At 39.4% G+C, this 59,371-nt stretch overlaps 1 protein-coding gene and 1 long non-coding RNA gene across 2 annotated transcripts; one reads left to right on the top strand and one right to left on the bottom strand.

Moving 5' to 3' along the window:
* Window positions 1-329: 329 nt before the first annotated feature.
* On the bottom strand, window positions 330-49,852 carry LOC103285401 (alpha-2-macroglobulin). The gene is made up of 36 exons (XM_054719281.1): window positions 49,716-49,852; window positions 46,559-46,742; window positions 45,588-45,747; window positions 45,374-45,426; window positions 43,549-43,569; window positions 43,105-43,273; window positions 42,574-42,658; window positions 41,917-42,037; window positions 41,062-41,176; window positions 40,800-40,909; window positions 38,704-38,865; window positions 35,905-36,132; window positions 35,605-35,668; window positions 34,111-34,253; window positions 32,986-33,135; window positions 27,847-28,011; window positions 25,981-26,095; window positions 24,148-24,265; window positions 22,924-23,152; window positions 21,319-21,445; window positions 20,851-20,972; window positions 20,395-20,446; window positions 14,977-15,060; window positions 14,346-14,522; window positions 13,938-14,025; window positions 12,968-13,124; window positions 12,615-12,689; window positions 11,935-12,115; window positions 9,347-9,570; window positions 6,520-6,738; window positions 6,230-6,357; window positions 4,069-4,159; window positions 3,328-3,396; window positions 1,672-1,774; window positions 1,144-1,185; window positions 330-599 (listed from the first exon to the last, which is right to left on the bottom strand). The coding sequence occupies exons 1-36, from the start codon at window positions 49,796-49,798 to the stop codon at window positions 583-585; spliced, it is 4,431 nt and encodes a 1,476-aa protein (XP_054575256.1). The 5' UTR covers window positions 49,799-49,852; the 3' UTR covers window positions 330-582.
* Window positions 33,001-34,281, top strand: LOC129149825 (uncharacterized). The gene is made up of 3 exons (XR_008556641.1): window positions 33,001-33,084; window positions 33,470-33,536; window positions 34,149-34,281. It is a non-coding gene; the product is annotated as an uncharacterized LOC129149825 (long non-coding RNA).
* Window positions 49,853-59,371: the final 9,519 nt, after the last annotated feature.

The raw sequence follows: 59,371 nt of genomic DNA, 5'->3' as shown, positions 1-59,371 counted from the left end.
TCACCCCTTTGAAGTTTTCAATCTATCATCCTTTATTGATTCTGAAACCCAAGGTTAACTGACTATTTATATTAGTCAATGGAAGCTTTGGCTCTGAGAACACATAACCTCCAATTCAGGTCATGTCCTAGTTAATTATGCTGTCTCCTATTCAACTTTGTATTTCATTACTTCCCTTTAATGTGGGAAGTCTTCTCAAGTTATGTTAGTATTTTCTTTTCTTATAAAATTCACTCTTTGATGTTTTGTAGGGTATTCCCATGATCAAACACATTTTACACTATTTTAGTACATAATTTAATATTTTCTTCTTTTCCCTGCAACACCTACATGAAGCCTACTCAGACCATCATCACTGTAACGTTTTTCATTTTCTGAAGTCTCTCAGCCCTTGATTGCTATAAATTTTTATTTCATGAACTTTATTTTATATGAAAATGTAATAAATGTTTATTGAATGACTGCAGATACCAAGATAAGGATTGACTAGAAGCTTCAGAGTTACAAAAACTATTTTCTTCCATGGAGACCTGAGTTTGTGGAACAGAGACTCCAGCAAAGCCATTTTCATTGACGTAGTCTTCATTCATTTCCTTGATCTGTGTGTGATAGTGGAAAGAATAAAAAATTTAAGATAAACTTGGATTTTCTGATCTAATGATGATTCCTTTTCTTAGATCTGGGTAATATAGTGTCTAAGGCAGGGGTCCTCAAACTTTTTAAACAGGGGGCCAGTTCACTGTCCCTCAGACCGTTGGAGGGCCATACTATAGTTTTAAAAAAAACTATGAACAAATTCCTATGCACACTGCATATATCTTATTTTGAAGTGAAAAAACAAAACGGCAAAAACACCCGCATGTGGCCCGTGGGCCGTAGTTTGAGGAGGCCTGGCCTAAGGAAACCAATTAATATAGTGGGCAACAAGATCCATTACTTATAATGATCAAATCAGCAATCCTCTGAACTATCTGAGGTTTAACCAGCAGTGGACCTCTCCAAATAAATGCAGTTTTCTATAATAAGTTACACTATGAGCAATATGATGTCTATGAAGAATGCTGAGCCAAAATTTTATGAAGGAGATTTGCGAACAAGACAAAGGGGTTCTGACTGCATTTGGAAAGAGTGTGAATTACTTACCTTTGCTGCAAGGAGCATTGTACTCAGCAATTGCAAACTCATCTGCATAAAAACAAAATCATTAGGTGAAATGAGAGAGATAGCAAACATTTAAGGGATATAGGTTAGTGAAACAGTATTGTGGGAAAAACTGTATCTTGTCAGAAACATCAGCAGAATTCATTAGATGCATTGCTGGCTACCTTATGTTGTTAACTTTTCAACTACAGTACGTTATGTTTTCCTTTACCCCGTACTACTGAAGGACAGTTCAATGTTGAACTTATTTAAATCTAATATTGTTGTACAGTTGATTTAGCTGAAGAAAAGAAAATTAAATATCCTACAGGTGTTTCGTATTAATTGATATATTTACACTATAGGCAGTTTCTATAATGTATGTATAGAAGGCAGAGAGAGGAGAATCAGATTTGATAGACAAAACAAAGTGATAAGAACTGTTAATGTAATAAATTTCCCCTACATGTTTCTGAAATCTAAATTTCTGTGATCAGGAATTTAATTTGTGTGTGCAAGTTGCTCACTCACCTGTCTCATAGTAATCGTAGACTTTCACTATGGCTGGTTTGAGATCTCTTACTGGGATATCTTGTAGAACCGTGAAGGACAAGCTCAGTGTCTGATTTGTCACCTAGAAAGCAAAAGGGAATTAAATGAACTTTCTTCTCTTTTCTTTGAATGACTTTAAATATTCATTTGTTTGGGGGAAAAACTTTTTAAATTTTTATTATTATTTTTTATTTTTGCTTAATCATCACCTGAGGATATTTTCCCATTGATTCTTAGAGAGATTGGAAAGGAGGGGGAGAGACACACAGAGAGAAACATTGATGTGAGAGAGACACATCAATTGGTGCCTCCCACATACACACTGAACTGGGCTGGGCATTGAGCCTGCAACTGAGGTATGTGCCCTTGACCACAATCAAACCTGGGACCCTTCAGTCCATAGGCCAATGCTCTATTCACTGAGCAAAACTGGCTAGGAAAAACCCCCATTAAAATATAAATCAACTAACAGGGTTCTTAAATTGTGCAGAAAGCTCCCCAATTGTTTCTTAAACAAATAAAACAATTCATATATTCCCATCAATGTTTTCTTCATAGAGGTGAATGATATATGATTTTTATTGATAGGATAGCTAGGTTTATTTTTGAATATCCAGAAATTTGGCACCATTTAATTTCTCTATCTTGCAGAAATACGTGTGTTGACTAAAAAAGGAATATAAAAGGACAATAATTGTAACCTGTTTAAGTTTCATAAATTTGTAAATTATAAAATTCATCAATCTATAAATAAATAAACTATGTACAACACATAAATATAATATTAGAATAGTTTATTGATGGGCTGACCTATTTACTTTATGGCCCAAGTCCTTGCTGAGATTGACAGTATTTTCCCTTTCTATATTGTTGATGTATTATTGCTATAATAATTGACAAACCCAATTGTTACTTCCTCACATTACTCAGAATAACTTGAGGATATAATAAGCATATTTTATAGAGAATTTCTTGCTTATAAAGTCCTAGAAATATGAATATCCCAATATTATAATAAGCCATTTCTTTCCATAGTCCCAGATGAAATATAAATAAAGAAGGAGAAGAGAACATGTACTGGAATTAATGTTAGAATTCTCAAATATTTAGGATAGAAGTCATGTCTCAAAAATGCCTTCATTCATTTCCTAGATACCTCCCTTAGAAGGATTATTATCTCTACTAGAGGTCCAGTGCATGAATTCGTGCACCAGTGGGGTCTCTTGGCTTGGCCTGCAGGATCCGGCCAAAACCAGCTCTCCGACATCCCTGAGTGGTCCCAGATTGCAAGAGAGTGCAGGCCAGGCCGAGGGATCCCACCGGTGTATGATCAGGGGTGGGGAGGGATGCAGGAGGTTGGCCAGCTGGGAAGGGACTGTGGGAGGGCGCCAGGGCATGTCCAGCCTGTCTTGCTCAGTCACGATTGGCCAGATCCCAGCAGCAAGTTAACCTACCAGTTGGAGCATCTGCCCCCTGGTGGTCAGTGCATGTCATAGTGAGTGGTTGAGCGGCCTTAGCATATCATTAACATATTATGCTTTGATTGTTTGAATGGACGACTGGACGACTGGACACTTAACATATTAGGCTTTTATTATATAGGATTTTTTGCAACTAGAGTGGCAGGACTCTCACCTTATCTAGGTAAATCAAAACATGGTTGTTGGTGACTTCTGTTCGGCTCACATCATTAGATCTTTCAAGCTGAAGAAAATGAAGACATTACAAATGTTAATAAACAGAAGAAAGCCCCTGGGAAACCCAGAGAAAAGAGGAATTTTTATTACCAAATTAAATTAAGCCTGAGGATAACATTTCTTCTAGCATTTTTTTGTAAGTAAAGACAATAATGTTGTACAATTAAAAATAAAAGTTAATTGGGATGTAGGATTTAATATGGCCTGTGTATAAAGTTGATTTATCTGAAGAAAAGGAATTAAATACTCTAAACTTCGGAATTGCATATATTTCAAGGTTTAATTCACACTCTATTCCCTAATACAGGAGGTGATTTTATTTTTGTTACTTCTTTTGCTTGCTTTAATTTATAGCAATCTCATTTTGTCTGACCTTCTGTAATAGTTATACTTTATGTCAATCTGTCATTTTCACATATTTTTCACTGGTCTATATGTAGATACTTTACAAGATTCTGAGCTACATGAAAGTAGGAACCTGCTGACATTTTTTTTTTTCTAGTAGGTATGGCTTCCAGCAGTGTGTTATGCACATGTGGGCACCAATACAAACATGCTATATTATATTTCTAAGTTTGGAAAAAGTATCAGTCTTTCATAGAGGTTGATTTAATAGGGTTATGATATATTGTCTTAGTCTAGAAAAATATAAAACAATAAATAAAATAGAGACCCCTACCATTTTCACGGTTGGTTTCAGAGGAATGAAGCCAGATACCATCTTCACATCAACAATCGCCATGTTGGAGGCAGGACGGTTCCCAGTGTAACTGAAGATCCAGGGAAGGAAGGAATTGGGGTTTTCTTTGTTATTAAATAGTATTTTTTTCTATTTCCACAGTAAGCACTCAACAGCCCTAAAAGGTTTATGGGAGTCTTCCTAAGTGTCCTACTCAAGTGGATCAGAAAACTGGCTCTTCATTAGATTTTCAGGGAGCCTGTTAAAGCCACAGAGATCAGGTCTACTCTAGACCTGATGAATCAGAATTTCACACGTGTGGACTCTGAGGATGTGTGTTTTAAGAAAGCTCTACAAGTGATGCATAGCTGGACTTGAGACCTCTAATCTGTGTCAGTTATTTGTTACATATACTTTATCTTAACTTTTTTCCTGAATAGTATTTCCAACCAGGTTTTAATATTCTTGGGTACAGACACATTTTCTTTGGGCCCATTGAGGCATTTTATTTGCACATATATATTATATTCCCAGAAAAAGAATCCCAGGATTTTCCCTCCTTTGTGTTTCCATCTTGTTTCTTCATGGTCCATGATGCCCACTGAGGTTGTCAATACAATAAAGCCAATTGATGGGATGGAAGGAGGTTTTTCTGCCATTTTTCTAGATCTTTGAGTTGCATATCAAATCTGGGGCTGATTACTCCAGGCTGTTTAACCTTCCCGTGAGGTTCACAATAATTTTCCCAGCTCTGCAGTCATCAGTAATTTTAAATTTGCCAATGTAACCGTGCTGCATCATCACGGGTTAGGAACTGGATCATGACTTTGGAGGATGGTCTAAGAAACTAGCTTTTGCCTCTCTTTTCAGTATTGTTGATACTCCTGAGAGCATCAGGCAGGACATTCATGTGCACCTTGATGGCACAGAAGGATGGCAGAGAGAGCAACAGCTACATTTTTTATAAGCCCTGTAGCTATTTGAATACTGTTGTGTGTGTATGTATCTCTATATCTCTGTATCTATATATGTATATCTATATATATGTGTTTTCCCCCAAACTGATTTTTTTGGTATATGATCTGAGATTTAATTATTGCCAGTAGAAATTTTAACTAGAGGGGCATGATTTCCTTCCATTCATGCTTTTCAAGAATTCCTCATCTCACTTTTCCTCCCTGGCTACTTGAAGATTGCTGCCATTATGAACACCACAGTAACTATCCGGACCAGGAAGTTCATGACCAACAGACTACTTCGGTGGAAACAAATCATCATTGACGTCCTTTACCCTGGGAAGACAGCAGTACCTCAGACAGAAATTCAGGTAAAACTAGCCAAACGGTATAAGACCACATCATCTTTGTGTTTGGATTCAGAACCCATTTTGGTGGTGGCAAGACAACTGGCTCTGGCAGGATTTATGATTCTTGGATTACGCAAAGAAAAATGAACCCAAATATAGACTTGTAAGACATGGCCTGTATGAGAAGACCTAACACCCCCCCACCCCCCAAAAAACAACAACACACACAACAAACACACACACACACACACACACACACACACACACACACACACATACACACACAAACAAACAAAACACAGGGAAAGGAATGCAAGAACAGAATAAAGAAAGTCAGGGGGACTGCAAAGGCCAATGTTGGTGCTGGCAAAAGTAAGCTGGAGATGGGACAGCAGAAGGAGTAAAGATTCTTCAGTGACTATTTGTGGTGACTGCAGATTTTAATGAAGGGATTAATAAACTAAAAAATAAATAAATTCCTTATCTCTTTTCTGGATAAGGCAAGAATAGTATAGGATTTCACTACTATAGGATAAAATTAGGATGAATCATTACATTATAATGAAATGAGAAATTCAGGTCAGAGGCAAGGGATAATGATCCACCTTTACTTATTATTGAGGGAAATGAACAACCTTTAAATAATGAGGTGTGGCAATAATGGATTCTGGAAGTAGAGGAAGTACAATGTAAACCTCATCACTGAGAAATTCTGTTTCAACATAAGAACATATTACTTTTTTCGATAAATGTAGTACAAACATTCACCATCCCAGTGCTCGGCTTAGTGAGGAGTTCCAGTAAGAAGATGGGTTGTTATACACAGAATTAAGTGATTCAGTCAGAAAGTCTTACCTGACATTCAGTGAGACCTGGAAAGTGGTGTGGGCTTTGGGTCCATCACAAGTTTGGGGCAGAGTCTGTACCCCCAAAGCAAATGGGAACTCTTCTTCTTGGGGGAGAATATTATATTTCAAGGATGTCTGTGGAACATCAAAGACAAATATTTGTGTTTTCCCCTTCCGCATTATTTCTCCCAACTTTCTCAACACTTTTTGATTTGTCCCATCATTTCCTGAATTAGGACTTTTCAGGGAGAATGGTTCCTACGGACCCTCTGTCCTCATCTGCTCCAAGAGTCTCACCTGGAGGTAGACACACCCTTTTCCTGTTGCTGTCATGCTGTATTCTCCAGGCACCCTTGGCAATGAAATCTGCTGCAGTAGCAAGCGGTTGTCGTTGTCCACTTGGAAATTTGTGGAAAATGTCCCTGAAGATTGAATGGTTACCTGTACAGCCTTCCCAGTCCTGGTGAAAGTAGCTGCTCCATATTTGGACAAAGCATGGAGAGCCACCACTGTGTCCTGAGAGAGACAAGTGAAAGAACCTTTAGGTATGATAACCCTTTGAGGACTCAGAGGCCCAAGTTAACTGCCACAAATGGGCCTTTGATTTTCTATTTCCCTCACTACTTAAACACTGGAGTTCTAATTTAATTACTGGTTAGAATCCTTAAATAGATGACAGCCCCATAATAAATATTCACATAGCTTCATTGGACTATATGCCCTAAATTTTATTTTATTTCTCATAAAATTTATCCTTTTCTTTCTATAAATATATGTGGGATATAAAATGTAGAAAATATACACATAAATTGGAATCATTTATTGGCATTAGCTATTTGCCTAAAATATCTTTTTTAGTGAATAATATTTTTTATTCATCAAATCGTTTTTTTGGGGGGGTCAGAAATATTATAAAGCTTAGTCATAACTATGCATTTTTCTTTTGTATTATTCTTTTTTTATTGTTTAAAGTATTACATATGTTTCCTTTTTCCCCCATAGACCCCTCCCTGGTCACGCTCACCCCCCAGTACGTCTCCCCCCAGCATCTGAGTCCATTGGTTATGCTTATATGCATGCATACAAGTCCTTTGGTTCATCTCCTACCCACCCCCACACCCTCCCCTGCCTTCCCTCTGAGATTTGACTGTTAGATGCTTCTCTGTTTCTGGATCTATTTTTGTTCATCAGTTCATGTTGTTAACTATATTCCACAAATGCGTGAAATCATGTGATATTGGATTATCCTTAAGTATTAATTACCATACACATTAAAAGTCTAGATTATATATACATACTAGAGGGCTGGTGCACGAAATTTGTGCACTGGGTGGGGGGGTGGTGGTCCCTCAGCCCGGCCTGCTCCCTCTTGCAGTCTGGGACCCCTCGGGGGATGTCCGCCTGCCAGCTTAGGCCCACTCTCTGCGTTGATCGGACCTAAGCCTGAAGGCGGACATCCCTCTCGCAGTCCAGGAGCCCTCGCTCCTTACTGCCTGCCTGCTTGCTGCTCCTTACTGCTCAGCCCGCTGCTCCTTAGTGCTGCCGTGGAGGCAGAAGAGGCTCCTGCCACCACCGCTGTGCTCGCCAGCCATGAGCCCAGCTTCTGGCTGAGTGGCGCTCCTGCTGTGGGAGCGCACTGACCACGAGGGGGCAGCTCCTGCATTGAGTGTCTGCCCCCTGATGGGCAGTGTGCATCATAGTGACTGGTCGTTTTGGTCGTTGTGCTGTAAAGGTTGCTTAGGCTTTTATTATATATATATATATTTATTATATATATATATATATATATATTAGTATACTTAATATAAAATATACTTTTTTCACTTTCAATTACATATTGAGAAAAAGAGTGAAATTAAGTTCAGTTATCACTCTTGAAGCATTTGAAAACTTGACAACTATGGTTATACCAAAGTTCAGCCATACGCTAGCCCCCAAATTAAATTCTGCTCTGCTGCTGAGGTCAGTGCCTCAAAAGAGCCCAATGTCCTTGGTAGCCATGATCAAGGTCATGTTTCAGTTTCTTCAAAGGAAATAATTATAATTATATCCTTGATTTATTGGCATTTTTATTTGGCGTTTCCTTTTTTTTTTACTGGAAGTTTAAACTCTCCTGTTCATATTCATATTTTTAATTCTCATCAACACTGAACCTGGATGACATCCTGAAATAATCTATATATATAAAAGCCAAAGCGACCATTACGACTGGTCGACCGAACAACTGGTCATATGACGATGCACTGACCACCAGGGGCAGATGCTCAATGCAGGAGCTGGTGGTCAGTGCACTCCCACAGCCAACCTCCTTCACTCCCTCCCGCTGGTCTGCCGGTCCTGATTGGCCCCAGTCGCCGGCCATGTCCAGGGACCCCACCCATGCACGAATTCGTGCACTGGGTCTCTAGTATATTTATAAGAAATAAATGCTAACCATTCTAACAACATTATTTAGTTTTTATCCATTCATATGGAACAATAAACATTAAGTACAATAGAGAAAGCATGGAATGGCATTTTGTAATGGGTGTATAGGCTAACAGCTAAATTCTCTGAAGATAAAACTTTCTGCTGTGTATGTACTGATAAATTTTTTAGATTTAAAATTGTATTGTTAGGCTCAGGAGGTTGGATGAATAAAGATAGTTCTTTATGCTTCCGATGAATAAATGGATAGAGGAAGCATAAAATGTGTCAGCTTTAAAAGAAACCAGTTAAAGGAGACCCAAGAATGAAGAGATGTTCAAGGAGAGATCATTGGGTTTTGGGTAGTATTTCTGGGAACTTTGAAAGGGACTCTTAGAACTTCCAAAAGATTGATAGATTTTTAAATTCATTCTGCTATGGTATTGACAGTGGTGCCCCATTATTGCCTTAGGGGAGGTAGAGTAGTTATTGGAAAGAAGAGACTGTGATAATAACATAGGGATGGGTGCCAGAATTCTATACATTTTCTTTTTAGCTCTCTTTGACTTTCATTTCCCTTTATTTCTCAGAATTCGAATAATATTTTCCTCATTTCGAAGTTTTCTTATCTTTATGTTGTATTCTTGGATATTTTTATATCTTGTTCAAAACTTTTGGTACCTGAAGGTGAAGTAAAAGGTCCTGGGAAACTACAAACCTGGGTAGAGGAGAAGCCCCCTTGAGAATTCTGTTGCTTTGTGATCCACTTCACAATGTGTGATGCGGAAGTCAGCTCCTCTGAGGTTGGGGCAGGCTGGGCCATGAGGTGAGCCAGGAGTACATAGGATGTCATCTCCACCTCAGCAGAGGGAGCCTGGGGTTGGTAAAAATGTTCCATTGGTGCCTTGGGTTTCTGAGGTCGTGTCCAGTGAACAGAATTATCTGGGGATGAGAAAAATCAATGTATGAGTGACTATATATTCACCGTTCAGGTTACAGTACCCAAGCCAGAGCTGAAATGAGGATTGCATTTCTATAATAATCTCTTGAACTTTATCTGGATGATTTTCCTTCTATGTAAATCTGAACATGGTTTGTTTTAGCAAGGTTAAGGATGAAAATGTTGCTGGAATGAGAAGCCCATATTCATCTAAGTTTTCAAATGGTTGCTCTAGTTGGGTTGGTGGGAGAGCAAAATAGCAGAGCATGTTCTCTCACTGGTGGTCATATTTTCTGTTTCTGATATTTTGCAGACTTTATCTGGGTTTTGTTAAATTTTCTATCAAGCCTGCCCAGAAGATCACGAATTACTTGAGATAATAGAATTCATACTCATTAGATCGGAAAAAAAAATACAGTAATCCTTAAAATACCAAAGACTGACAAGGATGGGAAATAGTGAGAACTGATTTACACTGCTGTGGGAAGTGAACTGCTCTTCGGAGAGCAATTTGGCAATACCCAGCAAAGGGGAAGATGTGCTTAGCCTTCTATTCAGCAATTACACTTCTCAAAGAATAACTTAGAGAAATTCACACACATGCACAAGGAGACATGTATGTATTCACTACAGTATGGCTCATTATAGCAACAAATAAGAAAGAAGAAAAGATCCATGAGGAGAGGCACTCCATATAGACCTTGACCTTTTATGTATTGTAATATATTGTACAGCAGTGAATATTAATGAACTAGAGCACAGCTGGCATGGCTCAGTGGTTGAGCATTGACCTATGAACCAGGAGGTGACAGTTTGATTCTCAGGTGACAGTTTGATTCTCAGGGCATATGCCAAGGCTGCGGGCTCGGTCCCCAGTAGGGGGTGTGCAGGAGGCAGCCGATCAATGATTGTCTCTCATCATTGATGTTTCTATCTCTCTCTCCTTCTCCCTTCCTCCCTGAAATCAATAATAAAATTAAAAAAAAGGAAAATTAATGAACTAGAGTTACAGGTACCCATATAGGGGACTTCTATTAGCATAATGTTGAACTTAAGAAAAAGAAAAGGCAAACAAACAAACAAAGAGATAAGAAAACAAGATGCAGAAATAATCAAAAGTATGATACTGCTTATCTAAAGATGAAAAATGTAAAAATTTTGAATATTACTTAGGGATACATTTGCAATAAAAATATTAAGAAATCCACAGAAATTGTAATGAGAAGTTCAGGATAATGATGCCCTTTGGGAATGGGAATGGTACACAGGGAACTTTTCCTACAATGGTAATATTTTATTTTTTAATCTTGAAGTATAAAGGTTTTTGCTAATTATTCTTTATGACTTTTTGTATGTCTGAAATATTTCCCAATACAATTTTAAGAATAAACAATTAATGGCACTGTTAAGGGAGAAAGTTAGGATATGTTTTATTGGATATCTTATTATCACTTGGATTTTATTTTCTATTTCTTTGACACCCTCCCCCCATATAGACCATTGTTTACAAAGAAGTATTATGTGACCATAAAACAATTTGTCAGCATTATCAGTCTTGTGAAATGAGCACAGAATACCAGAAGTTGTTCACATTGCTACTTCCTTCAGTCCTTTCTTATATTTCAGATGATATGATGCACCAGGTAAAGGTTGGATATATATATTAAGAACTGATATCTTGCCGAAACCGGTTTGGCTCAGTGGATAGAGCGTCGGTCTGTGGACTGAAGGGTCCCAGGTTCGATTCCGGTCAAGGGCATGTACATTGGTTGCGGGCACATCCCCGGTGCGGGGTGTGCAGGAGGCAGCTGGTCGATGTTTCTCTCTCATCGATGTTTCTAGCTCTCTATCCCTCTCTCTTCCTCTCTGTAAAAAATCAATAAAATATATTAAAAAAAAGAATTTGAGCATAAAAAAAAAAAAAAAAAAAGAACTGATATCTTAATCATAGTGGCTCATACTTTTATAGCACTTACTATGTGACATATACTCTACCAAGTGCTTTACATAGATTAAATCATTTAACTCTGACAACAACCCTATGAGGTAAATACTATTGTTATCACCATTTTACTGATGAGAGAACTGAAATGTAGACAAGTTAAGTGACTTGCTCCAGGTTACATAAGTAATACATTTTGGAGCTGGTCTCTAGGGGCCAAGCTTTTCACTATTACAGTATCCTGCCTCTTCTTTTTATTGTGTGAATTGATTAAGAAACCCTAGATTTTATAATGATATAGACAAAAAAAGAAGGAAGGAAGGGATCACAGGATCCCTTAGGTAGGTGGAGGAGATTTTTGCAATTTAGTAGTACTTGATAGAGAGAATGTGGGATGGGAGAAAGATTTCAGGTATGCTCTCACCTTCCTTCACTGCTTCCTCATTAAGTGACTGGAGTACTTCATTCCTCTTTTCCTGGTTACCTGCCAGGGCAAAAGCATAGGCCAACAGTGCCTTGGTGTAGACATGGCTTCCATGGCGTCCTTCCTTTGCTGACTTCCAGGCTGATTCCAGGCAGAACATGGCATTACGGACAACAGGGTGCTGTGAAGGGACAACAAGAAGGGAACTGAGCTGTGTGAACAGGGAGGCTAGCATTCCCAGGTAAATGCAGATTGTAGAACGGAAGTGAAAAACGATTTCAAATGCATTTGTCTATCCTCATTCTTATGGATAGAGAAAATAGTATTTTTTATCTGCTATTCTCTCATTTATAAGGCAGGAACATAGGCTACATCTTTCGAATTCATTGTGTGTGGTGTGTGTATGTGTGTGTGTGTGTGTGTGTGTGTGTGTGTGTGTGTGTGTGTGTGTGTGTTGGGGAGGGGGATGGTTAGGGAATAAATAGCCCAGGAGCATCACTGGAAAAGTGTAAATCTTTCTTAATGGAGTGACCAAATTCTCTATTGAGCTGGGAAGCATTGGAATTGCATAGAAGGAAAGCTGACACTTGGCTTTTAGTAGGGTGATATTTCACACAGCAAGTTAGTAGTTTCATGGCATCCAGAATCAAGCTTCAGCAGGGGAAGGAGGTGGTACCTACAGTGGTGGGAAGAGGAATCTCCAGAAGGGCAATGGTGATATAGGCAGAGAGGGTCTCTTCGTCTTCTACTCCACCCTGTAAATATGAGTGAGAGAGATTTGAGTAATTTAACTTCTGACAAGACTCTTAGTCAGCTCTCTGTTTTCTATTGTCAGGGAATTTATCCTTTCCCATATTCATCCCAATGGGGCAACATATCACAATCAACCTAAATGCTATCCCCTCTTTCTTGCTGCTATCCAGGTTTTATTTTCTTCTGATACCTTCCCTAAGAAATTCCTAGGTTATTACCACCTCTTCTTATCCTTGATTTGCCTCAGAATGGGCAAATCAAAGGTGTGAGAACACTTCACCTTAATGGCATTGTTGAGCAGTGACCCAGAACTTCTGAAACAGCCATTGTCCTTCTGTTTTTGGGAGAGCCAGGTGAGGGCTTGATTAATGTGTGCTTCATCAATGAAGATGTAACTTCGAGCCTGAGCAAAAGTCTTCAGTACAAAGGCGGTGAGCCTGACAGGGGAGGAAGTGATGATGATATTTATGTTGTTACATAAATGGTTTTACAACCACTTTGCAGCATTAGGCTTCATAGGACACTTTTTACATTGATATAAGTCATCTAACAGGAATTCTTGTGTATGTAGAGCTTCCATCTCCTTTGGACCGCTTACTCAAATTAATTTGCTAGGTCTTATATTTCCTTGCTGACGCACATCCTCTTTGCTACAAAGAGTCTAAGTACTTCTAATGTTACTTAAAAAAAAAAACGCGTATTGAGTAAGGCTTTAAATCTTTCTTTTCTTTAGAGATTTCCTTTGGTAGATGGCAGATCTTCTCATATACAACTCTTACATGCAATAACAACCTCTAATAATGCTTTGCCTTAGAGATTTAAAAACTGTTTCATATCATAGGTCCTTCTCATTTCTTTCCTTCTATTGGTGAATTTATTCTCAGTCAAGTTGAGTATGATCTAAACATAATATAATCTGAAGTGAACGTGAAATTATATGATATGTTCATTGGCCATATCATTAAAATGCTCATGATTATGGCAATAGTTTTTAGAGAAAACCCCCAAACTATTTTAGAAAGAAGACCTTGATGTATTATTAACAGGATGAATTTTGGGGTCAAGTGTAGCATACATGTATTTGAATCTCAGCTTTTCTGTTTGTTACCTTGCTAATCTTGCTGTATTTATCTAGTAGAATCAAGTATAAGCTTAATAATACATATTTGATAAGATTACTGTGAGTATAATTATGATAATGCATGTAAATGAGCTGGCACAAAAATAGCTCAAAAAACACTTTTTCTTACCAGGTATTGCCTGTGCTCCTGCCATATGTCTCCCCAAACGTACTATAGGAGCCATCAGAGTGCTTGTAGTTCAGCTGTCTTTGGTAACCTGGAGTGGAAGTTTATGAAACAGTATGAAAGATTGTACATGCTGTAGCCAGAGAATTATCAAAATGCTTTGGCCTTGTGATATTTTTTAAAATTTGCTGTCATATGTTAGAAGGTTCTCAGTCCAAAACATGTTATTGGAGTTTGGACCCTGGATAGTTACCATGAAATTAACTTTCATAGTATTCTTATCATAAGAACTATCATAGTATGATAAGCTAATGTATCATAGTATTGATAAGTAACCCAAACCTATTAGGAAATCCAATCTATTGTTGAAGTAATACTCTGAAGTTTTCACTCACTCATTCAGTCACTCACCAGTATTGAGGAAGCCAATGGCCTTGGATTTGACCTCTGGAGTCAGTTGCTGTGTTTCATTTAGATAATTCAGAACATAGATATTAGGAGTGAAGAGGACCATATTCTGTTCTCCACAGCCATAGGGCATTTGTAGGAGATTCTGTGTGTTTCTCATGGCAGAGGCTAATATGTCTCCTAAGGAATGGGAGAGATGGGAAGTCATAAAGCTTATCAATGATAACTTATCAGAATCATAAGTAAATAAATTATTAGCTGGGGTTAAGAAATGAGGATTTTTAGGAAAGGTAAATCTTCCAGGGATAGAAGTATGATTGGAATCAATAAACAAGTCTAAAAAAAGGAGAGAGAAAGAAGTTTAAATTACAATTGTTATTTTGAGAACGTATTTTTGGAAAAAATGTAGTAGAAACTGTCAATATCTGTAATAATAAAAGTGTAATATGCTAATTAGAGCAGGCATCCTTCCAGACAACCTTCCGGATGAAGCCGGGGCTGTGAGGAAAGCCTGGGTCCCGGGTGCCAGAGGGAAGCCGGTGCCGGCAGCCAGAGGAAGAAAGGCCTACTCTTGCATGAATTTCATGCATCGGGCCTCTAGTACTAGAATAATCTACTTGGGCTGGAGACTTACCCAAAACTGAGAAGGAGGCTCGGGCAGAGTCTTCTACCACATTTGGTGGCAGTTTCAGAGATACTTGATCAGGCACCTCAGCACCTAGAGAAAAAAACAAGTCATAATGAAAACTATTTCTACTATATATCTTCCTGAAGAGCTCTAAGACCAGGAAGTCAGAACTATGCCTTATCTAAACTTCTGAAAAGCTGTGTCTCTTTTAATATTCCAGTTTTTTATATCTTAAATGTGTATGAACAGGCTTCTGAGATTTTCAGAACTTGTCCTCCCCCAATCATTTTTTCTGCTTATGTGTAGAGATGCATTCCAAAAGAAGCCTACATATTTACTAGTGCCCCTGATATCATCCCATGGCTGATACAAGATGGTTATCACAAAATGCTGTAATTAATGTCCATCCCCAACCTCCTTACTCAACAGTTGTGAGAAAACACACACATACAAAACCCTTATGTATACATAAACAAAGTTAAAATATCAAAAAATTCCCTAAATTCTATAATAATGCTCTGTCTTAACTTTCATCAAATTTCACCAGATATGAAAATAGTATTTTTATGGAAGCCCTAGACATAGGGGTGAGACAAAATTTGACTCATTGAAAATAAATAAGATAATTGCTGCTGATAAGCATACATTTGGTGCCATTCTAATGTTGGTGAATTACATGAAGATGAAAAAAAGTGAACTGTATTTATCTTAATGCTACATTTCTTACTTGTAAAATTAGTAAAACTTTTGTCAAAGGGTACAAGGTTTCAGTTACTCAAGATGCATAAGTTCTAGAGATCTACCATTCAGCATAGTGCCTATAGTTAACAATATTGTATTGTATACATAAACACTTGCTAATAGGATAGATCTTGTAGTAAATGTTCTTATCATCTCTATATATAAAAGCCCAGTGACTGAACAATGGAATGACCAGAACGACCGGTCGACCAGTTGCTATGACGCGCACTGACCAGTAGGGGGCAGACGCTCAATGCAGGAGCTGCCCCCTGGTGGTCAGTGTGCTCCCATAGTGGGAGTGCTGCTCGGCTGACTGGGATGAGCGGCTGCTCCTGCAGTGGGAGCAGCTGCTAGCAGATCCAGTTGAGGCTGAGTCTCTGCACCTATCAAATACTTGCGACAATCCAGACTCTGGCTGACCCTAGCTGATGCAGGCCCTCTACGGTGTGTTCTAGAAAGAGCATGGGGAGTGGGCATAGGTGGATGGCAAGAGGGGTTGTGACTGTGGACCCCCCGGGGAGGCTGTCCTGATGGCTGAAGACCCTGGAGCATGGCTGCCCTGAACATCCCCGATGGTGTCAACAACCTGGCATCACACATCAAGGACATTCACTGAGTGGCTTTGGGGTGCAAAGCTCTCTGCCAGTTTCTTCCAGGACACAGAACATGCTTTTACCCAAGACATTACCCCAAAATATCAGCTCAGACTAATTTCCTCATTCAGCAGGTGCTCAGAGGATGAGTCCACAGCCACTTGGCTGACCAGAATGAATGGCTGCCCCCCTTAGCGGGCTGATCCCCACAGGCCACACTACCCACCAGTGCATGAATCTGTGCACCAGGCCTCTAGTGCAAAATAATAGAGTGGGAGGAAACTTTTTGAGATGATGGTTAGGTTTATGGTAAAGGTTGTGGTATATACTTAAATCTTCAAACTCATCAAGAAGTCATGTATGTTTTTAATCATATTAGTTATATAATTAAATTTAAATCCAATCATGTAATTAAGTATACAATGTAGTTATGTATTTAATACATATAGTTATATTAATTATGCATACATTATTTGTATGTTAAAAAACTCTATTACTTAAAAAAGAAAACTTCTGTAAGGAAACAGACACCATAAGTAAAGTAAAAAGACAAACTACCAACCAAAAAAAAAGAAAATATTTGTAACCCTAATCAGTTTGGCTCAGTGGATAGAGCATTGGCCTGAAGACTGAAGGGTCCCAAGTTTGATTCCAGTCAAGGACACTTGCCTGGGTTGCAGGCTCAATCCCCAGTAGGGGCTGTGAAGGAGGCAGCCGATCAATGATTCTCTCTCATCATTGATGTTTCTATCTCTCCCTCTCCCTTCCTCTTTAACATCAATAAATATATTAAAAAAAAACCCCAAAACCAAAGTTAGTTATTAAAAAAAGGGAAAATATTTGTAACTTATTCAATAAAGATTCAGTGTCCTACAGTTGGATCAGAAAAAGGACAAACTATTCCAACAGTTTAGAATAGTCAAGGATATAAAAGCAATTTGTAAACATGTATAAATAAGCTCATCCTCACTTGTGATTAGAGAAATATAAGCTAAAACAACAATATATTGTTTCATCCAAATTTTTGGTTAAAATTAAAAACTTTCATGGTAATAGATGATGGTGATCATCGTGGAGAATGTAAATTGGTGGAAATATAAATATGAATTTAAGTAAAAATTATTTTATTAAAACTAAGAATATACTTACTACCTTGTAATCAGGAATTTCACATTTTGATATCTACTTTGTATGTGCACAGGGCGCCTGCATTTGTGTATGTATGTACAGAGTGGGGCAAAAGTAAGTTTATAATTATGAATATGTGGAACACAATTTAATGTGTATTATTATTGATCAACTATTGAATTATTTTCCATATATAACTGTAACAACTGTAAATGTACTTTTGCCCCACCCTGTATGGATGCATGCATATATTTATTTATCCATGCATGTATTTATTTATTCCTTTATTCTGATGAATAATTGGAAAAAACAATTTGAGAATGACTATAAAAACCAAGCAGAACTGTGATATATTATAGTATGAAATGAAAGGAAACTTAAGGGAGTTACCTAGATTTATAATTTAACATGGATAAATTTTGAAGACAAATTGCTGAGTAAAAGTAAGCAAGTAAAAATGAAACTTATGCCATATAAATAAATCATAAATACACAAACAAATTTGTCTACACATATTATTTCTAAACATACATGGATGATCATTAAAGTATTGAAAAAGGCTATAAGGGGGTGACATTAGCCTTAATATGAAGGTTATTTTTAAAAGGAGAATGCATTTTTGTATTACATAGTTAATTAAAGTTAATTATAATAAAGCTAATTGATGATTAGCTCTAGATAGATGTATAAGAGATAAATTAAAATGAAGAACTCAGAATTGGAGGTGAAACCATGATAAAAGGATTTGGTGTTAACACTAAATTCATTTTAATGTATAATTAAGGCTAAACAACCAAGCAATTATATTTTTAGTACACATTTTATATATTTGAAGTCTTGACAATATATAAAAATCATAATGGGCAGAAATTAGTAGGCAGACAGAGAAAGGCAAGGAACATATATGTGATGTTGATTTGACATCAGTTTGAGGTAAGAGCACATTGTGTTGATATATTTCTTAGTGTACTAAGTTTTATAAATGTTTTTGTTTAGACTAGAAAATTCTCCACCAAGATAAAGTTATATCTTTTACTTTAAGCTTCTTCAGTCCCTGCCAAATGACGGACAGAGCCTTAGGTACAGGATTGACATCATACAAATACTGACATAACAGTAATGGTACAGGATATGACAACTTCTTCAGGAAATAGCATGGTCCCATTATCAAATGCTGTTGGGTGGCCCGAATTTAGCTACTCATATATTGTATTACTAAATATTCAGGAAAATATATCCTTGGCAATATTCTGATTCTACCCACTTTCTACCTATAGCCACATCACACATTGTTCAGAAAGACATTTTGGTGGTTGCACAACTGCTGTAAGAGAAAAAGACTCAAAATGCATGAATTCTGGATATTCTCCTGATCAAGTTACTTGACCTCTCTAAGACCACTTTTATCATTTGTCAAATGGGTTGATGGCTCTTTGGGTCTTACTTAACTGATAGGAATCATGTAGAAATCCTATATAATAAAAGGGTAATATGCAAATTGACTAAACAGTGGAACAACTGGTTGCTATGAAGTGCACTGACCACTAGGGGGAAGACGCTCAATGCAGGAGCTGCCCCCTGATGGTCATTGCACTCCCACACAGGGAGCGCTGCTCAGCCACAAGCTGGGCTGACGGCTGGTGAGCCCAGGGGCCCACCTCTGCGAGAGCCCTAAGGATGTCCACGGGGAGCAGGCCTAAGCAGTCAGTTGGACATCTCCTAAGGGCTCCCAGACTGCTAAAGGGTGCAGGCCGGGCTGAGACCCCCTCCCGATCCCTAAGTGCACAAATGTCATGCACTGGGCTTCTAGTCCCACCTAATAAAATAGTAATATGCAAATTAACCACCACTCTGCTACACCCACAAGCCACGCCCACCACCCATGTCCACCAGCCAATCAGAGCGAGTATGCAAATCAATCCCAACCAATATGGCTGCCCAGGCCTCCATTTAAGGATACAAAGTTTCAATTATAGAAGATAAATCCCAAGAAAAATGGCGGCAGCCATGGAGCCGGAGAAAGCAGGCTAGGGTTGCCCCCGGTGACAGAGGAAGCCAAGCTTTCCACCTGCCCTGGCTGGCCTAGGCCTCCACTCCAGGCTACAAAGTTTCAATTATAGAAGGTGAATAAACCCCAACAGAAATAGCTGCCACCATGGAGCAAGCAGAAGGCTTGGCTTCACTCCAGGCTACAAAGTTTCAATTGTAGAAGATAAATAAAACCCAGATACCAGGGCCTCCACTTGGGTCTCTGGGGGGCGTGGCTGGCCTGCAAACCACCACAGGCCCCTCACTCAGGCTGCCCCATGTCCCAAGGGAACCCTCACCCTGATCCGGGACACCCTTCAGGGCAAACCAGCTGGCCCCCACCCATGCATCAGGCCTCTATCATATCTAATAAAAGAGTAATATGCAGATTGACCATCACTCCAACACACAAGATCAAGATAGCTGCCCCCATGTGGTCAAAGATCCTGCCCCCATGTGGACACAAGATGGCCACCACAAGATGGCCAGCAGGGGAGGGCAGTTGGGGGGACCAAGGCTGCAAGGGAGGGCAGTTGGGGGCAATCAAGCCTGCAGGGGAGGGCAGTTAGGGGTGACCAGGCCAGCAGAGGAGGGAAGTTGGGGGCAAACAGGCTGGCAGGGGGGCAGTTAGACATCAATCAGGCTTGCAGTGGTTAGAGGGTGATCAGGCTGGCAGACAGAAGTGGTTAGGGGCAATCAGGAAGGCAGGCAGGTGAGCAGTTGGGAGCCAGCAGTCCTGGATTGTGAGAGGGATGTCTGACTACCCTAAATGGGGTCCCAGATTGGAGAGGGTGCAGGCTGGGCTGAGGGACATCCCCCTCCCCATGCACGAATTTTGTGCACCAGGCCTCTAGTAATATACAAAATTCTTTGAGCTTCAAATGTTATACAAACTTTAGTTAATGTTATTTTAATTATTAAGGCTGATTCTTACCTGATGGGCAAAGCAGGGAGTTGAATGTTGCTTCCTTCTCTATTCCTTCAGGCTTTATAGGGAAAGAAAGGAAAATTAGAGGAGAGAATGGACTGATTTTCAGGACACTTGTATTGATAGGGTTACCACAAATTTCTTGATAGTAAAGAGAAGAACTAGAACTTATTTTTCAAATGTATTATATAAATAAATTCTATAAGCAAAAGCAATATGAAGGAGACAGATTGATAGATGAGAAAGTGAGGGAAAAATGTGAAAATAAATTAAGAAAGAGATGGAAAGACAGAGATAGAGACAGATACAGATATGTATATCAATATCTACAAAATAATATTATGAAATATCTCATGACCGTATATTATGTAGCCCTTCGTACCTAAAAGGTATAATCTCAACTGAATTCACCGTTTTTTTTCATTGACACATTGTTACCTATAAATGGGCAGGCTTACTCACTTCAACCAAAAGGGGCTTGATGACTGTGTCTTTCTTTCCATATTGAGGGACCACAGCCACCTCAGTCCCACACAGTTCTTGAGACGCCAGTGCCTCTGCGTTCACGGTGAAATTCACAGTCCCTGAAAAAAGGGCCAGTAGAGATGAGCACGATCTCCCCTTTCTTCCATACCTCTAAACTCCGAGATTTAGAAATGTTCTATGCCCCCCTTTTTTGGTTTTGTTTTAAAAACACAGGAGCAGGAATAGAAGCAGCACAAACTAGAAAATAATGATACTGAGCATCTGAGTTGGAAATGGAGGTGAGGGAAATAAAAATATCCTAGACATCCTAGAATAAAAGACAAAGAAAAAAAAATCCTACCATCTGGGGTGGGGGTGTCTGCCTGAGGGAAGTAGAACTAGATATAAGAATCCCACTGATACACAATTTTGGAGTAGGATTGAGTAGTTTTAGGAATCTGTCACCTAATGACTTTGGAGTTACTGCCCAGGACACGGTTTGTCGTCCATTCCCACAGATGCAGTGAGAGTCTTGTTCCTTCTCCCCTGGGACAGCTAGGAATGCAGGAGAGGCTTCTAGGTGCACACCGACCTGAAATCACACATTAGACAGAGATGAGATCAGAGGATCAAAGAAGAATGGTGTGGAATAAAGCATTTTGGAGAGTGGTTAGGTTTCAGGTTGCCTATTATTGAAGACCTTAAACGTAGAATTGAACTTGAGATATTGGTATCTATATATATAAAAGCCTAAGCAACCCACCACTGTTCAACCATCTGACTGGTAGCTATGATGTGCACTGACCACCAGGGGGCAGACGCTCAATGCAGGAGCTGCTGAGCTATGGTGACTTGGCAGCAGCGGTTCTTGGGTGACGCACCCCGGAACCAGAGGGGAGGGAGCCCGATTCCTCATGGGGCCGTATGATTCCACCTTCGGCCGTGGGTTGTTGTTGTTACTGGGGCATTGTTGGCCCCAAATCTGGTTTACTGCTGAGCTGCGATGACGGTGACTGCAGACGCCCTTCAAGCTGTGGCGCCATGGGCAGCCGGAGAGGGACCGTGGGAGATTGGCTCCAGGGCATATCTAGCTGTCTTGCCCAGTCCCACCCTGCTGGCCACCTTCTAATTAATTTCCTTTCAATGTGCATGAATCCATGCACCGGGCTATTAGTTTTGGTATAATCTGCTCTTTCATGTGGTGGGACCAGAGGTGAGGAAAAGTCATGATGACATGTGCCTGTGGGAGCTCTACTTCTTTGGCCTGAAATCTTGACCATTCTCTCAGCTTTCCCAGCAGAGTACACGAGATTTGTAAACAGTTATGGTTTCAGCAGATGTAAGATGCTCACAAATAATTTTTAATTAATGATACATGAAAAGTTAAATATATGGGAATATAGAGGTTGAAACCTTGAAGAATCTAAGACATGTAAATGATGCCTATTGATTTTTGATGTCCTTATCAGAAATCTTCATACGACACAAACTTCCGAACCTTAGAAGTTTGTGATGAATCAGAAACTTGAAACAACATGGATGGACTTTTAGAATATGATGCTAAGTGAAATGTCAGTCACAAAAAGCTAAGAACCATATAATCTCACCCATATGTGCGATATAAAATTGAAAATCAAGACACAGACAATAGTATGGTGGTTACCAGAGGTAAGAGAGTGGGGGTAGCAAAGGGTAAAGGGAGTCAAATAGATGGTGACAGAAGATGATTTGACTTTGGATGGTGGGCACACAATGCAATGTACAGATCATGTATCATAGAAATGTACACTTGAAATCTATATAACATTATTAACCAATGTCACCCTAGTAAATTTAATTTAAAAATATTAGAAAGGGAAAAAAAAGGGACTCAGAAACTTGTTTTAAGTTGCAATCTGGTATTTGGAGGTATCAACAACTATCGTTACGAATATGCATATGAATATCTAATAGAACTCTTCTTCTGGTAAGCACATTTTCCACACAGGAGTTTAATACTAGTAGTATTCCTAGGAATGCAATTTTAATTTAATTAGCCTTGTGTTCAATTTAGGAAAGCGAGGTCCTTACCCGGATGCAATTGGGAAGGTAGTTTAGGACAGTAGCCTTGAGTGTGAAGGCCTCTCCACGGACCACAGAGTAGGGCATTGTGAGTTCCACAAAGAAGGGCTGGAAGGCTCGGAGAGTGGTGGGAAGAGAGAGGCCAATTCCAGTGTCATTGGACAGGCAGAAGGCCCCCGCCTTCCACTCAGTGATGGTATCAGGGACTGTTACTCCTACTTCAGCCACGCCTGATGAGCTGGGGAGGATGGCAATGTGAGGAACAGAAAGTAAGCAGTTAAATAAATCCTTTCTTGGAACCCCTATAAATGATTCTATTGTCATGATTTGGATGTATTCAGAAAAAATACTAATAATGAAGAGTATAAACAAGGCTTAAAATAGGATCACATAACTCCTTTTCTTTCAAATCTGGTCATTTTAAAGTCTAGTCTATATTAGAATCTTCCATAGACATATAGCTGTAGTATAATCTCTTATAGACAATCCTATAGAATAAAAGTGTAATATGAAAATCGACCGAACGGCCAAACAGTGGAATGACCATCTGGAGGACCATTCGGGACCACTCTATGACACCCACTTGCACCAGGCCAGCCAAGGCAGGTGCGATGCAATTGGTTGGGGCCCAGCTATTGCCCCATGATTGCCCCACAGAGGGAGGCCCAGGTCACTAACCAGTGGGCTGTGGCAGGTTGGCGGGGCTTCCCTCTGCAAGGGAAGCCCAGGTCCCGAGTGCCGGCAGCCGGAGGGAAGGAAGGCCTACTCTTGCACGAATTTCATGCATTGGGCCTCTAGCGTAGTTATAAACTAAATATGTAATTTGAAATTGTTCTTAAATTTTGATCTCTAAAATATTGTTCCACTGAGGGCAAGTTTATAATTTTCTATTCTACCACTATTGTGTACAGTTTGCCTTACTGATTCTGTTCTTGATTCAAGAATGCTGACCAATAAAGGGTTTCTTTAAAGTGTTAATCTATGCAGTGCTTGGTTTTATTTAGTCTTTATGCCTGTTTTCTGGACACTTTTGAATTAAATTTGTGCAAAATTTCTTAGCTCTGATGCAATTTATTAGTGAGCTGTCATAGCAGAAGTAGTTATGTCCAATTTCTCCTAAAAAACCCAGAAATGTGTCCGAAACAAATACTGGGGCATTGAAAAATTAACTAAATATTGAAAATTCTGAGGAATATCTACTGTTGTATCTTATATATAAAGGAAGTTACTTACTCTACTACCACCAAGTCCCAGATCCACGTCTCAGGAAAGTATTTTCTCACAGTCTCTGTGACAGGCTCTGGAGCATGTACTAAATAAGCATTGCTGCTGCTTCTCAATGTCATTGAATCTATGGTGGGTGAGGAAGGAGACAGAAACAATAAATATAAAGGTCAAGCTTATAAAAGACTGTGATAAGTGCTACAAGAGAAATAAACAGGGTGATGATATAGGAACCAGGAGAGGACACTTGGGTGTTAAGGAAAAGCTTCTTTGAGAAGGTAATATTTTAGCTGAATTTTCAACTATTGAAATAAGCTAGGAGTGAGGTGGAGGAAGAGAATCACAGAGAACATAGAGACAGAGGCAGAAAGAGCCTTGGATTGTCTGTGGGGCAGAAAGGAGTCCTCTGTGGCTACTGCACATTGTGCAAGTGAAGATTTCTATGACATGGGGGTGGGAGGAGGGAGGAATCAAACTTTCCATTTGGTATGTTTCTCTGTGGGAGAAAAGAGAAATCATATCCAGACATCATGACAGGGGCTTTGTAAAACAGTTCATAGGAGTAAAAGGATAAAGGATTCCAAAAAGAGTACCTGGGTTGCTTAATAGATCCTGGTCCTGGTGGGGACACATGCAGGAAGCAACCTATCTATGTGTCTCTCTCACATCTCTTTCTCTCTCCCCTTCCACCCTCTAAAAATCAATGAAAAATATATTTTCACTCCTCAGGTGAGGATTAAAGAAAAAAAGCTCTTTATTTCCTTATGTGTCAGTTAGGATCTCTTATCTTGTTTAACTTCTGTTAATGATGTACTGGTAAATATTTAACAAAGCTCACTGGAAAAATATTTGTGCATATGTATACTTGTACATACATAACTATAAATCTGATGAAAGATTATAGAATATAATTTATAAATAATAATACAAATATACAATAATTTAAATTTAAATTCCAGATAGACAATTCATCATTTGTTGGTGCCAAGGTGTAAGCTGACAATCATTGAATTTTTTTCCTTTTAAAAATATTTTTATTGATTTCAGAGGGGAAGGGAGAGGGAGAGAAAGAGAAAGATCAACGATGAGAGAGAATCATTGATTGGCTGCCTCCTACATGCCTCCTACTGGGGATCAAGCCCCCAATCTGGGCATGTGCCCTTGACTGGAATCAAACCTGGGACCCTTCAGTCCGCAGGCCGATGCTCTATCCATTGAGCCAAACCAGCTAGGGCAAATTTTTTTCTTGATATTTGACAAACTCTTTGGTTTGTACTCAACCTGTATTCAACCATGATTTGACAATCTCGGACTAGAAGCAAATGATTGATTACTATCTGGCTCATCAAAGAAACAGCCCATATCATTGACAAGTGAGTGTTATTTCAACACGAATATTGCCTGATGTTATTGGGCCATTAAGGAACTTCTTCACTTGATTGGTGAGAATATAGCCCCGACTTGTGAACATTTCTGTTTCTGTTTACACTGATCCTATGCCTGAAAACTTTCTCTTCTTTTTTGAACTCCACATATTTTTACGTACTAGATACAAATTCTTTATGATTGGCTTTCCCGATTCCTCAATCAGGATCAATCCCTTCTTTTATTCTGCACATCTCCCCCTGTCTTTTAACACTTTTCACAATCTGCCTTGTGTTCTCTTCAGCTTTACGTATGTGGGGGCTTGACACAATCAGAATTTTGGGGGTCATATTGCTATGTAACCTTGATATATCTGAATCACAAGTTCCTTTTTGGTTGATTTTAATCAGATTTTATCTTCGAATAATTCCTTTTAGTTGGTTCAATATATTAGGCAATTTATTATTATCATTTTACCTGAATAATCGTATAATCTTGCAGCACTTCCAACTGCATAGTGTTCGGGGTGATGGTATGGACACACTTTGGGTTTATGAATCTTTGAGTTGGTAAACACCTTTAAACCCATATCCTGTGAAGAAAATTATCACCTAATCAGTACAAAAATATTATAAAATATATAGGCACATACTTTTAAAAATTGAAATTAATAAACAATCTAATTAGTTTAATATAAAACTTAAAAATTAAAAAAAAACATTTTATATTGATTTCAGAGAGGAAGGGAGAGGGAGAGAGAGATAGAGACACATCAAAGATGAGAGAGAATCATTGATCAGTGGACTCCTGCATACCCCCTACTGGGGATCGAGCTCACAACTCGGGCATGTGCCCTTGACCAAATCAAACCTGGGGCTATTCAGTGCGCAGGCTGACGCTCTATCCACTGAGCCAAACTGGCTAGAGCTAATACTAAACTCTTAATATTTACATTTGTATAAGGGATGTAAGTATACCTACCGAGGTAACTTCATTTTCTAAAAACATTTTGAACAGTAATTATTTTATACTAGAAGCCCAGTGCACGAAATTCGTGCACGGTGGGGGGTTATCCCTCAGTCCAGCCCGTACCCTCTCCAATCTGGGACTCCTGGAGGGCAGTCGGACATCCCTCTCACAATCCAGGACTGCTGACTCCCAACTGCTTGCCTGCCTGCCTTCCTGATTGCCCCTAACCGCTTCTGCCTGCCAGCCTGATCACCCCCTAACCACTCCGCTGCCAGCCTGGTTGATGCTTAACTGCTCCCCTGCCAGCCTGTTTGCCCCCAACTTCCCTCTTCTGCCAGCCTGGTCACCCCTAACTGCCCTCTCCTGCAGGGTTGATCACCTCCAACTGCCCTCCCTTACAAGCCTGGTCCCTCTCAACTGCCCTCCCTTGCAGGCCGGGTGCCTCCCAACTGCCCTCCCCTGCTGGCCATCTTGTGGTGGCCATCTTGTGTCTACATGGGGGCAGGATCTTTGACCACATGGGGGCAGCTATATTGTGTGTTGCAGTGATGATCAATCTGTATATTACTCTTTTATTAGATAGGATAGAGGCCTGGGGCACAGGTGGGGGCCAGCTGATTGGCCCTGAAGGGTGTCCCGGATCAGGGTGGGGTTCCCTTGGGGCGTGGGGCGGCCTGAGCAAGGGGCCTGTGGTGGTTTGCAGGCCGGCCACGCCCCCTGGCAACCCAAGCTGAGGCCCTGGTATCTGGGATTTATTTTCCTTCTACAATTGAAACTTTGTAGCTTTAAGCGGGTGAGCCCGGCCAGGGTGTGCGGAAAGCTTTGCTTCCCCTGTTGCCGACGGCAACCCTGGCCTGCTCTCTCAAGCTCCATTCTGCCACCATTTATTTGAATTTGTTTACCTTTTTAATTGAAACTTTGTAGCTTGAGTGGAGGCTTAGGACTGCAACGGCTATGGAAAGCTTGGCTTCCTCTGTTACCTGGGAAACCTTGCTCTCTGTGGCTGTAGCCATCTTGGTTTGGGTTAATTTGCATACTCACCTTGATTGGCTGGTGGATGTGGCTTGACTGGTGGGCGTGGCTTATGTAGTGGAGTGATGGTTAATTTGCATATTACCATTTTATTAGAGAGGATATTTGATATTTATAAGTATAATAAGGAAATGAATTTCAGTAAAAAGAAGAAAACTTGATTAGTAGTCCAAAAAGTTACAGTACTGGCTCTTTGCTATTAGTAGATCTGCTACTTATAGTGACCTTGGAGAAGTCACTTGATCTCTCTATGATATGAAGGCATTAAGTAAATAATTTTTAGAATATATATAATAGTTTGTAAACCTTAGGAACTGACCAGCTACAATAGAAGAAATTTACCTGTAGGAAGCTGTACATATCTTTTTCATTTGTACTTGACATTGGGGAATAGATGATTCCATTGATGTGGATCTGGTCACTGACACAGTCACCATTAGCTTCCTCCTGTTGATTCAAACTTTCAGGGAAATCAGTGAGGTCCTTTACTGGTAGCAGGTTATAAACCTGTAGAAATGCAAAGGACAAAGGACAAGCTGATTTGTGGTCTATTTTTCTTATGTGCAAGGATAAAAGAAAAGAATAATTACCATTAGTCTTTGAGGATCTTCATTGCTTAGATATTTTATAAAGAAGACTAGAGGCCTGGTGCATGAATTCATTTGGTGGGGGAGGGGAGAGGGACCGTGGGAGGTTGACCTCCAGCCCCAAAGAGGGAGCTGGCCCTTGGCCCCCTGGGGAAGGGGCCGCATCTGCCACCTCCCACCCCTGGTTCCCTGTCCCAGCCTGAGGGCCCCGGTAGGGTCAGGAGAGGAGGTGACAGTCATTGGGCCAGGGGTGGAAGTAACGTACACTGATGCCACTGTTGGCGCCCCACCACTGCACAGTTCCCCACTTCTCCCTGCCCTTCTCTTTCCCTTGCCACTGTGCTGCCACTGCAGTGGGCGCGCGGCCCGGCCCACCCCTGGGGAAGGGAGAAGATGGGAGTGAGACAAACCCTTGTGTCGAGGGCTGACTTTCAATAGATCACAGCGAGGGAGCTTCTCTGCTACATACGAAACTCCGACCCAGAAGCAGGTCTCTACTAATGGTTTAACACCAGGAGCTGATGGGGGTTGGCCGGCCAGGGGGAGGGGCCGCAGGAGGTTGGCTGTGGGAGCACACTGACCACCAGGGGGAAGCTCCTGCATTGAGAATCTGCCCCCTGGTGGCCAGTGTGTGTCATAGCAACTGGTTGACTGGTCGTTCCAGTTATTCTGGTCATGTGGTCATAATGGTCGCTTAGACACACATATATATATAGTAGAGGCCCAGTGCACGAAATTCATGCACGGGTGTTTGTCCCTCAGCCTGGCCTGTACCCTCTCCAATTTGGGACCCCTCAAAGGATATCCTACAGCCTGGGTGAGGGGCTGATGGCTATTTGCAGGCTGGCCAAGACCCCCAGTGGGACACTCACCCCATGGGGGTGTGGCCAGCCTGGGTAAGGGGCTTTTTTTTTTTTTTTTTCTCAGCGCCTCCTTGAGTGGAGGCCAGGGCCTGCTGGAAGCAGGTATCTGGGATTTATTTATTTTCTATAATTGAAACTTTGTAGCCTTGAGTGGAGGCTAGGGTCAGCCAGGGCAGGTGGGAAGCTTGGCTTCCTCCATCGTCGGGGGCAATCCAAGCCTCCTGCTCGCTCCAGCTCCATGGCCGTGCCATCTTTGTTGGGTTAATTTGAATACTCGCTCCTGATTGGCTGGTAGTGTAGCAGAGTGATGGTTAATTTGTATGTTTCTCTTTTATTAGTGTAGATAATATAAAGAGGTAATATGCAAATTCACCATCACACCCTCACACAAGATGGCCACCCCTATGTGGTTAAAAGATGGCCACAAGATGGCTGGCAGAGGAGGGCAGTTAGGGGAGACCAGTCCAGCAGGGGAGGACAGTTGGGGGGGACCAGGCCTGCAGGGGAGGGCAGTTGAGGGGGCCAGGCCTCTAGGGGAGGGCAGTTGGGGGGGACCAGGCTGGCAGGGGAGGGCAGTTGGGGGCGATCGGGCTGGCAGGAGAGCAGTTAGGCATCAATCAGACTGGGAGGGGAGTGGTTAGGAGTGATCAGGCTGGCAGGCAGAAGTGGTTAGGGGCAATCAGGTAGGCAGGCAGGCAAGCGGTTGGGAGCCAGCAGTCCCAGATTGTGAGCAGGATGTTCACAATGGGATTGGGCCTAAACCGGCAGTCGGACATCCCCTAAGGGGTCCCAGATTGGAGAGAGTGCAGGCTGGGTTGAGGGACAACTCTCCCCCCCGCCCAGTGTACAAATTTCATGCACCAGGCCTAGTGTGTGTGTGTGTGTGTGTGTGTGTGTGTGTGTGTGTGTATATACACACACACACACATATATATACATGTATATACATATATACACACACATATATATACATATATATGTATATATGTATATATATATGTGTGTGTGTGTATATATATATATATATATATATATGTATATATATATGATTTTGAAAATAAAAATTTTAGGGAAAACAAACAAACCCTGAAACATTGCCATATAAACAAGGATCATAATACTTTGTTTCATAGTTCAAAGGCAAACCTTAGACTCTATGGTAGAAAGAAATATAACTATTAAGAGAAATTGAGATCTGCTATACTTGAGACATTGTACAAAGCTTTAAGATGGTAGAATGAAATGATAGCTTTGTCTCTAGCTGGTGGTTAGCAACTGACTCAGTGTATAACAAAGTTAATGGAAATATGTTCTAAACAGGTACACAAAGAAGTATATATTCTCTAACAGGGTAGTATTTTCTTAGGTATTATTCATGGGAACAAAATGCTCCAGATCTTTACAAATACATAAAACTTGAACTGTAAAATACTGAAAATGATGTTTTCAAATTCATTAGAAAAGGAAGAGTAAGACAGATATAAAAGTAAATTATATGAACAGGAGTTTAAAATTGATTGATTAGATTAGCAAAGTGAGTAATGAAATTAGACACTTCTCCATATTCCTTCTCTGCTTATTTTTTTCCAAAGGAATATGACAGAATTATTGTCTATCTAATCTATGAAAATGTTAGTTCCACATGAGCATGGATTTTTGTCTTTCCAGTAATTCACTACTAGATACCTAGAACTTCAACACACAGTAGACAAACCTAGGACATATTAGGCACTAAATATGTGCTGGATGAATGGCTTATGCTATCTGAAGCAAAGTGTTTCATTAGTAAAACACTATCAAGGATTGAGAAGAACGAGCGTTCTCACTCAGGCCTACTACTCAATACTTGAAAGCTTCTGCTTTATTATTAACAAATTAATAGGATTTCCTACTTTTTCTACCCACCAGGGTTGTTATAATTAAAACTTTGAGAACTATAACATTTTGTTATGCAAACACAAAACATTGATGTCATTTCACATATCCCCTTATTCCCACTATTGAAATGTACTTGATACTTCCTTTAGAAGTATTCTAATACTTTCAAATAAATTTCACTAGAAGGACCAAAAAGTAATCCTTTTTATAAGTTTTTCTTTTAGGGAAGTAAAAATATAAATTTCCCTTTGTAAAATTTTGATGGTAAAAACATCAATAAGAGGTTATTCCAATTGATCACATATTAAACATTTTAAGATATGAGCAAGTGACTATTAGAACATGTTGTTAAGTAGTTTCTTATTGTTCCACACCAGCATACCCTTTTGCTATATTTTGTTAGCCCAATATTTAAAAAAAATTCATTTATTGTCATTTATCATATAGTAATTTATTTTTCTTAATTTTTACTTTTCAGACATTACAACATCTTTCTTTAGAAATTGTGTTCAAATCAGGTTATCCAATATTTCAACTGATATAATTTCTATGAAAATAGAAATTTGATATTTCATTTAACCTGTGCAGTCTTTTTTTTTTTTTTAAACATGTGCATTCTTTTTTTTAAAAAAATTTTTTGTTTGAAGTATTACAAATAGTGGTACATATGTCTCCTCCCCCCCCAATTGACCTCCCCCTTCCTCTCCTACCCCCCCCAGTACATGCCCTCACTTGCCCCCCCCCCCCTCCAGTGTCTTGCATCCATTGGTTATGCCCATATGCATGCGTACAAGTCCTTTGGTTGATCTCCTACAGCACCCCCCTCAACCTCCTCTGCTTTCCCACTGTAGTTTGGCAGTCTGTTCAATGCTTCTTTGCCTCTGTATCTATTTTTTTCCCCATTTCTTTCCTAAACCTGTACATTCTTAATATAAATAAAGATACTAATTTCATTAGGCTTTTCAAAATGTTAAAACTCGTTAGAAAACTCCATTATTGGTTTCATAAAGTTCTAGGACTTTAGGGACTTGGGATGTAATATGATTTTATATATATACTAGAGGCCTGGTGCATGTGTTCCTCAGCCAAGCCTGCACACTCTCCAGTCTGGGACTGGGCCTAAACGGGCAGTCGGACATCCCTCTTAAAATCCAGGACTGCTGGCTCCCAACCGCTTGCCTGCTTGCTTAGCTGATTGCCCCTAACTTCTTCTGCCTACCAGCCTAATCACCACCTAACCCAGTGATGGGCAATCTTTTGAGCTTGGTGTGTCAAACTTTGCCAAAAAACTGAGCATAATTCGGGTAGTGTGTCACTTTGAGGAAAAAACTAACTCCAAGACTCTAGTCGCAAATGTTTCATCCTCAGGAGCAGCAAATGTTTCATCGTGGCCACGTGTCATCAGAAATGGCTACGCGTGTCAGTGCTGACACGGTTGTCATAGGTTCGCCATCACTGCCCTAACCACTCCCCTGTCAGCCTGATCGACACCTAACTGCTCCCCTGCCAGCCAGAATGCCCCTAACTGCCCTCCCCTGCCAGCCTGGTCACCCCTAACTGCCCTCCCCTGCTGACCCAGTCACCCCTAACTTCCCTCCTCTGCTATCCTGGTCAGCCCTAACTGCCCTCCCCTGCTGGCCTGGTTGCCCCCAACTGCCCTCCCCTGCAGGCCTAGTCCCCCACCTCAACTGTCCTCCCCTGCAGGCCTGGTCCTCCCCAACTGTCCTCCCTGCTGCCTGGTCACCCCTAACTGCCTTCCCCTGCAGGCCTGATTGCCCCCAACTACCCTACCCCGAAGGCCCTGTCACCCCTAACTACCCTCCTCTGCTGGCCTGATTGCTCACAACTGCCGCCCCCTGCCAGCCATCTTGTGGCGGCCATCTTGTGTCCACATGGGGGCAGCCATCTTGTGTGTTGGAGTGACAGTCAATTTGCATATTACCTCCTTATTAGATAGGATTATAATCTATCCATCTATCTAGCTTCATATGTAATACCTTTCTCACCAAAAAAAAAAGTGTACCTGAAAAAGCTCAAAACGATTTACTCCCAGATGAATATAATTGTAACAGATCCTATCTACTCAAAAAGGCATTTCTTCTTGCTTGGAGAACCTTACCTGGCCCTTCCTGACCCAGGCTGAGGGAACTCACCGAGGATGGGGAGAGCTCTGCCTCAGGCTTCATGAGCAGCACGCTTTGGTCCACTGCACGGAGGGCACAGAGCGACTGAGGAGAAGCTGTGACTCGCAGGTGGGCGTGTGAGGCTGGAAGACTCAGTTCTGGGTTGAAGCTTAAATCCACCTGTGAAAGTGGAGAGAAAGATCAGAAAAACAAATTTCCTGACTTAATCATGTATTTACCAGCATTTTCTTTAAAAAAATATTTTTATTGATTTCAGAGAGGAAGGGAGAGGGAGAAACATCAATGATGAGAAAGAATATTGATCAGCTACCTCCTACATGCTCTACACGGGGGATGGAGCCAACAACCCAGGCATGTTCCCTGTCCAGGAATTGAACCATGGCCTCCTGGTTCATAGGTCGATACTTAACCACTGGGCCATGCTGGTTGGGTCACCTGCCTTTTCTAGGTGCTGCTTACATTCAATGCATAATCACTTTGTTTGACTTTGCAGTGGTTGGCACTATGTGAGACCCGAGGCTTTTTGTCCCCTACACTTCACTTTGATTTCCAAGAACCAGGTAAGCCATTATAATGACATCTAATTATTTTTACAGCTTATTAAATTTGAGATGCCATTTTTATCTTTGATATACAGTGTAATGTTCGTTCACTGCAAGGTAGAATGCAAATAGTTCTAGATGCTCTTGTGTTTTTCTTTTGGCTTTTTAGTAGTCTTAAAAACTTATTCCCCAACATTTCATCAGAGGAGAAGGGAACAAGGTAATCTGAATCATATCATATGGTAAGAGATAATACATGAGAATTCTGCACTAGGAGTCCAGTGGCATGGCTTCTTTTTTTTTTTTTAAATAAATTTTTATTGTTCAGATTATTACAGTTGTTCCTCTTCCCCTCACCCCCCTATAGCTCCCCTCCACTTGGTTCCCAACCCACCCTCTGCCCTTACCCCCTCACCCCCCTCCACTGTCCTCATCCATAGAGTGACATGGCTTCTTAATGTGACTGCCATTACCTTGCTGAAGTCCTGTAGGAGTTCATTTAACCCCTTTAGTCCCAATGCTCGCATGTAGAAAATAATAATGATAGTAACTTCTAATTTAATGTGAAAAATTTATGGTATGAAGCACCCACCTTGTTGGCCAGACAGTTTTCAACCTCATATTTTGCAGAATCCCCAACCACTTCCCCATCAGGTAAAACGGCATAGATGAGCAATCGAGCGACTGGAGCGATGTCTGGTTCCACAGGGACCAACACAGAAAAATGGCCTTTCACTGGAGCACAGAGACAATGAAGAAGGGATTGCAGGTTAGATATATCCCCAGGGCTAACATGGATGTTTTCTATCGCACAAAGCCATTTAGGAGCGTGGTCTGGTTAATACCATTTCTATTAGGTGTAATAGATATATTAAACAGCGTGTAACAAATGGATGACTATCCCTAAGAACTCTATATCTCTAAGAACTCTAGCTTTAGGGAAAAAGAAGCCTTATTAAAAGTCCCCTTTTTCTTTCTTAAATGATGATTTATCACCAATTTTAAAGTTCTTATATAAAATTCTGATGCTATGTAAGTGTATGGAGACATCTTGGTTGCCATTTGATCTAGACCTCACATTAGAGAAGGGAAATAGAAGGTGAAGTTGTGAATTATAATATTAAGAGTTTAACACATTGTATTTATCCTTATGTCCTTTTTAAACCTCTATGAACAGCATATTCTATTTTTTTTTCTTCTTAAGAGGAACATGGTGCTTCTTTGGAAGTTATTTTTTGATGTCTACATAGATTCTTCAGAGGTTTCATCAAACTTCTGTACATCTTCTGTGTTGCTATGAAAAAGCAACAGAAGAGCAGGTCACAGTTAGTTTTCTAGTAAGTGTTCTTTCAGATTTCCTTGGAATAGGAGAAATCATCAGAGATTTATTGTTCCATATTTGTTCATGGGAAGAGTCCAATTCAATGGTGGAAGTACCCAATTAAATTCTTCATAAATTGTAACTATCTTTGAAGAGGAAAAATTATATACAAATATAAATAACTCAGCACAAAACCTAGTACATAGAAAGCACTCCCAAATTTTACCTTCAGTCCATTGATTAAAACTATTTTGAAATGTTTTGCAAAGGTGGTCCATGAATATTTATGGTTTGAAAGTTTGGAATAAGAATGGATTATAAGAAACACTACATCTACATTTTAAATAATCTGAACAGAATACACTGAAGGAAAAGAAATATTGGGTGAAAAAAAGACATTTTTCTCCTCTCAACTTCTTCTTTTTAAATATATCTTTATTGATTTCAGAGAGGAAGGGAGGGAAAGAGAGATAGGAACATCAATGATGAGAGAGACTCATTGGTCGGCTGCCTCCTGCACGTCCCATAATGGGGATCAAGTCGGCAACCCAGGCATGTGCCCTTGACCGGAATTGAACCTGGGACCCTTCAATCCACAGGCCGACACTCTATCCACTGAGCCAAATCAGCTAGGGCTCAACTTCTTCTTTATTGGGGTTATATGTAGATTGCCTCTCTTTATTTGAAACAAATCCTGATATTTCTGCAGTGTAAGGTTGAATGTGTCAGAGTGAGGTGGGAATGTGGAATTATGAAAATACTCACTGTCTTCCTGCTTCACAGGCAGTACATGAAACCCAGTTCGGACAATGCCTCCTTTTGCCATTATCTGGGAGGGGGGGGAAAAAAAAAGCCAATGAAAAGGATCTTACCTCAAATCTTGTCCTCTATGTGACAGGCTTATTTATTTATTTTTTTTTTGCACCCCTGCTTGCAAGAATTAATTAACTCTACAAGAAGTCAAACTTTCAAAAGAGAAACAGACTTTCTCAAGCATTTCATAAATCTTGCCCCACAGAAAGCATTTGTCTTCAGATGACTCAGTGCTGTGATCCTCCTTCTCACCAGGTAATAGAACGTGAGTTCCTTTAGCTCCTTCAGGACCTGTCCATTCAGAACATAATGTGCTTGGACTGTTTGAATTTGGCCACAGCGCAGTTCATCAGACATGGACTCCAGGTGGACAAAGCTCTGGCTTGGAGAGAATACACGAGTAGCAGTGTGATAAGCATCTCTGTGCTCTTCTGACAGCCATCGGTGGTCATAACAGTGGCTGTGATCCGTGTATTTGACCTAATGAATTAGAAAAAAAAACAGTATTATTGTATAATTTATATCTCATAGAGAATCAATGTCCTCACATAACTGTATTAGTTGACTGTCCTACCTAAACTAGCACCTAGAAGTCTTTTTTTTTTTTTAAATTATTGCTTAAGGTATCACATATTTGTCCTCATCCCCCCATTCCCATCCCCCACCCCTCCCCACACATGCCCCCACCCCCCTGTTGTCCTTAACCACTGGTTAGGCTCATATGCTTGCACACAAGTCCTTTGGTTGATCTCTCCCCTTTACCCCCACCTTCCCCTCCCCTCCCTCTGAGGCCCAACAGTCTGATCCATGCCTCCTTGTTTCTGGGTCTGTTCTTGTCCATCAGTCTATGTTGTTCATTATTTCCCCTAGATGAGTGAGATCATGTGCTATTAGAAATACACTTATAAGAACCGAAAATGAGACAAGCAATAATGGTTATGCACCTAGAAGTCTTTCGCTCCATAGTAAAGAGTGAGAGAGAAGCCCCCCTCCTTTTTTGGTTTATCTCTGTTGCAGGCATGGTTTGTGCCGTTACATTGAAGAGGTTCCTTGGGTTTCTGTGTATATTTTTGAAGACCATAAAGGGAGACATCCTTTGCTCTGACTAGCTTGCTCGACATTTCTTTGGCCACTTATGTGCAGACAGAGACACTATGAAACCTCCTGAGGAGATTAAATAATGTCCAAAAACTGAAGAATCACATTCACAAATTAAAGTTAATGCCTCATTCATGATGAGTTGCAAATAGGTATTATGAGTAAATGTAATATTGCAACGTTAAGGGTCTTGAGAATACTTTCCATAAATAGCATTAGTTCAAGAGTTGAGTTGGTAAATTGGCTAAAGTCCACCTCTCTTGAGCTGTCTTAAATGGATTCTTTTTAATGCTTCTTGTGATTCTGGACTCTTAAGCTTCATAGGAATTATTTGGGTTGTATTTCAATTTTTCTCCATGTAGAAGTTGTTAGTTTTTTTTTTTTTCAGGCTTCCACTATCCACATCTTCACCTCCTAAGTGGCATGAGTGAATCTTTGGTCAGCCAACCATTTTTTTTCATATCTCAATGTATGTTCCAGTGATAACATATAAATACTCATTAAAAAGAGTAAGCATTTAAAAATAATATTTTCATTTTTTAGGACTAGCACAGTGCCTGGTACAGAGAAGGTATCTGAGATACTTCTTAATAAAATAAATGAGTAAACATTCAATTTTCACTTATTAGAGGTATAGGCTTTTATGACAACTATTTATAGCTTAATTAATAAAATATTATTTATCCCTTTTTATATTTATATGAAAAATTCCAACAGGTAGGTGTTTTTCATCACTATTACTATAATATCTATTGTGTAGCCATATGTCCATAAATGTATATCTACATCTTCATTGATGAATAGAGGACTGTATGCTATAAAAAACAAACGATGTGGGTATGGAGACTGTGGAGAAAATTGAATAGCAGGACAAAAATAAAGTAAGGACAATAATTTAGGGAGTTAAAATGCTAATGTTAAAATGGGCTTTTACAGTAACAATATTTAACAGTTAAAGGGGCTTACTATGTGATTTAATATGTAATATCTCTAATCTCACAACAATTCTAAGAGTTGTGCCATTTTACAGGTAAGAAAAGGAAGTATAGAGGTTTTTAGTTATTTGCTCTTAAAAAGAGTTGATCCAGGATTTTAAATCTTATTTATTTGATTATGGAACCTACACCTTTAAAAAAAAATCGTGGTAAGAACCACACAACATAAAATTACCATTTTAACCATTTTACGTACAGTTTGGTAGTGTTAAGTAATGTACAACAGATCTTCAAAATTTTTTCAGTTTGTAAAACTAAAATTCTACATCCATTAAACAACAATTTCTAATTTCTCCTTTCCAGTCACAGGAAGCCGCCATTCTACTTTACATTTCTATGACTTTGACTATTTTAGATACATAGTATAAGTGGAATCATACAGTATTTGTATTTGTTTGTGTTTTTTTTTTTTTTTTGTGTGTGTGACCGGGTATTTCACTTAGCATAATGTCATCGAAGTTCATCTATATTATAGCATGTGACAGGATTTCATTCCTTTTCAAAGATGAATTTTATTCCATTATATGTATATACCACATTTTATTTACCCATTCATCTGTTCAAAGATATTTGGGTTGCTTTCACTTTGTGACTAGTGCTGCTATGAACATGGGTGCAAATATGCCTTTGAGACACTACTTTCAATTCTTGTGGCTATATTCCCCATAAGTGGGATTATGAGATCATACGGTATTTCCATTTTTAATTTTTTGAAAAATAGCCATATTGTTTTCTATAGCACCGTTTTATATTCCCAGTAATAGTATACAAGAAGATCCCACACTTCTAACCACAAGAACTTTTTAATAAAGTTTTTCAAAGTTGACCTTAAATTGGTTTCTAGTTTCTAGTGTTTTTCTCTCCACAGAACTGAACAAACTTGGAGATCCCATCACTTTAGGTTGCAAGCATTTTTCAAGGCTACTTCATGTTATTGGTAACTTCTTTCCAACCTTACCCTGACAGAGAGGGAGGAATCCTTAACGTTGGTGGTGTTGATGGAGAACTGCGCTAGGCCAAACTGGTCAGTGGTGGCATTGGAGGCATGGTTAGCGGCATTTGCTGCGATGTAGATGAGTTTATTTCGCATGGGGACACCTTTCCCATCCACGAGGCGCACCTGAAGATTAAAAGCTGTGGATCAGTTATATGGCTAATCTCCAATGGGCACCCAACATATTATTTTATCAGAAGTATTTATTGAGTGCATCCTATATGTTGAACACATTTCCAAGCATTGAAGCTGTAGCAGTGAACAAAACAAAGGTCCTTCCACCATAGAGCTTACAGTCTAGTGAGGGACAGATGTTAAATAAATGCATAAGTAATATACACTTATTTAGTAGTAATCAGTCCTCAGAAGAAAAATAAAGCAGTACTGTATGGGGCCAGGTGGGTACTTGAAACATCATGGGGACCACTCTGTAAAATACATGATTATCCATCCCCTATGCTGTATTATCTGAAACTAATACAGAATAATATTGAATGTAAACTGTAATTGAAAAATTAAAAAAAAATAAAGCAGTGTAAAAGGATAGAGCGTGATGGAGATCGTAATTGGGGTGACCTGAAAAATGTATTCTGGGGCTGTGTATCATATATTACTCTGGCAGAATCACAGAGCACAAGAATCCTACAGCGTTGAAAATTTTTGACCCACTCCCAAATCTAATTGAGCTCCTCTTATTGTGTGGCGGACAACTAACTTTCTGTGGTGTCGTGTTCTGTATAATAAGTGTACAAGTGAGCAATGAATACATTGTCCGGTGTGCTTCTCTAGTTGTTTTATGCATGATATCGGCTTGTCAAGCTAAATTTTCAGTCCTTTGGAAGGTAGGCAGATTTTATGAGGCACTTGCCATGTAAAAATGTAAAATTGAGAAGAAGCACACCATCCTAATAAAGGCTTGTAGCCATCACATTACTGTTAATATTAAACTCAGCAGATGAGTCATCTGGTTCCTATCATGAAGATGTTGATTCTTTCCCAGTATAAGTTACTAATTATGTCAGCAAGAACACAGGAGCAGACTTGGATCAGCATTTGTAAGTGATGAACAAAATCTAAGTTTGCCACTGAACTGTCAGCTACATGTACAAAGAGAAGGATAAAATTCTGATTTTTCTCCTCTGATGAGTCTTATGACTAATGGAACGATTATTTAGCAGGCCTAAAGCATAAAAATGTACAATATACCTGAGAAATGTAAAAACATGACATGTACTTCCATTTTAGGATGTGACCAAAGTTTCTGAATATGTTTGCTGTCATAACATAATCAAAACATTCTAAAATTCACTCCACCACTCCTTTGTGGAGTCTAGTCCCTCTGTCTTTCACACTCTCTGCAGCTGAAATTTTATAGCATTTCCATTAAGACTATGACATACAGTAATTATACATGAGCTACATCCAACTGTTATCTCAGGCTCCTGGAGTCAGAAAGGTCCATTTGCACATCTGCCTATGCTAGAAAAATAACAATAAAGTATTTCTCTGTACATCTGTGAGAAAATTTATATTTTTAAAAGCTGGGAATCTTAAATGGCAGTATTTTACCATTGTGTATACTGTTTTACTTGCATCTATAGAAAAAGTGTTATAAATACAATATCCATGAAAGAAATTCTAGGTATAGTAGCATCTTTTATGCTTCAAAATCAAAATTGAAACCATCTACCCACTCATTGCCATGTGAAATTTGTGTTGGAAGGATAATGTTTGTGGCCACCATAAATTCCGAGATGCTTGTGAGAAAATATCATAAAAATATGAGACTGCCTGGGAAACTGTGGAAAGGAGATTGAGTAACACCACACAATGCTGTTCCAGAAGTGACAAAAAAACATTCTAATTTTGTGGGTGCTTTAGAATGATTTTATAGATTTCCTATACAAATTTACAGAGGAACAGATGTGTTTTTATATGGTTTCATACCTTTGCTTGTATTAATCAGCAGGTAACAATAATCAGGTATAGTTTTAGCAGAATATGCTGTGCTTATTAGATGATGATGCACAGTTTGGTTTGTGCATTGAAAAATACTCCACCTGCCCAAAGAAGGGGATCCCTTGTCTGAAGTGTGGGTCCACTTTCACAAATGAGAGTTTGGTTATAGTTCTTGTTATTTCACTGAGCCCTCTTCCAGTTAACTCCACCTCTGAAAAAAGAAGAATAAAAAAAAGTCATTTTTTTGGAAGGATGATCTGCCTGAATTTTTTATACTACCTTCCCCCTCTCAAATCATACTTTGGCAAAGAATATACATCAATGCCCATTGCCTTTTCTCCCATAACCACATGGTACACAAACCTGTTCCTTCTTCTTTGATCTTGGCTTCCACTTCAAGTTCCATTTTATAACCTTCTCTCTTCATCTGGAAGACCTTGGTTTTTACTTGCTGAGAGACGCAGCCCTGGCTGTTGAGCTAGGAGAGGATAACATAAAATACAAGAACGTAATACTAGACAGACCAGGGGTCAGTTAATCTGGTGGGACTTTTGCAGGACAGGGAACATAATTTAGGTATTTCCTATAAGAATGCAATACCTCTAGGGATTGGTTATTATTACATTTTACAACAGTATCTGGTTTATAATTGACAGGTGTATTCCTTAGTATTTGAGATTTCCTAGAGTGAATGAGATAGAAATGCACTAGAATTTCGGGGATAAGTTTTACTGTAATAGGCAGCTAACCCTTCACCAGTCTGGCTCCCCTTCCATAGGGTACAGCTATGGCTAGAAAGTCGCTGCCTATCTGGGAACCGTGTTTCCTACCTCTCTGGTATCTAAGTGGGCCATGTGACACATTCTTGCTCATAGAAAGAATGAAACTGACATTCCTCCCAGACAAGGTAGTTAAAAGGTATTCTTTTTTCTCTTTCCTTCATACAAATGGATGCCAAAGATGGCTTTGGATACCAGTTATTGGAGTTGGCTCAGCTTCTATCATGCTGTGTGTTTGCTGCACCAAGAACATCCATAATAGACAATTATAAGAAAGACATAATTCCTACTGTGCTAATTCACTTATTTTTAAGAAATGATTATAGCTAGCATAGAATTCTCTTATAGGGTGCTATCTTCCTGAGTTAGCACCACGTTGTGACTCGCTGCTTATTAACAATGCCTTTGTCATTGGTCCCTAGAAGAGTTTTCCACCTACCTTCTGACTTAATTTCTCACAGATAGCTTGTGACTCTCCACCAAAACAGTTAGAAGGATTATGATACTTTCTGCACATGCTCACGGTCACATGTCCTGGAACTGGTTTCCCATAAGTGTATCTGTCATAAGAACATCGCCAAATGAATCAAAGTAGACATGGAAAATCCACATTTTATATCTATGAATATTTCCTCTTTTAGCTATAGTATATTTACTCCCTTCTCTTCCCTCTAATCTGCACTTCCCATTTGCAGGCTCAAACATTATTGAGCACAGTCAAGTAATGACCCTTCTCTTCTAGAATTCTCCAGTGCAATATGCTGAAACTTACTATAGTCTTCTTTTATCATGCCTTTTTTTCTTCTTAATTTTTAATTTTCATCTAAAAAACTATCTTTTGTAGCCTAGTCTCTGTAGGGACAGTTGCCTGTGCCATGATAGTTATAATAATGCTGGTAAGATCATGAAAGAAAATAAGAAGGGGAAATAGGAAGGCAACAGGAGAGGAAAGTTCTAGAGGTGAGATGCTCTCATGTATTTCAAGTATTTGTGCTGTCACTGCTCCTAGAAACACTAGTCAAAATATCCCAAATGGTGAGTCTTTTAAAAATAATCCCCCCCCCCAAGATTAAAAAAAAAATCCCAAAACACTCACAGGCCACACACTGACACATTCACCTCTTCGTCCAAGATAGTGATTATCTTTGGCACTGTTACTTGCACTTCAAACTTGGGAAGAACTGTTGATAGGAGATAAAGGAAGTTTGTGATTAGTTTTCAACTTCTGGGGAATTAGTATTTTCAGGTTCTTTGTAATACATCTCTAATAATACTTTAGGCTCCTGAAGAGGCAGCTCTCTTATCCAATACTTCTACCTTACTCAAATGGAGACAGGTTGAAGAACGAGACAGACCCTTGTAACCTTAATGAATTAGGAAGATTCTACTAAAACAAGGATGTTTTCTATTTCTTTGGAGATGAAAAATTGCTATAAATATAACTAAGTTATATGAAGTCCTATTCACAAAGCATTAATTGTCTTAATGGGAGTAAGGTATATAATTGGTTCTACTCCAACCCCACTGTCACCCAGGAAAAGTGAAAGGATTCAAAATAAGCTCAAATTCTAGGCCTGAGAAGTTTAAATATTAAGAAAAATATTCCATGATTTTCCATAATTCATACCAAATTCCTCCACGGTGAAGGGGTGCTCTGTCATTTCACCTGATTCTTTCTGTACCACCACCTTATAGGAGCCCAGAAATGGCTCTGATGAGAGGGGAAAGGCCAATTGCTTGAGGCCACTCTCTAATTTGAGCTTCTGCCATTGTGCGATGCGATTTCCTTTGGGGTCCTATAGATACATTAATTGAAAATTACAAAAGAGCTTAGAGCATTAGAGGCAATTTAGGGAATCTATAGAAACTCTATGTTATTCACAAAGAGGAAAATGGGATCGTCATAAGGAGTGGGGAGGGGAGATGAGTTAGAACCATCTGTGTTATATGAGTTTGAAGGCTTCTCCCTTAATGACAAGTTTCTGGAATATTGTTAGAATCTCTCAAATAAGAACATTTTCCCTAAATTTATTACTTTACATGTAATAATGGAATGCTTTGTTTCACTTACCTCAATGCATACTAGTGGAATCTGAAAGAGAAAAGAGAAATAAAGGAGTTTAGAATTGTTCACAAATATTCTCAATTCTGATTTATAAGCAAGATAGTTTTATCTAAAATAACTTTACCTGTAGTAAAACACATAACAAATTACATGTTAAGTTTCACAGAACTTTTAACTAATCATTTAAAAGCAATCCTATCTAATAATAGACAAATATGCAAATTGACCACACCTTCGCTATGCCCAAGCCATGCCCACCAGCCAAGCCACGTCCACCAACCAATCAGGATGAGCATGCAAATTACTCCAACAAAGATGGTGGCTAATTTGCATATCAAGACAGCGTTGAAAGAAGCCAAGAGCTGCAGAAGGGAGTAAAGCTTTGGAGAAGCAAGCAAGCCGGGGGGAGGAGAAGGGAGGAGTGAAGGCAGGGCCAGGGGTGAAGGGAAAAGCAGGCGGGCTGGTGGAGAAGGCGGGGCGGGCGACAAGGGAGGAGTGGAGGCGGGGTAGAGTGCAGCAGGAAATCTTATTGCAGGATTTTTCCTGCAACGGGAACGCTAGTTAATAAATAATGATAAGAACGTAATAGGCTGTCAGCAACAAATACATATATGCACTTACCATACATTAGGAATGGGATTTACTAACATTACTTAAATGTGTATGGCATCCCAGGGAAGTACACTCTTTTGATTTGAAATTTTATAGGCTGAGAAGTAAAATACCAATCCTATATAATAAAAGCCTAATATGCTAAGTGTCTAATCATCTGGTCATTCATTCAACCAATCAAAGTGTAATCCTACCTAATAAAAGGGTAATATGCAAATAACCATCACTCCACTACACCCACGATTGGGCCGGCAGGAGGCTGGGGGGTGGGACTCGGGGTGGCCTATCCAGCCGTTGAGAGGCGCGGGGGGTGGGACTCGCGAGTCCCGCCCCCCGTGACTCTCAACGGCTGGATCGGCCACCGCTGAGGGGGGACCGATGGGGCCGGGGGGAGGCGCGGTGGGAGCGGCGGCGGTGCCCGATCCTGCCCCTCAGTGATCACGGTCAGAGCAGCGGTGGCGCCCAGGTCCCTCTTATCACTGAGGGACCTGGGCGGTGGCGACGCCCCAATCATGGATGGCGGAGTGGGGCCCGGCAGCTCCCCCCCCACGCTGCCGCCGCCACTGCTGGGGTCCAAGCCCCCATCCTGAAAGAAGGCAGAAGGAAAACTGGTGCCAGTAGCCAGGTGAAGGAAGGTCTATTGCACGATTCTTCGTGCAAAGGGCCTCTAGTAGAACTATAAGTAACTATGTTCAGACCCAAATATTAAGATGGATCACAGAATTCTTAGGTCGTTCTAAGAATAAAGAAGAATGGCAATAGCTCCTCTGCTATCAATGTTTATTCATTATTAAAAAATAATATTTATTAAGTGCCTACTATGTGCTGTGGGTCACTATAGGTTCTGGGAATGCAATGCACAAAAGAATAATATATCTGCTATCAAGGAGCTTACTTTCTAATAAGGAATAGATACAAAAGTATATATGTGTATACAGTTGAGACATATATTTCATATCTTTATATATTTGAGATTGAGAACTTTCTAAGTTTAATTGAGTGACAATTGCCTAAGTTCAGTACCAAGACAGAAAAACTTAACTACTCTCTTGACCAGGGATACTGTTTAAAATGAGGATCTTACATGATTGTAATGCCAGAAATTACTGTTATCGATACCAGATTTCTCCTCTCCCTGATCCTCCCCCAGCACCCAAAACAGACTCCCAACCAGGTTACCCAGATAATAATGATTCTGTATAGATATTAGGAGACTCACCAACTCACTCAGGGGGTGAAAATTTTCATCCAATGAAACAACACGAAACTTCACTGAAACAGAAATATTTTTTATCACTAGAAATCTTAAACCAGGCCTATAGGCTGGTAAGACAAACTATTAAGAGACCAGTATTATAGGGCTTTTGACTGGGAAATACGTAGGGGAGGATCTTTCCTTTTTGAAGTTGTCCTGACTGTTGGCCCCTTTGTACCTGTCTGTCCTGGTTTGTAGATAGGTTTGTCTGTCTGGACAAAGACCAGGCTCTCTTGGTTTTTAACCACCACTGTGGTCTGCCTTCTGAATTCGTGGGTTGCTCCTTTCACTTGGACAGAAAGAAACATTACCTCTTCATTGGATGAAATTCTTGGGACCTGAAATACAGGCGAGATCCGGAGAATCCATTCAGTCTTCAATGTTTCCTCCTCCATCCCTGTTCCACGCCTCCCTGGAGATATTGCCTCTTTTACTTAACTTCATTCCCTCATTTTTATCACAGAAAATTGGCATGGACAGAAATTACTCTTGTTATTTTACAAGTAGGGAGACAGGACATAAGATGGAGGAAAATACCTCAGTAAGAAAGGTCATAAATGAGATTCACATCACCTTATAGATCAGTCTTGATTCAGTTATACACTGAAGTGGACCAAGTTTTTATGTGCTGACAGGGCATGGTAAAAGCATATTTAAGCCTATGAGGAAGAAAACTACAATATTTTATTACTATAGGTTGTGAGCATTTTATATATGGGCAACACTGAAGAGTTATTGGATATTTGCTCATGGTAATTTCTATAACTTCCACTCTTAGAAAGAGTATGGGGTGATGTATTCTTGTCAGCCCACCACTGGAGGCTTATGTTGAATATTGGCCTAGTTTGCTTTTTTAATATGTTTTTCTCATTTAATTTTAAGAAGTCACCTTTTCCCTTTATCTAGTGCATGCTGCTTTTTTTTCTAATAGAAACTTTCTTTGATCATTAAGTTGGTTTAAATATGCTTATAAATATTTGTATCTCATAAATTCTTGCATAGCTGCTTACTTTCTGTACTTGGTTGCTGCATTTACATTCCTTTCTGAAGTCCTTGCCAGGCTCTCAGAGCCTTATCTTGACTGGATTCTGGATCCCTGTGACCCCGACTAACAGAAACAAGTATATTCAGCCAAACAGCCGTACTCACAGTGAAGGAGACACAGTGGAATAAGTCCTTTTCTACCACCAGGTTAGTGAAGATGCTCTCATTCTTCCTGAGAGAATCCAAGGAAGCACTTACAGTCACTGTCTCATTCAGGTGGCTCAGAAGGATGCAGGCCTTCTCAGGGGTCTCAGAGTGGAGCAGGGAGGGGACCAACGCCATATATTGCCTGGAAATGGGGAAGTCCAATTAGAGGAGAGGCATTGTTATCAACAGCAATATTTTCTATAGAAATTGTGGGTACTATCATTAGTTCGATACCAAGAGAAGACATATTGATAAGCATGAAATTAATCTTTGCTATTGAACAGCATATATGAGAATTATTCCCCTATCCATCACCAGTGCTATGGCAGGGAATATTTTGCTTGAGGTAAGCCTTAAATAGATTAAAATTAGTAGGTTTACCTTCCTTTAAGAAACCAAAAAATGTAGGCATCTGAATTAAAATACGGAAATATGCTAATTATATATATTTATGTTGTAAATCTATTTTACATTAGGATTTTTTATAGAAAGCAAACAAGCTTTCAGGTGAAACACTGAAAAACCAATCAATTTACAGAACTTTCATTTAATATATTATATCTATATCTGTATCTATCTGTCTATCTATCTATCTATCTATCTATCTATCTATCTATCTATCTATCTATCTATCTATGTATGTATCTATCATCTATCTACCTACCTACCTATCATCTTCAACAGCCCTGAGAAAAATGGTATGGCAAGTACTTGCTTTCCACTTTACAGATGTGGAATCTGAGACTTAAAGCAAGTGAGTCCTTCATTTAAGGTTTCAGATGTGGTAAGCAACTAATGAAACCTTAGGGTGTTACATAACCCTGGATGTTTGCACTTTAAATATTTGCCTTTCAACTCCTGGCTAGACAATTGCTCCACTCAAAAATGGTCTTCTAGTGATTGACTTTTGAGTTTTGGTAACTCATGAGCAAAACAGAAACATTTCCAATACCCTCATATATACTTTTATTGACCCTGTAGTTTTTAAACAGTTTTTAATTGAGTTTATTAGGTGACATTGGTTAACAAAACCATACAGGTTTCAAATGTTCTTTTCCACTTCCCCCAGCCCCCTTTCCTTCTGGCTATCACTGGACTGTTACAGCTTAATCCTTTCACCATTTTTTCACCCAGGATTTTTGTTTACAGAACTCTTATAATAATTTTTAGACAGCATGCAGTCCTTACATATTTTCACGATAACATCGAGTCTGCAACCTGGGCATGTGCCCTGACCAGGAATCGAACTGTGATCTCCTGGTTCATAGGTGGACGCTCAACCACTGAGCCACACCCACTGGGCTCTATGATGACATTTTAAGATAAAACATATTCTTGTATAACTTTTCCATGAAATCTTAAATATCATAGACATAAGATACCCAATATATCTTATTTTAAAAATAAATCAATGCTGAGCGGGTATGGCTCAGTGGTTGAATGTCGACCCATGAACCAGGAGGTCACGGTTAGATTCCTGGTCAGGGCTTATGACCGGGTTTCCAGGCTTGATTCCCAGTAAGGGGCATGCAGGAGGCAGCTGATCGATGACTCTCTCTCATCATTGATGTTTCTATCCCTCTCTCACTCTCTCTTCCTTTCTGAAATCAATACATAAATTTTAAAACATATTTTAAAAAGAAATCAAAATGTTTTTGTTGTAATGATCAGAAATTTAACATCTTTTCCCTTTTCCTCATGCCAATTACTACACAAAAGTTTATCCTAAGATTTTTATGCTTCAAAATATTTTATGGATCACTCTTGCTTTTTTATATACAAGTATATATATGCATATATACTGATAAATATAATATTATATGTGGGTATATAAATTTAACTTTAACTCTTCTTTTATATGTAATGTGACCCTCAAGTTGTAAATATTGAACACTTTCTTCCTGATTAAGTTATTTTCAAAAGTCCTACGCATATAACAAAATATATAAAAACAAATTAATATATGTTGTAAATTATAATGCATACATATTATATCCTTATTATATTCTTATTACCAGTTCTTGTAAACCTTCTACATTAAATGCTAGAAATCACCCAGTGCCCTATTTATCAAGAATTGCTTCACCCAGTCGGTAAGGCTCAGTGGTTGAGCATTGACCTATGAACTAGAAGGTCACAGTTAGATTCCTGATCAGGACATATGCCCAGGTTGCAGGCTCGATCTGCAGTGGGGGCGTGCAGGAGGCAGCTGATCGATGACTCTCTCATATCATTGTGTTTCTATCCCTCTTTTCTTCTTTCTTCCTCTCTGAAATCAATACAAATATATTTTTAAAAAGAATAAAGCAACACCAATTTGTTAAAAAAAAAAAAGAATTGCTTCTAATCATCTTTCAGCTGGTTATTTCCTTTAGGTCTTCCTTCAATTTTGTTGAAACAAATAAATTGTCACCACATGATCTACTAAAGGATTTTTCCCCTTTCCTTAGAATCCTTTGCTTTATCAAAAATCAACATCAGTATTTCAAATTGTTCCTTTCTTTGGCACCCTGATGATTTTTATACTCCAGGACAATGCTCCACAGTAACATTTGACTGAGGGAAAGATTAGTTTTTCTCTCATCAAGTGGAAGATGGGTAATTAAGAAAGGGGAGGTAAGGAAGAATAAATAGCATGGTCTCCAGCAGATCAATATGAATGTGAGAATCTGACAGCTGATACCACTAAAACTATACATTTTTAATGCCCCTTAGAAAGTCCTAGTATATATCTGGATAATTTAGAAATTCAGAGTTCCAGAGAATATGAGAAAAATGGTTAAGAAAAACTAAAGAATGAATAAACCAGATTTATAAAATATCATCTTTGAAAGAGACCTTAGAGATAAGAAAGTGACAGTTTCATAAGGAAGATAAATGAATGACATAAAGAAGAATCTAAAATAAAGGAAAGAATTCTTTTTCTTAACTCTTAAAAGTGCATTTTAATGAACCAAGCAAGAGTTTAAAACACACACACACACACACACACACACACACACACACACACACACACACACACACGGCTGCTCACAGAGCATTTCAATTCAAAGCAGAAAAAAAAAATAAAAGGAAGGAAAGGACTCTTTAAGTTTATGCTCTATGAGAAACTCACGGTTGTCCAGAAACTGAGGCATCTGCAGGTAGGAAGACCAGCAAAAGGACAATAAGACTTGGATGGAGTTTGTTCTTCTCCATGCTGTAGGGAGAAGACACCTGAGGAGACCAGACTGTATTGTGCCTGACTCCCTGTAGTTGGTCTGGTCCCAAGCCTTCCTCAGAGCAACCAGGCCTTTTGTTGCTCTCTGAACAAACAGGAAGTTCCACCCCCACCAGATGTCTAAACAAACTAAAAGTCTCTGAATGTTCTCTGGAAGGGTCATTGCGCCCAGGGGCCTAATTACAGTAAAGGGATCAAGGTTAATTCCTGGCGGGGTAACTAGAATTCTTGGAGGGATAAAACCCACATTCCTGTAAGTGCTCACTTTCTTTGGGTTTTACTATAAAGCAGCTAATCGGCTTTTAAATCCCTTCTCTGTTTTACTCCCTCCTTCCATTTCCCCACAGCACCTTTTATGGCATTTCTCTTGTCTTTTGCATGAATAGTTGGTAAGGGAAATGACAATTTAAGCAATACTGCACAGACCCCAAATAGATATTTTACTCTAAGTCAGTGAGCCTGAAAGTCCTCTGTTACATATGCCTACCTTAAGTGTGGAAGCAGTTTCAGAATTCAGTAGTCCTCTGTAGAAATGACAATGGACTCAACTAATAGGTTTTTGACTTTAGGGCTATCACTGGTTTGCAGATGAAGAGCCAGTCCTGGAAGAATAACTGAAAATATTTTCCTGTATGAAAAAAGTGAAAAGATGAAAGGAGAGGTGGCCAGACCTCAAAAACAAACTTGGACCTACTGTGCCTAACAAAGATCTCAGTTGCCTTCACCATCAACTATGCAAACCAATTTTGTTATTGATTTTTAAATATGCTCCTCCTTACCAATCTTTAACCATATAAACTATTTCATCCATTTGTTCATCCAATTATCTGTCTTTTTAAAATAACTATTTCATAGCCTTAGTATGGGTAGGTATCATGTAAAATCATGGAGATAGAATGGGCATTGATACACTTACATAGGCCAGAGATGATGGTATTTTGAACTAGGGTATTCATAATGAGCTTGAAAAGAGGTTGACAGACGTATATCATATTTACGAGGTGAAATTATAGTATACAATGAATATATGAATGTGACTGATAAAGAAGAATGTGCTTTACAATTTTCCTGGCTGGTCACTGAGTGAATTGTGTTGCCTTTAACCGATTGAGTAAAACAGGAAACAGGGTGGAAACAGAAGGACAGGGTGGCAACTGAAGGTTGGAAAGATAAAGAGTCTAGTTTTAGAAAGAACTTGTGGGATATTCAAGTATTAATATTCACAGGGGTTTTATTTCCATCTAGAGTTTAGAGCAGTGTGGTCTAATAGAAATACTAGTAAATGTGAGCCTCCTATGTAACTACTTTTTCTAGTAGCCACATTAAACAAACAAAAAGAGCACGGAGGTTGAGCATTGACCTATGAAACAGGAGGTCACAGTTCGATTCCCAATCAGGGCACATGCCTGGGTTGTGGGCTCCTTCTCCCATAGAAGGTGTGCAGGAGGCAGCCAGTCAATGATTCTCTCTCATTGATGTTTCTATTTCTTTCTCCCTCTTTCTTCCTCTCTGAAATCATTAAAAATATATTAAAAAACACACACCAAAAAGATGTCTTCTTTCAAAAAGGTCCTTTGCCTATTTTTTGATTGGATTGTTTATCTTCCTTTTGTTAAGTTATATGAGTTCTCTATAAATTTGGATATTAAATCCTTATCAGAGATAACATTGGCAAAAATGTTCTCCCATGCAGGGCTTTCTTGTTGTTTTGTTGATGGTTTCTTTCGCTGTGCAGAAGCTTTTTATTTTGATGTAGTCCCATTTGTTTATTTTCTCCTTAGTTTCCATTGCCCTAGAAGCTGAATCGGTAAAGATATTGCTACGACAAATGTCTGCTCTTTTGCTGCCCATGGCTTCTAGGATTTTTATGGTTTCCTGCCTTATGTTTAAGTCTTTTAGCCATTTTGAGTTTATTTTTGTGTATGGTATAAGTTGGTGGTCTAGTTTCATTTTTTTGCATGTATCTGTCCAATTTTCCCAACACCATTTATTGAAGAGACTGTCCTGACTCCATTGCATGCTCTTGCCTCCTTTGTCAAATATTAATTGAGCATAATGGCATGGGTGGATCTCTGGGTTCTCTGTTCTGTTCCATTGGTCTATATGTCTGTTCTTGTGCCAGTACCAGGCAGTTTTGAGAACAGTGGCTTTGTAGTATAGCTTGATATCTGCTATTGAGATTCCTCCAACTTTGTTCTTCTTTCTTAAGATTGCTGCAGGTATTCGAGGTCATTTTTTATTCCAGATGAATTTTTAGAGAGTTTGTTCTAGGTCTTTGAAGTATGCTGTTGGTATTTTAATGGGGATTGCATTGAATCTATAGATTGCTTTGGGTAGTATGGACATTTTAATGACATTGATTCTACCAATCCATGAACACAGTATATTCTTTCATTTGTTTATGTCTTCCTCTATCTCTTTTTTCAGTGTCCTGTAATTTTCTGAGTACAGGTCCTTTATCTCCTTGGTTAAATTTATTCCTAGGTATCTTTTTTTTAATTTTAATTTTTTCTTTATTGATTAAGGTATTACATATGTGTCCTTATTGCCTTATTGCTCCCCTCACACCCCCTCCCCATTCACGCCCTCACCCCCCTGGTGTCTGTGTCCATTGGTTAGGCTTATATGCATGCATACAAGTCCTTTGGTTGATCTCTCCCCTTCCCCCCACACTCCCCTATTTTCCCTCTGAGGTTTGATAGTCTGATCGATGCTTATATGTCTCTGGATCTGTTTTTGTTAATCAGTTTACGTTGTTCATTAGATTCCACAAGTGAGTGAGATCATGTGATATTTATCTTTCTCTGACTGACTTATTTAGCTTAGCATAATGCTCTCCAGATCCATCCATGCTGTTGCAAATGGTAGTATTTCTAGGTATCTTAATTTTTTTGTTGCAATGGTAAATGGGATTGTTTTTAAGTTTCTCTTTTTGTGAGAATATAATGAACAACATAAATAGAACCAGAGTCATAGAAGCATTGAACAGACTGTCCAACCTATAAGGGAAGGCAGGGTGTGAGGGGGGTAAGAGATCAACCAAAGAACTTGTATGCATGCATATGAGCATAACCAGCTCACACACAGACGAGGGGGTGTGTGAGGGCATGTGCTGGGGAATGGGGGCAGCCAGGGAGAGGTCAATGGGGGAAAAAGGAGACTTATGTAATACTTTAAACAATAAAGAATTAAAAAACACAGATTAATTTTAATATTGTTTTACTTAGCTCAATATATTCAAAATATTATTTCAACATTTAATCATTATAAAAATTAATGAGATATTTTACATATTTTTTGTACTAAGTCTTTGAAATCTGGTGTGGAGCCTATACTTACAACACATATCAATTTAGACTAGCCCCATTTCAAGTGCCTAATCACCCAGGTAGCTACCGGTTACCATATTTGACACAGTAGGCTTAGAACAATGTTTCTCAAATTATAGGTCACCATTAGAGTGGGTAATGTTATCATAATCACTGAGTCATGACCAAGATTTTAAAAGATGAACTAGAATAAAAGAGAAAATACAGTTTATCAAAAAGAGTAAGTGAAAATATTGATTTGGGAAATATCTGTTTCACATAATTTTAGCAGAAACTGCTGGTTGTGTCCTACTACCCCTTCTCCAAGTCTATTAATAATGGAACTTCTGAGTTTTAGCTGGCCACAACTCTTTTATTTCTCTCTGGAAGTGGGCATGGCTAAGTCCTGGTGATTGGAGTGCGAGTGGAAGTGAGGTATGCAACTTTCAGCTCATGACTTAAAAAAGGAAAGGTTATTCATAGCAACACAATTTATAATACCTAAGGTCAGGAAACAGCCCAAGTGACATCAGTAGTTGAGTGGATAAAAAAGCTGTGATACATTTACACCATGGAATACTATGCAGCAGTAAAAAAGAAGGAACTCTTAACATTTGAGACAGCATAGATGGCCTTGGAGACTATTATGCTAAGCGAAATAAGCCAGTCAGAGCAAGACAAGTATCAGATGATCTCACTCATATGTGGATGGAATCTAATGAATAAAATAAAGTCATGAACAAAATAGATCAAAAGATATAAACCATAGAACAGACTGATGAAACTCAGAGGGAAATTGGGGGTGGGTGGGTAGATAGAAAGAGATTAACCAAATAATTTATATGCATATATACATAACCCATTGACACAGACAATAGGGTGGTGAAGGCCTGGGCAGGGGTTGAGGGGGGGAAAGGTGGACTAGAAGGGGTCAATGAGTAAAAAGGAATACATTTGTATAACTTCCAACAATAAAGGTAAATAATAAAAAAAGAAGGGTTAGATTTGGTGCTACTCCTTTCTTCTTTCCCACTGGGTGTAATGCAGACAGGATGATTGTAGTCAGAACTTCCACCATAGGGCATAAGGTGCGAGCCATATGACAAAAATGGCAGAGTAACAAGTAAGACACTCTTTCAGTCCCTGAATCATTTAGATGGATTTTCACTTAAAAGAAAAAGGAGTTCTCTTATCTAAGCCATTGCATTTTGAGATCTCTTTGTTAAAGCAGTAGAACTTGTATTTTAACTAATATATTTTCTCTTTCTTTATCACTATCTCTATCTCAGTTATTTCTACCCATTGTAACTATGAGTGTCCTAGATCACAATATAAAAAATTTACATTGTGAAAGTATGATTACAGTGTTATATTTATAGTAGAGGCCTGGTGCATGAAATTCGTGCACGGGGGTGTGTGTCCCTCAGCCCAGCCTGCACCCTCTCCAATCTGGGATCCCTCTCACAATCCAGGACTGCTGGCTCCCAACTGCTTGCCTGCCTGCCTTCCTGATTTCCCCTAACCACTTCTGCCTGCCAGCCTGATCACTCCCTAACCACTTCCCTGCCAGCCTGATTGATGCCTAACTGCTCCCCTGCCAGCCTGTTTGCCCCTAACTACCTTCCCCTGCAGGCTTGGTCACCCCTAACTGCCCTCCCCTGCAGGCCTGGTCACCCCTAACTGCTCTCCCCTGCAGTCCTGGGTTCCCCTCAACTGCCCTTCCCTGCAGATAAATAAAGTTAAAGCAATCTGAACTCTACCAGTTTACAAGATTCAGAAGATAAATAAATCCCAACAAAAATGGCTGTGGCCACGGACTTCTCCCTGGCCGCTCCCACCCCTCTGCACTTGCCCTCATACACCCCCCCTTTAAACTTCCCTCCTCTGCTGGCCTGGTCACCCCTAACTGCCCTCCCCTGCAGGCTTGATCGCCCCAAACTGCCCTCCCTTGCAGACCTGGTCCCTCCCAACTGCCCTCTCCTGCTGGCCATCTTGTGTCCACATGGGGGCAGTCATTTTTGACCACATGGGGGCAGCCATCTTTGTGTGTTGGAGTGATGGTCAATTTGCATATTATTCTTTTATTAGATAGGATAGAGGCCTGGTACATGGGTGGGGGCCGGCTGGTTTGCCCTGAAGGGTGTTCTGAGTCAGGATGGGGGTTCCCTTGGGACATGGGGCGGCCTGGGAGAGGGGCCTGTGGTGTTTTGCAGGCTGGCCACGCCACCCGGCGACCCAAGCAGAGGCCCTGGTATCCGGGATTTATTTATCTTCTATAATTGAAACTTTGTAGCCTTAAGCAGAGTCCAAGGCAGGCCAGGGCAGGCGGAAAACTTGGCTTCCTCCATTGCCAGGGAAACCCAAGCCTCCTGCTCTCCCCGTGGCTGCAGCCATCTTGGTTGGGTTAATTTGCATACTCACTCCTGATTGGCTGGTGGGAGTGGCTTGTGGGTGTAGCGGAGGTATGGTCAATTTGCATATTACTCTTTTATTAGATAGGATTGTGAACTGACTAATGAAAATGTACAAAAATTATCGTAGGTTAAAGTTAAAGCAATCTGAACTCTACCGGTTTACAAGATTTAGCCTACTTATGTAGATTAAAGATTTGTCAGCTCATTGGGAGAGCTGATGCTATTGAAATAGGTGATAATACCCAGGTAGGATATGCTGATAAAGAAAGAAAGAGCACAGGGCAGAGCCCAAGGAATACCACTGTCTAGGCGACGGGCAAGGGCACGCAAATGGAACAAGAAGGGCCCTAGCTGGTTTGGCTCAGTGGATAGAACGTCAGCCTGTGGACTGAAGGGTCCCAGGTTCAATTCTGGTCAAGGGCACATGCCTGGGTTGCGGGATTGATCCCCAGTGGGGGACGTGCAGGAGGCAGCCGATCGGTGATTCTCTCTCATCATTGATGTTTCTATCTCTCTTTCCCTCTCCCGTCATCTCTGAAATCAATAAAGATATATTAAAATAAGTGCCTATCATTTAAAAAAAATGAAACAAGAAGGGAAAGAGAGAAAGGGAGAGGTAACCAGGAAAGGGAGAAGTAACCAGAAAATCCCAAAGAAGGGACAATATTAAGAAAAAATAGTCAAGAGAAGATTTTTACTAGTCAGAGTAATTGGGGCTTTAGCCAAGACATTAAAAAAAAAAAAGCATTTTAAAAGTTTGCATGATTTTATAATGTATTAATTCAAAATATAACAGAATTTAAATTGTTTTTAACAAATTAGAAATAATTAAACTCTTATTTGTAAGATTACTTACTTAAAGTAAGAGGGGGACAATAATAGAGAATTCATTTGGTGCCTTGTGACGAATTACAAAGATGATCCGTAAAGATGGTCTTGCTAAATCCCTAAATCTATTGCTAAATCTATTCATTTCAAATGCCACAGTGAAGTAAAATAATAGGTTGTGATTATTTTTCTGTTGTTGGATTTAGGAACAAGGAGAATATCAGAACCCAGCTATTTCAGCATCTGGGTAAGGCAGAACCTTGATTGCAGGTTGTGGAGTGAGAGGAATGTAAGGCATGTATCGGAAGGAGAAGAGAATAATAGGGATGTGAGCATGAGAGGGAGTTTTCTTTAAGAGGAGAGAGATTTGAGCAAGTTTAAATGAAATGTTGCTTCTATAAATGCTGACTGGGAGAAGCAGATAAAAGGGCAGAGGTTGAACATTGTGCTGTGAGAGAGGACTCTGAGGATACTGGAGGTGGCTGTATTAAAAAAGCGGACGGGGGCATTATACACAGGAGAAGTGGCACCTTCAATATAATCATTGATACAGAGGAAAGTTTTATCTAAAGTGCTCCATTCAGCTCTTTCTTCCTCTCTCTCTGGAACATGCCCTCACCTTTCCTGCTTTTTCTTCCATGAAGCACAGTTTTATTTGCCTTTCTTCTTCTAAGCTACGAGGGCCCTTCTTTTGAACTCCATAACTTGTTTTCTGAACCCACGCAGCCCAGCTGGCTCACTTCTTCCACAGCTCATTTCTCTCATCTCTGTGACTTTCTAAACAAACTTTTGCTTGTGAAGTTAAAGAAAAAAAAAAAGCTCTGTTCACTAAGATGAAACTTTATCTTCTTGGGAAGAGGGAAACCAAGCTTGACTGGATCAGTTTTCAGGACACAAGTCCTATTTCTGACTCAGCCTGAATAATGACTCTGAGCCTGTTTCCTTGTAAAAAGGTATGGGAGTAATAATACCTGTGCCATCTGTCACCTTCATGGGGTAGTTTTACACAAGAAGCTATCTATATGTAACAGTTTTAAACCTGTAAATCTTATTGTGTCAGTGAAAGTTAGTATTTATATTTTGAATCTTAATGACTGAGGAAGAGGTCTGTTTCCTAACTGCTCTGGGCTTTGGTATAAAATGGCATCCAAATAAAGAATGTTAGGTTTCTTAAGTAACAAGTTCTTGACAGGAAAAAGAGAGCACAACTTGGACAAGTTCTATAAAACTTTGAAGTATTTAGCAAAAAATTAGTTAGAAAGCTGAGATAAAGGAGTAAAAGAGAAAAGAAAAAGAAAGACAGTTCATAGAAAATAAAGTAAAGGAACAAAATGCAGGAGAACACATGCCATTAAGAACAAAGGAGGATTTTGTGGGAATTGAGAAAAATTGGATTAGAATGTATATGGGCCTTAATAAAAATAGGAAAAAAATTTTCCTTGTACTGATGTAGTGCTTGGCAGAAATTGCATACATCTTCTCTAATGGTACCAATTGTTACACTTAATTCTTTTTGCCTGAGAAAAGAGAACATTTAGACTAGTGTAGTTCCTAGTAATAATGATAATTAGGGACATTTTAGCTGGTTACATATATTTTACTTTTTATTATTTATTTATTTATTTACTGATTTTAGAGAGAGGGGAAGAGATTGAGAGAGAAATATTGATTGGCTATATTATCTTTGCTTGTTGTAAGATTTCATTAGGCAGGTAGCTTTTTTATGTTACCAGCTAGTTATAAGCTCCTTCCCTCCCTCCCTCCCTCCTTTCCTTTCCTCCCTCCCTCCCTCCCTCCTTCCCTTCTCTCTCTCTCTCTCTCTCTCTTCCTTCCTTCCTTCCTTCCTTCCTTCCTTCCTTCCTTCCTTCCTTCCTTCCTTTAATCCTTCCTTCCTTCCCTTATTTCATTTAAGGATGGTTGCAAGAAGCAAGACTATTTAGTTGCTAAAAACTACATAGTCTGGCACATTGTAGGCATTTAATAAATATTAATATTTATTAAATACAATCATATTAAATCACTATTAAATTGATGCAAATATATATTATTATTGAAAGCTATTGCCTATTCATCACCATTAATTGATGATAAATTCATTAATTTATTCAGTAAATATTATAAATTCTATTGGTGACAATGCAAGCATAAATATATGGTCAATAGTATTTGAGCAGAGATGTACAGAAAGAAAGTATTTTTAATTGTTTTCAAATATTCCTCTAAAAATAATACACACTTATCATAAAATACATAGGCATAAAGACAATAGAAAACAAAACACGAGTTTCTACTCTATTTCCGGTTAATAAAAATTATTGTACATAATAATATATTTTAATTGGATAAACCACAAAGCAAAATGTATAGTATAATAAAATCACACTTTTTGAAAAAATCCATCTTAAAATCTCAAGGAACCCTGAAGAGCCCAAACAATTTGGAAAAAATAAAGAAGTTGAAGGATCACACTTCCTGTTTTCAAAACATTACAAAGCTATCTATAGTAATCAGTGTGTTACTGGCATAACAACAGATAAATAAATCAGTGAAAAAGAATAGGAAGCCCAGGAACCAATCTCATGTATATGATCAAATGCTATTTAACAACAGTACCAAGACCACTCCATGAGGAAAGGACAGTCTCTTCAACAAGCAGTGAGGGGAAACTGGATATCCACATGCAAAATAATCCCTATCTTACACCATATGCAAAAGTTAACTCAATATGGACTGAACAAATAATAAATGTAAGACCTAAACCTATAAAAAGGCCATAAGAAAACATACGGGAAAACTTAATGACATTGGAGGTAGCAATGATTTATTGGCTGTGACACCAAAAGCACAGGCAACAAAAACAAAACAGATAATTGGGGCTGCATCAAACTTAAAAACTTTTGTAAATCAAAGGACACAATCAACAGAGTGAAAGACAACCTATGGAATAGGACAATTTGCAAATCATTTATCTGATAAGGAGTTAATATATATAATATATAAA

Source organism: Eptesicus fuscus, chromosome 7 (genome assembly GCF_027574615.1).
Source record: "Eptesicus fuscus isolate TK198812 chromosome 7, DD_ASM_mEF_20220401, whole genome shotgun sequence".
Classification (NCBI taxonomy): domain Eukaryota; kingdom Metazoa; phylum Chordata; class Mammalia; order Chiroptera; family Vespertilionidae; genus Eptesicus; species Eptesicus fuscus.
Note: the sequence above shows the minus strand (reverse complement) of the source record. Positions and strands in the feature narration are given on the sequence as shown.

Bases quoted from the DNA above. Each gene is read 5' to 3' on its own strand.
- LOC103285401 (XM_054719281.1), bottom strand. From the start codon at position 49,798: ATGGAGAAGAACAAACTCCATCCAAGTCTTATTGTCCTTTTGCTGGTC. The intron at 13,125-13,937 runs GTAAGAAAAAGT...CTCCCCTGTCAG, and splicing joins AGGAGCACAGGCAATACCTG to GCTCACCGCCTTTGTACTGA. The intron at 12,116-12,614 runs GTAGGTACCACC...GTCCCTTCACAG, and splicing joins AGATTCCTCTTCCCACCACT to CACCCTGTTGTCCGTAATGC.